The 60,948-nt window shown below is 39.6% G+C and overlaps 1 protein-coding gene across 1 annotated transcript; it reads right to left on the bottom strand.

Moving 5' to 3' along the window:
• Positions 1 to 5,952: 5,952 nt before the first annotated feature.
• UPP2 (uridine phosphorylase 2) lies at positions 5,953 to 38,585 on the bottom strand. Its single transcript, XM_063076264.1, is given in 9 exon segments — positions 5,953 to 6,104; positions 17,309 to 17,455; positions 19,718 to 19,756; positions 19,759 to 19,920; positions 23,097 to 23,211; positions 26,006 to 26,164; positions 32,600 to 32,698; positions 32,700 to 32,718; positions 38,515 to 38,585. Coding segments are annotated over 9 exon segments (954 nt in total). The 5' UTR covers positions 38,577 to 38,585.
• Positions 38,586 to 60,948: the final 22,363 nt, after the last annotated feature.

The raw sequence follows: 60,948 nt of genomic DNA, 5'->3' as shown, positions 1-60,948 counted from the left end.
TCAAATGTCTTAGGCTGTAAATTGCTTAGAGAAAGTGGCTGTGTCTTGCCCCTCCACAACACCTAGCCTGTGACTTGCAGAAAGTAGGTTCTTTGTAAATATATTTGTTCTGTCATTTGTTTATTTACTTGGAGTGGGTCCATGTCGTTGTATCATTAAACCAATCTTGGAACCGGTTCTTTAAGAAGTGAACCCTCTCAGTGGAAGGAAGAAGATAGCCCTGAAGGTAGGACAATGATATGCAGGAAACAGATCTGAGTGGGGACTGGTGTTCACTGCTGATCCTTTACCCAGAGTAAAGGAGACTTGGGTGATATTTTGTTTTGCCTCATTTTTGTTGGTTGTGATGTTGGGAGAAAATGTAAATGCAAAGAACCTTAAAATCAGCTGAAAAATAAAATGATTTAGAAATAAAATGAAAAATCCAGATTTTTAAAGACCATTTCTTTCTGCCCTTAACAGGAGATGGAGCAAAAACAGAAGTCCCAGATAATTGCTGTAACTCTGGAACGTCCACAGTGCTTCATGATGTTAATGATTAAGTTACTGTAAAGGATAATAGATTTTCCAAGAAATTTTAATAAATTAAAAAAATAGACATAATCCTAAATGACTACCTTTTGGTAGGGTACTTCTAGACTAATCCTCTACAAAATATGTGATATTGGTTTCTAGGTTCTTTGCCTAATGAATTTTTGAGCTATTTTATATTTATAAAAAATAGTTTTTAAATCTTGTTCAAGGGCTAGGGGGGAAAAGTGGTTTAACGATGGGCTTTTGTTCTCAGTGAAAATTGCCATGCTCAGTTTTTAGAGAAAGAAACGTTAAATTGATTCCGGGTTGAATGACACCTGTTGGGGAGGAATAGAAAAGCAAATCAGGAATGGGGAAAATAGTTGAGGAGTAAACATTTGAAGCAGATTGCAAATGGTAAGTTTACCATTCATTTCAGGAGACATTGAATTGCAGAGACACTGGCTATTATTTTAGGCTTCTTAAAAGATAAACAAAGTCTCGAAAGATTGAAGAAAGAAAAACATTTATAGCTCATTTATTTTTAAAAGGGACAAAGAGAAACCTAACAATTGAAAGTTAGTTTACTTAGCTCTAACCCTGAGATGAAGTATATTAAATCCTCAAAAAATCTACTTACAGTGTAGACATCTAGAGGCATACAGGATCCTGGGGAGAAATAGTGTGGCTTTATGAAACTGAGTATGTGTCAGATGATTTAAATTTCCTTCCATGACTTGTAGTTTGGAGGCAAGCAATAAGACCATTTATCTGTCTTTTACTCAAGTTTTCAATTCTATCCTACATGTGATGTCCAGTAGCCAGCTAGGAAAATAAGTCAGGCACTGTGTTTCTCAAGCTGGAGAATTCATGAAAATTTTAAAATGCAGGAATACATTCTTGTATAGAAGATTATCTTTGTAAAAAGTACTCTACTAGTTAGAAAAAAAAAGAGCTAATTTCTGTTTTGCAGTTAAAAAATCATAATTAACTGTAATTGTCATTTTTGTAATTGAAAGATCTTTGTATAGGATGACTTCAGGTTCTTAAGTCAGTGTTTTTCAAAATGGTTTCAGTCCCCAGATGTATTTTGGAGGCCGTATAACTGGGTCCCAGCAGGAACCAGATGGCACAATTAATGGAGAACCGAGAGAACTCACTGAAGGGTCTGTTCACCAAGGGGTGGGCGGGATTTAGGGAACGACGAGGGATGGTGCAGCTGAGAACAGTTGTTACCAGCCCTTATCCAGGGGAGCAATTACTAGACCTAGGGAGGACAGCAGTATGGCAAGGGCCACTGACAGAAACTGTGGCGTTAAACAGAGGACATGGGTGTCCTGCCATGACTTAGTCTGAGGAAGGTATACAATCCCATGAAATCATATGTGAATTTGAGGGTGTATGTATGAATGTGCCTTTTCCCGCAGAGCAGGTCTGTAGACTTTATCAAGGATCTCCAAAACGCGTCCCAAATGTTAAGAGTTATATTTTTAAAAGAAGGAAATAAAGTTCAAACTGAGTTTGTTTTATTCCTAAAGTCGATAGTTTGTTTATATCCATAATGAAGCACCTACAAGGTATGAAGCACTAAACAACATTCTAAACTGAATAAAAATAAGCCAGGCGAAGTTATCCGGTGTATTTTGGGCCACAAATTGAGTTTTACTAAGCAATTATCAAACTTTAGCTGTTTAGTGTGCTGGTGTTTGGAAGCGAAATGTGGAATAGAAAAGCTGGTTGTGGTTTTTAATGAGCTCACAGTGAATTATATTGACTAATATACATATATAATTTCAAAAGGCTGTTCAAATGCCAGCATTTGGATAAAGTTAACCTGACGGATAGTTAGTGATATATTTGTTTTTCATTTATTTATTTTTGTGGTTTTGTTCATTTTTGTTTGTTTTTGCTTTTTGTGATGTTTTAGTTTTGTGTTTGTTTTTATACGTATTTTTAATGAAACAAAAGAAAAATCATACCAGAAATGCACACTAACAAACATACATAGAAATAACCAGAAGAAAAGAGTTTTTGCAAGACTATCTGTTTCTTGACGGGTGCTCAAGGAGGACAAGACTGAGTGGAGAGGGGGGTTATAGGTGAGGAAGAGAGCCCGGGCCCAGACTCAGAGCACGCATAGGGGAGTGGTCAGTGAATGCTTGCAGAGGACGAAGCTGCATGACATGCTGAGGGTGTAAAGGAGACGTGAGGCTCCCAATGAAGACAAGCTGTCCAGTCACAACCCAAGAACGTGAAAACGGGACAAACGTTCCCAACACGACACATGCATGAGAACAAATTCGCATCTTCCTAGTGCAGTTCTAGGTTCTAAAGGAAGAAGAAGGAAAGGAATGATGAGCTGAGGAGGAATTAAACTCGGAGACCTTTTTGAAGGAGGTGGATTTGGGGCGTGGTTTTGACAGAGGGGAAAGCCTTGTCCTACACAACCCACAACTGTGCGCCGACGGTGTAGGGGACTTTCTTCCCCACAAAGTGAGATGTGGTGAGAAGGACAGCCAGGGAGAGCTGTGCTGACAAGGGATTGAATAAGGAAAGGATGAGTCTCGCAAAGGAGACATTATAGTGAGAGTTTATACGGGGAATGCTGTCAAGAGGATTCATTCTTTATTTAACAAGTACTTACTGAGCCCCTAGCATGTGACAGGCACTGTTGTAGGTGCTTGGGGGTACAGCAGTAAATAAAACAGGCACAGCCTTTGCCCTCAAGGACCTTATAGTCTAGGCATTAGGCATTAATTAAATGACACAAATCAGGTAATAATTGCAAGCTGTGATCAGTACTTTGAAGAGGAAGCAGAGGGCACTGTGGGGGCTGCTAGAGGCTGAGGGATCTGGTATGAGGAAAAGTAAGACTTCCAGAGGAATGGAGCTTTGAGTTGAGATTTAAACCATGAGCATTAGTTAAGTGGGGCCCTTCAAGGAGAGTAGACAGCAAAAAGCCCCGAAGTGAGAAGGGACATTGGCATTAAGAATCCCCATTATCGGGCCGAGCCCGTGGCACACTCGGGAGAGTGCGGCGCTGGGAGCGCGGCGAGGCTCCCCCGCGCGCCGTCGCGGGTTCGGATCCAATATAGGACTGGCCGGTCCACTCACTGGCTGAGTGCCGGTCACGAAAAAGACAAAAAAAAAAAAAAAAAAAGAATCCCCATTATCTTATATGACATCATTGTATCAATCAGGACAAGGCTCCTCTCAGTGGATGTGACCCAAAGCTAGGGCACACTGGCTAGCTGAACAGAGTAGATCTTAGTCCCACTTGTCCCCTTAGCTGAGCACCCCGCTGGATAGATCTGTAGGCAATCCTTTACAAAGGGTATGCCTTTGTAGATCCGTGCCCTGAATACAATTGAGGAACCAAGGGGTCATGAGCCTGGAGGACAGAGACAGGGGAAGAAGTGGGGCAAGGTGAGCTGGATGCCCAACTGGGCCCAGTATTGAATGCAGGGCCTCCTGGTGATAAGAGCTTTGGTTTTCATTCTAAGACCAAGGTGAAGGCTTTGAAGCAGGAGACCAACCCAGTCAGATTTCAAGAATGGAGCCGGGCACTATCAGGGGCGAGGCTACCACAGTGGTCTGGAAAAGAGATACTAGTGGCCTGGACTAAGGGTGCAGGGGAGATGGGAAGAGGTGGATAGATCGGGGAGTATTTAGGAGAATCAATTAATAGGACTTAGTGATGGATTGGATGTGGGAATGAAGGAGAAAAAGCATCAAAAGGGCTTCCCAGGTTTCTGGTTTACACCATTTACTGACAGGAAATACTAACGAGGAAAACAGACACATACATGCACACATGTGCACACACACACATTTCCTAACATTCCTAGTCAGGAGTTGAGAAGAGGATTAACTGTAATTGTTTCATTCTTCTCTCTCTCTCTCATAGCCTCCCCTTCTCCCAGTAAAAAGGAAAGTAAAAAAGATTTCCCAGGAGCAGACAGATAAAAGTCAAACTGAAGGCTTATGAAATCACTCTGAAGTAGTTTCCACTTAGCCTAAAAAAATGTGAAACAAAGTAAAACCCCACCATAAAATAACTGTGATGTATCCGACCTTACTTTTAGCTCTGATCTCTGTATTTGATGGTCAATTACTGGAATACCTTAAAAGTTGCACTCCAAGCATCTCTATTGCCAAAAGAAGTTCACAAACTGATGTCCTCTGAGGGGATTGTTTATTGTCACTGCTTAAAAGAGAAAACCATTCCCTGCCCAGGAGCAGGTCAATTCAGACTCAACCAGCCTGGGACGTGTTAACTGCCCGCAGGGAATCTCACCCTATGCCTCCATTCTGCAACACACGACAATGGCTCTAGGATCCAAACAATCGTTATTGTGGTTGGAATTAAACTTTATTTGAGCCACAACCATATAAATATATGTATACAAATGACACACTGTAGAAGTTTACGAGCCATCCTCCACCCATCCCCCATCATCCTTTCCAACTCCCAAGTAGGTCAAATTTAGAAGGACCTCCAAGGTGGGATCAATTCGCAGGGAGCATGGTGCCACCTGTACGGGCACTGTGCTTCCCAGAGAGTCAGACAGGTAGGGGTATAGGCAGGGTCTGGGCAAGACCTGCCTCAAAGTCACACAAAAGGATTACCTTAACATTTTGAACTCAAGTCTAAATTCAGTTATTACTAATTCCTCAGGCCTTTTGATTAATATTGAAATGAAGTAAAAAAAAATACAGCTTCCTCAAAAAAAAAAAAAAACATTTCTAGAAGGCAACTTAGTCACTTGAGATTTCTGAGGAAAAATGAGGACCCTTCTTTGCATTACTAACAGTTTTGATTTGAAAATAAATGTGTGATCCAGAATTGTTATATCTGGTGATAAAATCACAAACATAAGCATACGTAAACCTCTAATTCTATTCTGTGGTGCACTGAAATCGTGCAGGGGTAAAAAAGAAGTATAGTCCTATTTCCCTAAGGGTAACTTTTTCATATAGACCTACATAACACTGACACTTCTTTTCTGTAAATATTTTGAATGTGCATGATCAATTTCTGTCACTTGTCCAAAACCTAGAAGTGCCTGACAACGTTCTAACATGAACTTCTGGACTGGTTTCAGAAACAGTGAATGGTAAGTGTATCTACAAATGGCTGATCTATTTTGATGTGAGCTTAATTAATGCTGCATATGAAACTCCAAATGTCACAATCCAGGAGTTTTAAATTTTTAATTATTAAACTGATTTAGTTAACTTATTCTAAAGTGAAATTTGAATTCAATGTATTAATCTCTTTTATAATAAATTAATTTTTTAAGAGAAAAGGATTTCATAAAATCTCTCCATTATGATTTTAGCATGTGGATGAGAACTATATAAAAATGCACAAATAATATATGACTTCCACATTACCACTTGAGCTGCAAACTTGCAGGGGAGGGTTGGGCTGTCCAGTTATGACCTCTGGTCACGAAGTCCAAGCTGCTGTTTGATGAAGTTGGAGATTAGGAGCTGAGGCCGTTGCTGGTACTCCACTAGAACATCATGGGGCAAGTTGATCTGGTCAGAGTCAAGTCTGTCGAGAAGCGTCACACAGACCACAGCAGCTAGAAGAGCAAGTAACACGATTACTGAAACAAATGGGCTTATCTTTTCTATAGAAACCTTAGCCCAATATGCCAACCCAAAGGACATGTACTTTGTGTTGTTTTCTCTGTAATGTAGAAGCAGAAGCAGCCTGCTAGACCCTCTTGCCTTATATATAATCCATATCTCTGTGGAATCCCACCAAACACTTCATCTAAATACGTTAATTGAAATTATGATGAACATTCCTCCTTCCTTTTTCCTCCACAAGTGGCTAAATTAAGGCTCAAGAAAGCATCGAGTTCAAGATAAGAACAAGGAGAGTTCTATGCCATCAATCCAAGACACAGAAGCCTTGAGCTTTCTGTCCTATTTCCAGTTCTTAGAGAAGGCTTCTCACTTGAGGGTATAACTGGAGAGCCTGCCATTATTCCTGAGGTGGCATTTTACTCCATGGTGCAGTGTTTGGGTTTACCTGCTGCAGCCCTTAATGCAACCCCTGAAGTGTAAAGTAAATAGACAAGAGATATGGAACACTGACCTTAGGAAATACCAATAAAGACGAGTACCGAACCTCATGAAATTTGAGAAGAAAAATATGAAATGAAATACTTAAATATAAGGATCAGCCACATGAAAGAGCAAATGTATTAGCATTTAATTTCTAAAAAATGGGAATAAAATCTTAATATACAAGAAACTAGGGGAAAAAGAACAAAAATCTTTTTTAAGAAATAAAACTCTCACTTTTGAAAAGTTGCCTTGAGGGCATTGTCTTTGGTTTGTTCCATAGGGAGGAGCCAGTGAGAAAAATTGGATTCCATACAAATTCTTTATTGAGAATTTGTTTCACATCAAATCTTTGATATCAAAGAATGGGGTTACCCACATTGAAGTCAGCATCAAACCCTTTGAACCGATAACAGTGTAATAATCTCCATCTGCATCTGCATCATTTTAAAAAGGATTTAAGTGTATATGGAGTTAGATGTGTCTGCATTAACAAGGTCTGAAGGCATGGAGACAGAGTTGGGAATGAGTATGATATTTATTTCTTTGACTTTTCTACTACTTCAGATTTTTTTTAAGATGTGGATTTGGGGAGGAGAAATGTACTGTAATTATACTAGTGCATGCTATCTTTTTAAATCTTATTTTTAATTGACAAATAATAATTGTATATATTATGGGGTACAATGTGATGTTTTGATATATGTATACATTGTGGAATGATTAAATCAAGCTAATTAATACATCTGTCACCTCATATACTTACATTTTGTGATGAGAACAATTAAAATCTCTTCTTTTAGAGGTTTTTGAAATATCCATTAACTATAGTAATCATGCTGTGCAGTAGATCACTAGAACTTATTTTTCTATTTAGCTGAAACTTCGTACTCTTTGACCAATATGTCCTCATTCCCCATGCCCCCTTCAGCTCCCTGGCTCTGGTAACCACCATTCTACTCTCTAGTTCTATGAGTTGTACTTTTTTAGATTCCACCTATGAGTCAGATCACGGAGCATTTGTCTTTCTGTGCCTGGCTTCTTTCATTTCACATTACATTCTCCAGGTTCATTCATGTTATTGCAAATGACAGAATTTCCTTCATTTTCAAGGCTGAAAAATATTCCATTGTGTGTGTTTATATATATATATTTATATATATATATATCCATTCTTGTGTTGATGGATACTTAGACTGATTCTTCATCTTAGCTCTTGTGAATAATGCTACAATGAACATGGAAGTGGAAATATCTCTTTGATATACTAATTTTAATTCTTTTGGCTATATACTCAGAAGTGGGATCTCTGGATCATGTGATAGTTCTATTTTCAGTTTTTTGAGGAACCTCCATACTGTTTTCCATAAGGCTGTAACAATTTACATTCCCATCAACAGTGTAGAAGGATCTCCCTTTCTCCACATCCTCACTAACACCTTTCATCTTTTTGATAGTAGCCATTCGTACGGTTGTGATGGGAAGTGATATCTTGTGGCGGTTTTAATTTGCATTTCCCTGATGATTCATGATATTGAGAATTTTTTCATATATCTGTTGGCCATTTGTATGTTTTCTTTTGAGAAATGTCTATTCAGCTCCTTTCCCATTTTTTAATCAGGCTGTTGGTTTTTTTGCTGTTGAGTTGTTTGAGTTACTTATATAATTTTGATGTTAATCCCTTTTCAGATGTATGGTAGAAAATATTTTCTCCCAATTGTGTACCTTTTTTGTTTGGTTTAGTTCTTGCTGTATGCTGGGCATTTATGGTATCATTTAATCCTTAGAGCTGTGCCATGAACTAGGAATTCTTTTTGTCCTCTTTGACAGATGATGAAATGAGGGCTTAGAGGGTCAAACAAATGGCCCCATATGACACAGCTAGTAGATAGCCAATCAATTCCTAGCTTCCTAAACTTCTGAGATGAGTTCTCTACCTTCCATCCACTCCCCCACTGAGTTGGCACATGGAGAATCACTGGGCAAACCTGCCCTGACCTGTCAGCCAGACTGACCCTCTTGTTCAGTGAAGTAAAAAGCAATGAAAATATTCACTCTAAGCTGAATCAAATATTTTATCACCTAGGGCCCTGTTTTATCAGAACTCACTCTGTTATAAAGCTACTTAGCTGAATAGGTGAACTAGCAAATGGAAGAGCTAGAAACTCCCCCAGTTTTCAAGTTAATGATCAGCAAGTCTATGAAGCCTGACATGGGCTGGCAGTAGCAGGAAAAAGTTGAAATTCCTTCTCTAATCCTCCACTTGGCAGAAGGATAAAAGGAAACCAGTGCTCTGTACTTTTCACAGAGTGGGATCTGGCTTTCTTAAATGTCTTTTCTGGATTTCAAGGGGAATGCCAAAGATGGAAAAGAACAGGTCATAGCAATCTCAGTGGTTTTTTTTTCTTGACCCTGGAGAACCCATTAACAAGCAGCATTTAATAATCTTGTCACTAAAATTACTATTTCCATGAGCAATTAAAAGGGACTAATTACCCAAAACAATTTGCTGAAATTAATCCTGACAGCTTTGCTACCATAATCCTCAGATTAGGCAGGGAGGGTGACTCCTGGGTAGGGAGGGACATTTAGTGACCTAGCTGTCACTATGGAGGCTGTCAGCTAACTGAACTGAGGCTGGAATGTAATAGGGACCCTGAGCTGCATCAGGAATGCCCAGTGATTTTCAATCCTTGAGATCCTCTATGGACCCTTTGAGAATCTGATGAAAATCATAATTGGAACCTCTTTGCGCACACACACACACACACACACACACACAATACACACATGCCTATACACACAAAATATTCATGTGTAACTTCAGGGGTCCCAGGGTCCCCAAAAGCCCACCCATGAATGCTTAGGAATCCATGGACCTATGAACTGCCATTTTAACCCCACCTCTCTGACTCAGAATGAACTTCCAGGAAGGTTTCCTATGAATGGTGGGCAAAGATAGCAGGGCTGGGCATAGACACCCATGTGCATAGCAGAAGCCAAACAGGGCTGTCCTTTGGAACATGGCAAAGCAACACAAGTTAGCTCTGGAATTCCCAGGCTGACCTTCATATCTGCTCCTCTCCCGCCTCCCCTGGCCCTTTTCATACCCCACATCCCACCACCATTGCCCTGCAATGGTTTGAGTTTAAGCATACACTACCTTTATACTCTCTATATGCCTGGTATATAAAGCATTGGAATCATTTTTTAATCAGCAATCCAGAGCCTTTGCATTTCCTGTATCTCCCCGGAGACATTAATCTCAGGCTGTTGGCTGCTTATCAAAAACCAGATGGAGAAAATTTATATTCAAAGGGGCTGGTCAAGGATAAGGGCCATACAAATAATTAGTTCTATATTGGTGTTTCTCAGAACATTTTTCACTGGACACCTGCATCAGAACCAGAATTTCTTAATAATTCAAATTCTTAGTCTCTATCTCAGAAATACACAATCAGAACTGGGAATGGGTGTTGGGAGAGAGCAGTGAATCTGCATTAAAAATACTTCCTGGTTAAATTATTTGCATGTTAATATTTAAAAACTATTGCTTTAAAGACTTTAAATCCTATCCTTGAATCAAATTAAGTTACCACGAATGTACAACCCTGGACCCTAATTCCTTAGGTCCCCAAAGAAATGCTGAATTAGGCAGAATCGAGATTTTTCATTACATCTTATGAAGAATTGTTCTATCTCTTTCACGGAAGTGTTATTAAAGATACTGCCTGTGGAGCCATGGCTAAGGCTAATGTCTTTAATCCTGTCCACGACGCCAATTTGTTGCTACACGACTAAGGCCTGGAATCCTCACAGCTCCAATTGTCTAGCGAGGGCTGGGTCTGGAGCTCACGGACCCCTCAGGCAAGTTCACAGACTGGGTCACAAACCCTTCAGACACCAGGCTGGGTCACCAGACCCCTTCACATAGGTCTATGAGCTAGGTAACTGGCCAAAAGGTCCTTGGAAGCCATAGGTTGGAAAGCACGGCTGTGCGGGGGCAGACTCCTGAGGGTGATGCCTACCCACCTGCTTACCAAATTCTCTCTGTCTCCGTCTCTGTCTCTGTCTCTCTGTCTTTCTGTCTCTCTCTCAGAACATAAGAATAGCAACAAAACTAAAAAGCTGTATTGGCATGTATGCACAATAACTCCACCCACCCACACACACAATTTGCTTACAAAGGATGCTGAACCACACCCAACTGGACCCGAGGTGAGGGCCCTGACCAAACTATTCTATTTTCCCAACACTGCCCATATTCATGTAGCTGATAATTTCACTTGTTTAACATTTGGATAATTTTTTTTGTGACAAACCTCAAATGCTTTGTTTTATTAGTTAATGAGGACTACAAAACTCTGTTTTCATTTCCAGCTTGGACTCCAGGAAACTCAGAGCTAATCAAAGTATTGGATTTTGTACTGTTCTCCTGGGTAGCCTCTTTGATATGATCGCCCCATCCACTTCCTTAAATGAATGCCTCTTATTCATTTTAGCTTTGTTTAAATATCATTATTCATCCTTCTTTATTTGACAGCTGCCACTAATGCTTTTTCAAATAGAGTACAAGTCATCTTTCAATTGACAAATATAATACTTTTTTTACACGTTATGGAACAGTGGAGAGAGTAGCGGTCAGGAAACAGTAGATCTCAGTTCTAGCCCATCTCTGTTTCAGTGCAGCTGTGTTTCCTTAGGCAGGTCAGTTACACTCTCTAGACCTCATTTCATTCTCTGAGAAAGGAGTAGGTTAGATCTCAGAGTGCTCGTCCAAGTCCACTTCCTCAACTTAAGCTCCTCACATCATCTTGTCAGTTCGAGAACCATGCTTTCATCTCCAGGAGGTCCAACTATAACCCTAAGGACTTGAGCTTCTGCTGGATACTGGACCCCCAACCAGAAATGACTCAGGATAGATAGAGGATGGAGCCTGGTATGATGGGCGGGAGGATCAAGCAGGGGGAACCCAGGAAGCCTCACTGGGGTCATAGCAGGGAGAGGCGACTCACAGGTAATGCCAACCACACAAAGGGTTCAGTCAATGTTCCTAAATGATCCTCTAACGTGTGAGTGGTTGGTAGTGGGGAGGGAGGATTGAGATCGAGTAGATTAGGAGAGTAGAATTAGAATGAACCAAACAAACTATAGACACTGATCTTGATTAAAAATATGTAAAACCTATTAAGCAATAAGAAACACATTTTTTAAAGCTTGTCTTTATAAAAGTAGTAAATGAATTACTTACCATTTAACTTGATTTCCCCAGATCCAATGACTAATTTTCTTGGCAAAATAATGACTCTGCATACTACTGAATAAGTATCTGCTTAACATTTTATTGAATTCCAAAACTCACTCTCGTGCCCTTAGGGTTTGCTTGCTGAAGTAGCACAACTATCTGCTTACAACGTTTGGAATAGTAAACTCTGTACTGACTTTGAATGGTGTACATTTTGCTTCTTCTGTCCGGAGTCTAGGAACCTTGCATCTCCCTGGGGAGGCTGCTGGCAAGGAGCAGCCCAGCATGGTGCAAGAGGGGTCTCGAGTCAGACAGTGCTGTGTTTGACTCCCAGCTCAGCTACTTCTCAGCGGTGAGAAAATGGGAAATTTATTTAACCTCTCTGAGCCACAGGTTTTTTTCTCTAGTGAGCGTGAAGACAGCTGCAACTGGTTGCCTTGTACCCTTGCGTAATAATTTTTCAAAGTCCCGATTTATCTCCATTTTAGGGTTAAGAAATACTTCAGCTCCAAACTGAATAAAATCTTTAATCCTTGTATTATCTTTTTTACTTTATCAATGATCACCATGCAGTTCCCGGAGCCTTCATTGTGGGGAACAGCAGAAGAATATAAAAATGGAATTAAAGTCAAAATTCTGCTCCCTTTTATTGAACTTTGATAAAGTAATATTACAAAGGCTGAATATTTCCCCAAAGTTACTAGTATCCGTCAAAAGAAATAACACTGAATTCTTCCTTTACTCTAATGACAAGTTACTGAGTGTTGCGAACAACCAAAGATGTAGAGAAGATTTAAGCAGAGCCTAATCTTAAATAAATATTATGTTTCATGCATTGCCATGCAAGCAAGCATGTGTCAAAAGGCAGCACTGTCCTATAAAAATGGATACTAATTGAACATACTTATCACAAGTTCACAGAGCAAAAGGATTGCCATCTTTAATCAGAATGTTAGGGGTTTAATTAAAGTAGATTTTGCTTTGAGAAAGAGACGGTTATGTGCATATTATAAAATGGTAGATTAATGCATTTATTCAGCATCATACAGCACTTTCATTTCATAGGTTTACATTAGTTTGAAAGTTCAGCCTTTTGGTGTAGAATAATTTGGTGAATTCCACTATTTCTCCTTACCCAAGCCTTGTTAAAATAACATTGGATTCCTAATACTCTTGTTCAGGATAATAAGATCAGTAGACCAACAGTGACTCATGATGTCGGTGGCCCTATTCCAGGCAATTTGTCCACCTATTAAATATCAAGAGATCCAGGACCTGAAGATGTAGCAAAAGAAGTATTTCTATAGACCTTACAGTGAAGGGAAATTTTGACCTCTTTGGGCAGTTAGGTGGCAATCCTAAATCTTTTAAGTAGTTTCAAGCCACTAATGTGGCTGAGGAAGAAGAATCCAGTTTGCTATGGCCATTTTCCATGGTCAAGAAGAATCTAGTAGCTATTTTTTTCATTCATTCATTTATTCATCATTTAGCAAATATTTATGGAATACCACATGGCAAACATTGTTCCGAGAGATGGGAATATGGCAATGACAGACAACGTCTCCCTGTTCTTATGGTGCTTATATTCTAATGGAGAGAGATAATAAACATATACTTTCATGCATTAATATTGACAAAGTAGTGTATAAGTTAATATATAAGCAAGCCAGAAATATAGTCAATAGTGGTAAATGTGATGCAGTGAAATGTAGAATGACACAGTGTGAGTGAGTGAGTCTAGGTAGTCATGCAAAGCTTCCCTGAGGGGTGAGATTTATGGGGGAATCTGACAGTAATTGTAAAGATAAGTAGTAATCCATGTAGATCTGAGACCTCCTAGTGCCTGGTAGATGCACAGAGATTTGTTATCTGATCATCTGGTACTGTTAAAGGAACAGAAAAGGCCATCAGAGAAGGCTGCCTGGAAAGACAAGGTGGGACAGGCCATTACTAATAGTGGCTGGGAGGAGGGGATAGCGGATAGGCCTGGGAGGCCAGTGGCAGCCTGTAGGCCCTGAGCTCCTGGTGTCAGGTGAAATCACTTTTCCCGTGTTGCTTACCATTGGTATATCCTCCCTAACATCCTCTATTTCAGCAGCTGCTTGGAAATGTACTCTCAGCCCTTCCCTAAAGCAAGCTTTTCTGGCTCACACAGAGCAGGTTGTAAATGGGTTAAAATCAAAAAGTGTCGGGTGCCAGCTTCCAGGCTTTACTGCAGAGGGAGGATGTTATGAAGTGCTAATGAAAGATGGGAACACGATAACATCCTAAGCATGGGGTTTTGGTCTGTGTACTTGATGGCTGGTCTTTCAGGGGACAGTGCACTAGGAATGCACCTTTTAAAACACTGATGTCTGAGGGAGTTAAAAAGCCCTGTAACCATGAAGAAATTCAGACAGAAATACTCCCAAGAACTACAGAATTAGAGAGTCACAGCCACAACCTTTAGCGTGAATGTTGGCAGCCCAGAAGGGGTCTGCTCAATGAAAAAGCTGCAGCAGCGGCCTGGAAGAGAGCTATTTGCAGGCAGAAATCAGCTACCAGCAGCTTCAGCAGCAGCAGAAAAAGAAAGTGCAGCAGGAGGCAGGAACCACAGGAATGTGGATAGGAAAGTGGCCAGGAGGGACACCTGCGGGCTGTAGAGAGAGCAGTCACCAAGATCTGCAGCGAGGACAGAAAAGCTCATATAGCAGAGTAACTTCTCTCAGATTTCTGCAACATCCTAAAGAGAGAAAAACTCAAATCCAAGAACTTTCCCTGGCTGCCAATCGGTGCCTGTTGAGAAAGAACTGATGCTCTTCACCAAACTTACACCAGGGCAGCATGCTGGCAACTCGGTATTTTATGTTTCACTGAATTGGTTACTGAATTACCGAATTCTGTTCCATTTACATATTTTCTTTTTCTTTTTTTCTTTTTTTTTTTTTGCATTTAACAAAATGTTAGTTTATTGTTACATTTTGGAGTGAAACATACCTTATTTGCCCCCGCACAACTGCTCCTGTAAAACTATTCTGTAAGGCAGCCCTTCCTTTGCCCCTGAATAAAATCCCAGCACATGGTCAGAGCTTGCTGCTTACTCTTAGGTAGTGATAAGTCCTCTGACTAGTTACACAAGTCTCAAAACAGTCTTGGTTCAGTTACAAATATGTACAGTTTAGGGTAAGCATCAAAACTCTGAAGTTCATTCACAGGTAATGCATCTTCTGGCACCATCTGGAGCTTATTACAGATGTGGAAGTGGGCTGAGTAACTTCTTTTTCCTTTATTCTTCCATCTCTCCCTGTTCTCCCACTCTTGGTGAGTTGGTTGAGGAGAAGGAAGAGAAGTAGGAGGCAGGATCATTCTTGCTTGGCTGGTCCCAATCTAGCACTGATTTACTCTTCTGGTGGCAGATGCTTAAGCCTGGGCTTTCTTCTCTGCAGGCAGTTTTGTGAATACTTTGGAGACTTCCGTCACCGGAGTCCTCTTACTTGTGGTTCTGTTGATGATAAATGAATCGCTTGAGGCTGTTAATTTGTGATTCCTCCTTAAAATACTGGGCATCTGGGGACTTCTCTCTGCTGAGGTCTTCTTGCTTCTAACAAGGCAGGATCCAAGACCACCTCAGGGTACTTTGTCTTACACTTGGCTCTCACCTCTTCTTTGGAAGTATGTATAGTGAAGTCCCTAAATCAAGCCTCTTTTGTCATTTACATATTATCTGATGAAGAGATGACTCACTTGCTTTCCTAATAAAGAAAGGTAAGGAGGCATTTCCTGGAGCAGGAATACCTGAATCTGGGTGTCCCTGCAGGCTGTGTGCTGATTGGGCTGCTGCTAAGGGAAGGTCAAGCTGTCCCACTTTCATTGACTTTTCTAGAGAAAAGCAGAAGCTGGTGTTCCTCTGAAAGGGGGTGTTAATGACGACCTTCTAAAGAGGACGAGGATGATCAGCTGTCCTTCACCTGTTAATTACAAGGACTGGCATGAACACATAGTCTGTGATATGAGAGTAGTTAAGGATAATGGTTCTACAATTTATCTCCTCCTAAAATGTTTTCTTAGAAATGTTACCACATACATTTTGTTTGTAATGTGTATATTAAGATTGGTTGACTATAAGGACAAACACTGGAATTCAAATTCCACTTGGAATAAAATAAAGCATTATTGTGTTGTAATTTCTTTACCTCTTCTTTGAAGCTTTCTTCTCTGGGTGCCAGGACGCTGCACTCTCCTTGTGTGCTGCCAACTTCACTGGCCACCACTCCTAGGTCTTCCTCATCTCCCCTAACTTTTAACATTTAACCAAGGACCTCTTCTTATCTGTGTCTACATTCATTCTTTTTGTTACGTCATCGATTGCATGGCTTTAAATGCCATCTATATGTTGTCAAAACTTACAATTTTACTTCGCTAGTCCAAACCTCTCACCTAAATGCCAGACTCACAGATCCACTTGCTTACTTGCCTCCATCAGGATGTCTACTACCCCAAATTCTTGCCTAAATTTTCTCTGTCTCGATTACGATAACCTCATAATTCAGATATTCAGATCATAAACCTGGGACTCATTTTTAACTTCTGCCTTTTTCCCAAAATTCACATCAAATTGTCCATGAATGTTGTTGGATTTGTCTTCAAAATGTCTCCCGAATCTGATTACTTCTCACTCCCTGCACTGCTCTCACCTTGGCCTGCCATCTGTCACTTGACTGCTGTACTAGCCTTCTCATTCCTCTCCCTGATTCTGCCCTTGACCCCGTTAGGCTCTTTCCAACTCAGCAGTCAGAGTGACTCTGTTAAAATGCAGATCAGACCTGGTCACTTCTCTCTTCAAAGCCCTCCAATGGCTTCCTGTTTCACTCAAAGTCACAATTCTCACAATAACCCACACAATCTGCACCTCCTCCTGCCTTCTGCCAGTCCCCACTGTGCTCATTCGCCTGCAGCCACACTGGGCTCCTTCCTGTTCCTCCAGCACACCCTGTATGCACCTGCCTGTGGCCTTAGATTTGCATTTACCAGAATGCACTTCCCCCATATATCCCTGTGGCATTTTTCCATATAGCACCTTCTCCTCCCCCAACCCTTCCCTGACCATGCTATTTAAAATTACGGTTGTGGACTATTTTAGAGTATCTTAATTGAATCCTTTCTCAATAAATTCAGTTGTAATAGGAAATAGCAGCCACTACCAGGATGAAGAAAATTGAACTTGCTGTCGAGTCCTGGCTATGTCACCAACTAGCTGGTGACTTTGGGCAACTTGCTTTGACCCTTGAGGCTTAGTTTCCTCATTTGCATAATGGGAGTAATGTGTTGTCCACTCAAAAACATTATGGGATGAAGTATATTACAAATAATTATAAGGCATGCATTCAACCCAAAGTGATATAGAGTTAGAACCCTTTTTCTTCTCCTGAAGAGTGAAAATAGCTTCATGAAAAAGGAGAATTTGACCCTAGGTATTCATGAATAGCTTACCTTTTAGACCACAAAGTCTGCAGATGGCCTCAAACACTGTAGATTCCATTTCGATATTCCTAATGCCAGCTTCGTATGCTCTCTTCAAGTAATCTAACTTTTTTTCTCTGGTAAAGGAACACAGTGCTCCATCTAATCGCCCCTGGCCTGAGAGAGAATGAAGAATGTTTAGTGACTTGATGTCCAGCCACATTGACAATGGCTTCACCATGAGGCTTGCTGTTGGCTGAAGCGCTCTGCAGCTGTCTCTACTCTTGAGCTGCTCCCCAGGTAGGGTAACCCTGCCCACCTGAATCTTCCTATCAAGACCGTGGAGTGAGGCTGTGCCTGACTCGAATGTCATATGCTAGGAGGCGTGTCCATGGCTGAGCGCCCCAGTTCTGGGGCCAGTACCACTGAGTGGCTACAGTAGCCAGTGCCATGCCCAGGGGACATAAACTGAGGGGTCACTGAGAAAGTTGCCCTTTGAGGACAATCCCACGTTGCTCCAATGACTGGAGGATGGCCCACGGACAGGCGCTGGGGGAGAAGATGACGTTTCAAGCCTTAGTGGCACTCACAAGCTACTTGAGGATCAATGCAGTGGTTTGGACATTGCAACTCTTCCACTGCCCATTGTGTCAGTGGTAGTTGAGTGCAGAAAACAGGTGTGTCACACACACCCTTCCACATAGCCCTCAGGCTGCATGCCACACTTTGTGATCACTTTTTTCTTTCCAGATTGCTCCCAGTGTATGTTTATCACTTAATTTCACCTGTGTCAGCTGGTGGGGACAGAAATGGATGGAGAAAAGCCTGATGTCCTTATTCCTCCTCCACCCTGTACGCTCCCAGAAGCAGACTACTTCTCCCCTCCGTACTCCCAGGAGGCCCGTACTGAAGCAGGTGGGCTGATAGCAGGCTATCAACATCCATTCTTTGCACAGTCCTCTCCTGGGCCCCATTTCCTCTCTTTTCCTCTCCTTCCTCTGTCTCTTTTATGCTACTTGCACCCTGGAAGTCTGCTTCTCCTTGTTCCTTCTCTCTTTAGAGCTGCCTGCAGCCACCTCTAACAGAGTGTTTTATAAGCTGATCAAACTCAGATGTCCCAGAAGCTGGGCAAGTAACGTCGATGAGAGGGTCCACCTGGTCTGAAGGGAGCAGCATCACTGCCTCCTCTGTGAAGGTAGTCCTGGATATGGGCCAGGACTTTCCAGGACTGCCATGCATATATTATTTCATATTTCTTTATGTTACGTTATATTATTTCAAGAAGCCAAAAATCTGGATATTCATGTGAAATCTCCAGAAATCATAAATGTTGGCAAAAATAACTCACTTTTTAAAAAATATTGTGCAGGCCAAAACAAACACAAAAACACTGACTCCAACAGGCTGCCATTTGCAAGCTCCAGCCTAAACACATTGGTGCATCACCCTCCAGATGAAGGGGCTGTCAGCCAATGGCCTAGGACAGAGGGGTTCAACCCTATCAGACCAACCCCCTCCTTATTTTATAACCAATAAGCGGTGAAACCACCTTTCTAACCTGAAGTAAAATTTATGGGTAATATGAGGATACTTCAAAAAGTTTGCAGAAAAATAGAATTGAAAGATAATACAAATCTTTCCGTGAACTTTTTGGAATACCTTTGTATAACCTATGTTCACTCACAATTTTAAAAAATTCAATAAAATACCTTAAGTTTGATCCAAAAGGAAAATAAAAGTCATTTATAATGAAATAATATGGATTTTGACATGAACCCAATTGCATTGCAAGACTTCCAGAATGTCCTCCAAGAAATAGTACCAACCCTGTGTACATTCTTTCTTCTGGGATGACAAGAATCCGTCCTTGAAAATCCCCCCTCCCCCCCCCCCCCCGCTCCTTGTAGTAAGAGCTGCTACTTGGCAATCACCTTCAATTTGTCTCTAAACTTGGTTTGGAGACCCTTTACTCATGGCTGAGAGATAAAAGCACCACTCTGAGACCACCCATCCCTGTGGAATTTGTTCCCCCAGTCATTTCTCCCCATTTCCTGGTCCCCACTCTTTTCTGGGTACCAGATCTCTTTTGTGATACAGGTGAATGCAGAAACATAGAATCAGCATATTTCCCTTCTCCTAGAGTCACCAGTTTGAGTTAAAGGCATAAATAGATAAGATTTTGCAAACACTAATTGCATTTCAGTATTCAATTTGTTGTTGGAGGATTAAAAACCACTCTCAGTATAAATGCATTCTAGGTGTTTCTCTGCTGCTTATGTCCTTATGTGCCTATGCTTTAGTAAGTTAAAAACGCTGTTTCAGTTCCTTTTTTAATCCACAACTTTTAATTTTCTAAAGTGGAGTTTTTAATAGAAATTATGGGTTTGAATAACAAACAGTTGCTGGCATGTGCCTTGACAGTTTGTACATTATTCTCACCTTCATAAAAATCATAGGTATACATTGTATGTCCAATGAGAACTTGGGGATTTCTTTGCTACAGTTGAATAGTTCTTCAGCCAGTTCCTTGTCAAGCTCAGTACTTCTGGTGACTATGTTGTCCAAGACTACCTGCTCAAACTGGGGCTTAAAGAAGGAGTCCACGGCTGTATTTGTTATTACAACAGACCCTGGTGTGATCCTGGCAGTGTGGGAATAAACGAGGACAGAAGAATATCATTTAGAGTTTACTTTTGACACATAGTATACAATCTATTGTGCCAACATTAATTAATGCCAGTTGCTGATGATTCTCCTTATTTTCATCTTTAAAAGTATTTTCTTTTCCGAATGCAATTAAATAACATTCAGAGCAGGCATTTACATTTGCTGTCTTTCCAGATTCACATTTACAGTGTGATGGGGTTTAGATTTCAAGACAAACATGACTCTTGGACATGCAAATTAGTACCAGCCTTCAGGCTGAAATTTGAATAAATTAGGTCAGGAATAAACTAAGTGAGCCTGCCAGCAAGTATTTCATAAAGTGATGTGACTACTTGATATTTAATCTTCTCTGCAACTCCTTGATTACTATAATTTCTTTGCTTCTCTGTGCTCTCTTCCTTCTGATTATTGTCACATTCATTCCCTCCTCTCCCTGACTCCATGTAAATTAGGCCTCTTGGCTGACCTTCCATTGCTACAGAGTCTGGCTTGCTCAAGGGACTTGGGCTTACTGGAGAAACCATTTTCTGCCAACTGTTATTCTCCCTGCCTGGAATGCCCTCTCGTCCTCCCCCCCACTTTTTCATCAGACTAACACTGACTCATTCTTCAGGTGTCAGCTTAAGTCACTTCCTGCAAAAGGTCTGAATCCATGGAGGGAAAACGAACAAAAAACCAAATTAAAGGCAACACAGGTTACATTGAATTTCCCCAGGCCCAGCTGTGACTCAGCATTTGACCCATTCCGACTTCTATTTAGAGCCCGAACAAGGAGACATATCTTGATAGTGCCCTAGACTCTCTCTGTCCTAACACCTATCACACATTTTATAATTACTTGTTTGTTTATCTATTTCTCTGATATCCATTTCTGTATAAGGCAGGAACCATGTCTGTTCACTGCTGTGTCCCCAGGTCTAGCATTGTGCCTGTCACATTCTGTACCACCTATAGGTACTCAATAAAAATTTGTTGAATGAGTGAAGGCTTCCATAGAGATGCCATACTGCAAACTACAGTCCATAAGCCAAACCCACCTGTCTTTGTAAATATAGTCTTATCGGAACACAGTCATATGCATTTATTTACCTACTGTCTATGGCTGCCTCACGGCAACAATGGTAGAGCTGAGAAACTGAAACCACATGATCTGCAAAGCCTAAAATTTTTCAATATCTGAATTTTAACAGGAAAAGTTTGCAATTCCTGCTACAGAGCATAACCTTTTCCTTCTGGGTGGTATAAATTCTGATATTGATCAAAGTAGAGTTATTTAATGAACACTTCAGAAGAGCCAGCTAGAAACCCACCTTGGGGTGGCCTCTGATGATAGAGCCTTGATGGGTCAGATTCTTTTTAAATAAGCCAACAAGTGGCTCCCTGAATTGTTCACAATGTCCTAAAAATAGGAAAGTGACTGAGAAGGAAGTTGAAAATGTGTGCATCAAAAACGATGTTATTCACACGCCATCTTAATATTTAGATATGTTAGAGCATTTATGTCATGGTTAAAATTTCTCAAAGGCCAAAATACTAGTCAACCAGGTACTTTATCCATATCAATCTGTGTTGACCCACTTAAGGAGTGATAATGCCAGCAAATTAATAAGCTGTACCTCTTCATCTCCAAATACAATGCTGTTTAAAACAAAATAAAGACATCTTATTGATAAGCTAAGAGTTCTTAATGAGGTCAGAACTTCAAAATGAAGGTATCTACACCAGCACCGTGGTTTAATCTGCCACCATTCATAGGCCTTTATTGTGATATTGGTACTGCCTGTGTGCTGTGTGTATCATGTTGCCATGAAACAAAAGACCATGACCATGGGCTGGATGGTCAACTGAGTGCTTTGTCAACACTGGACACTCAGTAATGTAAAGTGGCAACCACAGCAGTCAGGATGGTGTAATGCATGGTTGTGAGCTGTAAGGACATGTCCTTGTATCTCACAACCCAGGAATTATGAGCAACCTTAGTAACAATTTTATCCATTTCATCTCCAAATGCATTGTTCCCTACTATTGAAGATTTGGGGTGTCATTGGATAAAGTACAGTTTAGAAGAATGCCTGATCTAACACTGATTGCTGACATTCTTCTCTCTCTGGATGGACATCCACAAATATCCTTCTTTCTCTCATGTGTGAGGTCCTTGGCTGGACTTCGTACGTCGACCACAGATGTGGAAAGGCCATAACCTTTTCGAACATGTCTGATACCAGTGAGGCATGGCTCAGCCATCTGTGGCTCTGTGATATTGGACATGCTATGCTCTAGTTCTATGTTTTAGGATTTCTGAGGTCCCTTTTCCCTTTAAAAATGTGTGATTCTATGACCCTTTATCTTCCAAAATCTCAGCTCTTCTTATAATGCCCATTTAGTCCTGTCACTCTGTCAACCACACTTTTCCATTTACAATGCCCTGTCTGGATTCACGTCTGATGACATAGTAAAATCATACCCCGGCAAGACTTGTTTCTTAAGAAAAGGCTGAAGAAGGAGACAGTTTCCTCAAAACTTTACCTCAGGGCAGTCTGGAAGCATAAACAAGGCCCCTTTCCAGCTGCCTGACCAGCCAAGGAAGAAGGGGAGGGGGGCTCCAGGGTAAACCTTAGGAAGCCTCACTCAGCCTTATCCTAAAAGCTCACACTGGTCTCTTTCTCGTGTATCGGTGAGGAAAAGACGCAGCCAAGAAAATGGATGTGGTCACTGAGATGAGCCAACAGCAGTGCCTCCCTAGGACCTGGGAAGGCTACTTACTCGGCTGATAAAACCAGCAAATCTTGGTGATTTTTTTTCCCTTGGACACCCTTATTTCTGTCATTTATAACATTTCTGAAACTTGACATTTACTCTGACTCTCAAAACATATTTTCTAGCAATCCCTCTACTCGTCTCCTTAGGAATACCTAAAACCATCAGGTCAACGGACAGGGAGGTCTCTCCCTCCGGGTTTCCATGGAGAGAAAAAGAAGAAAAGGAAAAGGCAATGTGGGTAGATTTCCTGAAACTTCCTCAAGTCCAGCCTCCAGACACTTTTTAGCGCACCTGGGTTTCTCCTGGGCTCTGAGTACGTTGGTGCATTTTGGCAGTTACCGCGTATGTTAAGAATCGCTCCGTTTTAGTGGTAGATATCAATCCACCTTACCTGTTCCCCCTGATGTACCGATTCTGATAATAGTAACATCACAGCACCGAGTGGAGTGTAGTAATTTGATGAGTTCATGAAGCATAATAGAAATGGAAGGGATGCCCACGCCATGCTGTGAAAAGAGAACGTCGTTACACATCTTGCAAACTGATCCATGAATAGGACATATTTTCTTCCTTCGTTACAAGTTAACAGCCCTTAGCTATATTTACATAATCATTAAGACTTTGCCAATGCTGAGGAAAATGTAAGTCATCCCTTACTGATGCCTCCGTGACATGCTGATGGATGTGTCCATCTGTAAGGATCAGGGAGAGGCGTCTCGCTGCCAGTTACATTGAGCTCGGCCCTCATCAAGAGCAGAAGATGGGGCTGGTGTGGTGTGCAGGTGTGTCACTGTTTCTGGTCTCCCCACTGGCTCTTTACAATGAGCCTTTGACAAAGAGCTTTTTGCAAGATTGACTTGATTTAGAAGAAATATAATTTTTGCTGCCATGTCACCAGTCCTTTTCCTCCATACTACATGAAATAGTAAATCCATTTCTTTACTTTCCTGTGCCCTTGTTCATTTGTGCTAATTCTGTGTGAGCTCTGAAAGGTACTAGGGTAGAAATGTGGGTTAGATCCCACCTAACCATCTGCAGCTTGTTATCTGAATGTGTGGGTGAGATTAAGTTGCTGTAGATCATGACACTGATCCTGGTTTTCTTCAGTGTTTAAAACAATAGAATCGGGGCCGAGCCCGTGGCGCACTTGGTAGAGTGCTGCGCTGGGAGCGCGGCGACTCTCCCGCCGCGGGTTCGCGGGTTCGGATCCCATATAGGAACGGCCGGTGCGCTCACTGGCTGAGTGCTGGTCACGAAAAAGACCAAAAAAAAATAAAAAATAAAAATAAAAATAAAACAATAGAATCGATGTCACCAGAAGAGGGGCCAACACAGGCTAGAGGATTTAGTGACTTCTGGTGGTTATGTTATGTTCTAATAACTCTCCAGAAAGATCCTCCATGCTGTGATGCGTAGGAGATGGAAGTGAGTTCAAAATTGGTGGCTACATCATTACTGACATAGCAGCAGAGATTTATATGTGTTTCTCAGTGTGTTCTTCTCTTGGGCACAGAGACTGGAGAACCACTGGAACTGCGACCATGATGTTTTCACCTGAGTTCCCTCCCTCTCACCATCAAGAACATTAAACTATGGAAACTTTGAACCTCTGAGTTCCCTATTTTTGGTACCCATGGAATATACTCTTACTTCCAAATGCATTGTAGGCTTCCTGGACCCAAGATTCAACCTGTACTGACTTGTATGTCCAAAATTAACAAGTTTGGGGCTTTGGCACTGGCTCTACAATTAATGAATAAACTCCCTATCATTTCCCTCAAGTGTAAGTTAAGAGAATGAACTATTATTTGATCTATAGGTCCTTCTAAATCAGACATTTGATAGGTTTATGATCATCAGTTATTATGCAATATGGTGATAAAATGACAAACTTGTGTGTTTCTGCTAAAGTTGTGTCCTCTCTCTCTCTCTCTCTCTCTCAAACACACACACACACACACACACACACACCCCTCAGCAGCTCCTGGAGAGGAAGAATTTTCAAAGAAGGAGTTCTGATTGGAAATCCCTCATCCACCTAGTAAGGCCCGTTTCTAATTGCCTAACCTCTGGGAATAATATGTGTTTTAGATCTTTTTCCCTGACAGGACAGCAGAATCAGTCTACTGCTGTTTATATATTTGCTCTGAAGTTTTACTGCTTGTTTCACATTTTTAGAAACCTTACTTTTTGTCCTTCCCCATCTACCATGCAAAAAAGGACAGTTACAGTGTAAAAATCCAGCAAAAATTAGTAAGTCAGGATTTGCCAAGATCAGAAAATATTCAGCTTCTTTCTAGTGTCGATATTCTCTGATTATTTATTGAATGAACAAATGAATAGAAGAACGGATTCTCCCATTTTAGCCTGAAGCAAGTTTCAGGCACTGTGGGCCCACAGGGGAGATCAACTTAGCTGCCCCATCGGAATTACTTAATTTTCCCTCCTTTATCCCAGGCTTCCAGTCATGATCACCCACACTCCATCACTGAGTACCACAGTCATCAGTGCAGGCTGAATGTTTCCTGGTGTAGGAGCCACTTACAAGTCAGCTCCTTAGAATTGTTGCACCCCCACAGGAGACTCTCCCCCTGTCCCATACCATGCATGCCTGTGCCCCTTATGAGGGCTTGGGAGGGCTTTGGTGTCCAGATATGTGACAGACTCAGAGCTATTGTTTCAAAATACAGCCCTATGCCGGGAGACAAGCTCAGAAAGGCTAACGGTGCACATGCGCACACACCGTCTTAAGTGCGTGCCACTCTGGTCTGCGTGTTCCCTGCAACTGCAAATCATTCCATATTGATTTTGTCTTAGGACACTGTGTATGTCCAGAATTAATGTATTTTAAATTCACGAGAGCAATTTACAAGAGCTCCATGGAAATGCATTTGCAGCTCTTCAGCAAGCTTATTATAGTGTTAAATGGCTCTGCTTTTGCAGTCCTGAAAACTGGCCCCTGTGTACTAAAAGCTCAACATTTCCAAAGCTGGATAAGGGATAGATAAGAGAAAATTGCCAGGGGAGAGGAGGTTAATCGGTTACAAACTAAAGTGAGAGCGGGCGTGCTTTGAGGATTTCTTCCCCCTAACTTGAAAAGCTAAGTGGTAACTAATAAACAAGTGACACAGCAGGCTATATTCTGCCCCAAGGACTTTTTCCAATAATGAATGTCATACCTGGACACTTAGTTATTGTGTAAGAGTGCAAAGCAGGAGGAGAAAAGAACTGTATTCAGAAGTTCCTATTGTGTTCTCCAGCGTGCTGTCACTGGTGAAAATGCAGCCAGTGACTACTTACACTGATGGAGAGCACAGGACCAGTTTTGTACATACAATACCTGTCTGTCCCAGCACAGATGTCTTTGATGTCTTCTTCACCTTCCTCCAACCCAAGCTCCTTCTGCATAAACAGTGCAAATGCTTTCATTCTGTTGGGGCTCCCACCGACACAGACAAACTGTTAATACAAATGAGCAAGTATCTGTCATAGTAATTGGGATAAGAACCAAGGGTCAGCTTTCGACTCCGATGTTTTTATTTTATTTTTTAGTTAATTTACTTAAGACTATGTGTAGATATCATAGGTTATGTTCATGAATTAGCTAATTTGCATCATTAACCTATAAATAAGGCAAACAGATGCAAAGTTTTATGTACTAAATTAGTTATGAAAATCATAAAATCAAAGTAAGTGTTGATATTGTTCAGGGAGGTATTTTCTGGTGTTTTTGTTTACAGTGAATACCCACCAGCATCTTAGGTTGATATAGACAAACAATGTTAGGCACTAGCATGATACATATGTTTAGTATTTAAGTAGTGAGGACATAGACTGTAAGTAACTTGAGAGCAAAAAGAGAACTACCAGCTTTAGACATGTTTTCCAATTCCACATCCCAATCATGAATTTATATTGTAAAATGAACTATGTTAACTTAAAGCTTTAAAATAATTATGTCAAGGCTTTCTGGTTTCTCGTTTAGAAGAAATTCTCGTGGAACAAGCCTCATTGTTGTAAATTTGGAATCGTACCATTGTATTTCATCAATTCCAGTGATACGATTTTGTTTTAGTTTTATTCCATTTTAACATCTCTGAAATTAGGATAAGTGTTGCAGTCAATGGCATCAAATCTAGTAAAACCTGGTACTAAAATTGTGTGGCGGTTGCTTGTTAAGTAAACTAACTTTGAACCCCAACTCCATCACTGATTAAGAAACCTGTTAAATGTCACATGTGTCATCTCCACATGCCTCAGACTATCATCTCCAAAATATGAAACACACAGTTCCTTTCTGAGGGTTTTGTCAGGAAAAATGGGATTGCATACGGCCAAGGACAAAGCCAGGCACTTTCTCAGTGCTCAAAAAAATGGTAACTATTACTTTTCCTATCATGTAGCAATTACCTGGGCTGCTTTTGAGCTTGCTTATTTTTTCTGTATTGCAGAGTTTAGTGCACATGAAGCTGGTTCAGGTCCTCTAGCAGGCAAAAGGCAGTTGATGCTGCCTGACTGATGTGGGCAACATTGGGCAAGGATCAGGAGGGCTGGTGAGGTCCCTCACAGGGATAATGAACATCTATCTAAGGAAATACCTAACTGAGGTTCTAGAGTAGATGCCTCATTCACAAATGATTTTCTCTCACTATTGGGTGGTCTGATTGCACGATGCATTCTCTTTCCATTTAGCAATAATTTCCATGCCACATGCATTCTCATTTATGGGATACAAGTATCCTTTCATCCAGTCTGTCTGCTTCCCTTCTACATTTGTCATGGTTTCTTCTCTGCCTTCTCGTGGGTTTCTCTGATGGGACCTTAAGTGAGTAATGAATTGCAGTGGAAGCCAGCCGTAAAGGAAGGGTAGGGGGACAAGACCATGGCTGAAGGTGAGTTTTTAAATTATTGTTAATCATTCATGGAATTTTCTCCTCTCTTGGTATAGATAGCTAAGGCTTGACTCAAGATCTAAGTACAAGGAGACTTTATTTTAAAAGCAAAATATAGTAGTTTGAAAATAACCTCATTGTGTGGTGCCAATGAACGTAAATTACAACTATTCAGATTGACCATAAAACCAAAACAGATGCTAGAATAGCTTGCAATTTGAATTCTTCTTTGAACTGTAGATATTGCTGTAGTCAACAAGAATTTCTGAATATTTCTGGAGACATAAAGATGATATGCAAAGACAGAAGCAACTTAGTTCTTGAAGGCTCACTCTTAAATCAGACTTACTAAATATCACCTCTAGACATAATTTTCAGTCTTGATGCTTTAATGAGAAGTAAAATATGGCTGAAGACCACCAATCAACATTGATCATAAGTGACACTGCAATTTATGTCTCAAAGGAAATGATCGTTTGTTCTGGTTTTATCAAAGAAGATAGAAATGCATTGGGAAAGAGTCAGAGGCATTACAAAAATATGTGAAAACCTTTGCCTAATGACTGCCAGAACAAACTCACTTTCAAATATCCCTAGTATCTTAAGAGTATTAACTTTGTCATGTTGTATTAAACTCGTCCTATTGCAGTTTATGTATTTTGTATGTTAATGAAGTATAAACACCTTCAAAATGCATATTATACAGAGTGTGGTACAAAGTGATGATTTTGCATGTTACTTGAAGTTTCTAGGGAGTGATTGGAGGGTGCCAGTTAGTGATTTTATAAAAAACATTTATAGAAGACATAATAAAGGTCATATTTGGATGTTGAGTTAAAATAGATCATTTCTAAAAATCCTCCACCATATTTTTCAATTATTTGATTCTTTCCAGTGAGTATGGAAGTTACTGACTAGCTGTTCACCAAAACTATTTCTCCTTCTATCTGGACACACAGCTAAACTTAACTTCCCAGCCTCCTTTCTAGTGAGACAAGGCCATATGCCTGAGTTCCAGGCACTAGAATGTGAGCAAAAGTGGTGGGCAGCATTTCTTTTTCTAGCCCATAGAAATCTTCCATCCTATAGGGGGGATATGTTAGTGATCCTACATGCCATCTGCTCCTGTCTGCTGGATGGGTGTTGATAGACAGTGGAACTTTGCAAACCACTCCTTGAAGGTTACAGAGCAATGAGATGGAAGGAGCCTGGGTCCCTGAATCACCAGTTGGAGGAAAGCCATCATTGCTTTGTACTTAATGTGAGTGAAAAGTAAACTTACAGTGTGTTAAGCTGCTGAGATTTTGCAGTGGCAGCTGGCAAAACCTTTAAAAATATAGTATATAAAGATATGAAGGAAATAGGAATGATTATCAGAGTTTAAGATTAAGGTTTAAACTTTATACACTCAGAGTTCTCCTTTCTTTTGAAGATAGTGCTATTAACAATAATAATCATCTCTGTGAAGACAAGGCTGAGTTTTCAGGTACTGATGGATCTGTCCTCTCTTCTAAGCCAGGATTGCTGCCCTGTGATGTAAGGGAGTTGAGAAATTGAACCTAGAATGTTCTCACTCAAAGATAAGAATGTGGCTGGAGGAAAGCAAGTGTCTGAGAAAAGCGTCTGTGAATAACAATCAGATTTTACCTGCTGTGAAGGTTAATTCTGTGTCAACTTGATTAGAGCAAGGAATGCCAAGAAACCTGGTAAAGCTGTCTTTTTTAGTGTGTCCATGTGGGTGTTTCCAACAGAGATTAGAATGAAAGCCTGAGTGGACTGGGTGGTAAAGATCCACCCTCAATGTGGGCAGGAGCCATTCCATCATCTGGGATTGTCTCTGAACAAAAGATAGAAAAAAGGTGAATCTCTCTCTAGCCACTGGAGCTGTGATACCCTCTTCCCTCCTGTCTGTGGACATCAGAGCTCAAGACACTTCAGCTTTTGGTTCCAGGACTTACACCAAGGACACTATCGGCTTCCCTAGTTTTGAGGCTGTTGGAGTTGGACTGAGCCATGCTACCGGCATGCAGTTTGCAGGTGGCCTACCATGGGACTTCTCTTCACAATTGCATGAACTAATTCCCTAATAAATCCCCCTCACATATTTATAGCATATCCTATTGATTCCGTCTCTCTGGAGAACCCTGAGTAATATACCTGCTGTCTCAAAAAAAATCTTGGTTTAGGTTAAATGACCAGTTCTGACCATTTGGAGTGAAGTTACCTGCTCCTCAAGCTCCCCACCATACACACACACACACACACACACATACTCTTTTGCCTCCTATCTGTCAAAATGGCCCAAACAGTAGATTTGCTCTCTGGTGGGACAAAACAGATTCTAAGCAGAGCATGTCTTTCTATCCAAAAGAGAATCTACTGAAGGTTGCACACAGGTGGATGGTGAGTTCAGAAAGTTGGATAGTGGTTGTGAGTGTGAGAACAAGTGCTGGGGAAAATCCAGTCAGGTAAAGAGATGAAAGCCAAGCCCAGGCAGCCCTGGGATTGAAACAGAGATGAGACAACTCTGTGTGTGTGTGTGTGTGTGTGTGTGTGTGTGATCCCAATGATTTCCCAGAAACAGAGTACCAAAATGTACTTTTTTTTTTGTTTTCGAATAGAGGAAGAGCCTTTACGTTTTTCATCAGAGAAATCTATGTTTTAATCTGAGCTTTTTCATTTACCAACTGTGTTGTGCCTGTTACAGATAAATATATGTTATACATGTGTTATAACACTATGTATATGTTTGAGCCTCAGTTTCCTCATCTGTAAAATGGAGATAGTAACTAACTTGGTTGCTGTGGGAACTGCATGACATACCATTCGCATATGCCATACAGTTTGATATACAGAAAGCTCTCCATAAATGGTAGAGGGGAGACAGATACCTAGATATGTAGATAATAGATCACTTGTTGTCTCAAATACATATCCTAAATCTTTTTAATCTATTAACTAGATGTGTTAGTTTATTAATTATGATGAGTCTTCTGGTTAATCAGAGTCACCCCTAGATAAGGGTCCTGGGAAAATTATTGTGAAGCATGAACCTCAAACCTAATGTTTGAATTCAGGTAAAATTTGGTTAACGAGTATCAGTGATGCCTTGATCAATGATGCTTGGAGCATAAACATCAGAATCAGCAGGAAGAGAAGTTACATTGAGAAGATGAAGCAAAAGATAGAGGGAGGCCACACAAAAGCAAGGGGCAGCAGTCTGGAGGGGCACGGGGAAGGGCAGGTCCTCTTGCTGCCAAGGAAATCTGCCCACACACTCACACTGTGCTCTCTAGGACTGGGAGGGGGAAGGAGGCAACTTGGCACCTACTGATAAAGAACGCCATGGATCTGTTCCTTCTCTTTTTTCCTTCTTCCTTTTCTTCCTTCTCCTCCCCCTCACCTTTCCCTTTCTCCTCCTTTATCTTCATCTCCTACTTTTCATCCTTTTCTTTCTTCACACTCCTCTTCACCCACTGGTAAGTGAAAGGGCTAAAATTAAATAATTATGGACTATTCTGAGTTGCTGTGACTCAGAGAGTCCACCTAGCACAGTGACAAGAACCCTGGAAATTGGACTTGGAAGAACTTGGTCCAAGTCCCAGCTCTGCCCCTCGATGATGTAACTTAACCCCTTCTGACCTCTTTGAACTCAAATTTCTTTTCTTAAGTAGGAGGTTAGTATCTGCTTAACCCGCCTAAAAGAGCTAACATGAAGATTTAGCAAGATGTGGATGTGAGTTCTTTTATTCTTTGTGCTTGTAATTGCTAAAGAAATGAAAAAGTCAGATGAAAACTGTGGTTCTCCACTTGTGGGACTGTAAATAGATATAGGCCTTTTGGAAAATAAAAGTTCATTACCTTTGACCATTTTTGTGTGTAGTTTTACAGAAATTGACCTAAATATAAGAAAGCCTTAGGTAAAAAAATGTCCATTTGAGTCCTGTTTATAATGGAAAATGCTTCATTATAGAAGTCAATAATAGTCTATGTAATGTGTGGCACGGACACTTGACCTCCATGAACAATGTGTTTCAAAGAAAATTTATAATGTGGGGAAATGTTAATGACAAAGTAAGTGAAAAAATGCAGGATGAAAAGTTATATAATTACACCTATTTTAAAATCTATTCATTAAAAAGATTGCAAGAACAGAAAATGGGTTAATGTTTAGGTGTTAGGATTATGAAGTGTGTTTTAAAAATCGTTGTTCTTTTTTATATTTTCCCAACTTTATTATTATTATTATTTTAGACCAGTAAGGGGATCACAACCTTCGGCACGGCGTTGTCCACACCATGCTCAGCCAGTGGGCGCACCGGCCATCCCGATATAGGATCCGAACCTGCGGCCTCGGCAGTACGAGCGCCGCACTCTCCTGAGTGAGCCATGGGGCCAGTCCTATTTTTGTAACTTTAAATAATGAACACTAACTGCTTTTATAATTAAAAAAGATTAAAAAAAAAATACAGAAGTACAATTTTCTGGCAATATTCCACAAACAATTTTCTCATGAAATATTTCTTATGAAAAAACAAAAGGCTTAATAATATGAAATATTAGATAATTGTTATTTTCAAGAAATGGAATAAGTAGCACCATTTGTTTTGTTGAGTTATTTTATAATTTAATAAAATGAGAATTAGTAGGCTTCAGTTATAAATGTAGATGTTAAGTACCGAACTGAATCTGTTACAACATAACAAATTCTGAACACCTAGCAATATTGCCAATAAAATTGTATTTATCTCCGGGGACCAGAACAGCCAAATAATCATGTATGCATTAGATTTAGTTTGGGAACCTTTATAACTTGTTGGGGTGAAATCGGTTGCTCGTGATGAATGCATTTTAAATTATTTCAGAGAATGAGTGTGGCTTTTGTTCCTATTGGAACCACTAACATTTCTCTAGCCAAAGATGTAAAGTTTATTTGAGGAGAGTAAGAAGGAAAATTAGCTAAGGAAATAATCATTTTTCCTGAAGTTAGAAATATTTTTACCTTTACATCTCCAAATATTGCTGGTAGGTTGTGTGTTTTTGTTCCTAAATCCAAGCGTTAGAGAATGTCTTCATTCATAGAATCCAGGTAAGGATTTTTTAACATGAACCAATCTTTTTCTAGAAAAAAACACACACAAAGAGGGTGAAAAGAAATTTGAAGAGAAAGCACATGAAACAGAAAGGGTATCAGTCTACACCTATGATTACCACTAGCACAAGTACTATACACGAACCTTCCATTAGGGTTAAATGATTTGTTGAGAAGCAATACGATATGATAATGACCATAATAATGGCTAACATTGGCTGTGTACTTACTATGCACCAGGCATAGTACCAAGTATGAAAATTGCACAATGGCATGAAAACTGTAAAATAAATACACCAACTCATTTAATTCCATACTCACTTTATTAGATAAATAATATTAATAATCTGATTTACAAATGAAGAAGCTGAGGTTTACAGAAGTTGAGAAACTTGTGCAAGATTATACAACCAGTAGATTACCAAACAGTCATTTCTACATTTCTATTTCATTCTGTCTGACCTAGTGGTCATCTTTTTTTTTTGCATGGGAGGCTGTGTGATATAAGCTACTGGGTTCTGGAGTTAAATTGCCTGGGTTTCAGTACCAGTTCGACCATATATATACTAATTGTGCAACCTCGAGTAAGTTATTTTATCTTTGTTGTTTAGTATCCTCATCTTTAAAATGGGTATAGTGGAAATAATAACTGCTTTGCGAGTTTGTTGTGAAGCCTGAATGAGATAACGTTCGCAACGCACCTGATGTGCAGCGAACATAGACTAGCTCTCATGATTACACCTCCCAACATTGGGAATCTGAAAAGTAGCAGCTTTAGTGAGACCAACCAGAAAAAGTAGAGTGTGGCAAAGAATGCTATGTGTTCATCAAACCTCAATTCTTTTTCCTCCTGGGCACATTGCTAGACGTATTTCTAGTTTCCCTTGCAGTAAGGTGAGGTCTTGTGAATGAGTTCTGGCCAATGGAATGTGGGTGGAAGTGACTTGTCTATTTCTAGGCCTGGCTCTGGTGGAAGGCCCTAGGTTTCAGAATGGCTGTGTGGAGGAGACATCCCTCTTTACCCAAACACCTGTCATGGACTGAGCAAGAAGCCACTGATATTTTAAACAGCATACTTGACCAATAAGAGGTTGTTATTTTGATCAGCATACTTGGAAATGGTCTTTTTCCCATTAGAAGATTTAAATAAGAAATAAATGTAGCAGGATGTTGGGGTAGAAGCAGAAAGATTAATAGGAACCTGGAGACACTAAATTTTGGTATAAGAGTCGAAGAAGGAATGAATGGGCACACAGGTATGGAAAAATAGGTCTTAGAGCTTATCAAGAAAAGGAATTTTCAAAAAAACAAAACATGAAGGAGAAGTGAGGCTAATGAACTTGGAGAAAGGGGGAGTGATAAAGCGAAAGATATAATTTCAGTAAATAGGCAAAACCATAAAAATATAAAACTATTGCAATAAGGTAAATGAAACCTAAAAACAGAAGGTAAGATAAGAAGCAAGACACCTGAATGCAGAAACTCTATTTGCCCTGCAGCATTCTTCTACCAGATGCCAGAAGAGAACGTGGGAGAGGGCTCCAAAGAACCAGTGGAAAGACAAGCCTGCCAAAAAGAAGAGACAACTACTGGAAGCTGTAAAGCCATTCTTGGTGTCAGCCCATCACCCCATTACCCAGCGTGATTCAGTGGCTGCCTGTTCACTCCCATTCATCCCAGCCCCCGCCTGGCGACACCATCCATTTTAGTGAGACTGGGGCTGCCAGGCCTCCTGCTCCCTCCCCTACCGCAGGACACTGCATCTTGCACAGGCAGCCAGCCTTAGGCTCCCATGGCAATTCATCCATATGCCCTGCAGAGGGGACCTTTCTTACTGCTCTCTCTACCTCTCTGAATGCTTCTTTGCCTCCTTCTCTACTTTCCACGGCATTTTGTATATGTCTGTGTCTGAATGTATGGGAGTATGTAATCTGTGAGTTCTGTCACAGATCAGGGCTTCTCAAAGTTTAGCGTGCATAAGAATCACCAGGACACTTCATCAGCTCCTCTTTCAGAAATTCCGACTCAGCAAGTTGGGGACGCGTGTATCAGAATTTGCATTTCTTTTCTTTTTTTTTTTTTTTTCCATGACCGGCGCTCAGCCAGGGAGTGCACCGGTCATCCTTATATAGGATCCGAACCCGCGGCGGCGGGAGTGTCGCCGCGCACGCTACCGAGTGCGCCACAGGCTCAGCCCAGAATTTGCATTTCTAACAAGCTCCTGGTTCAGTGCTGATGCTGATGGTCCACGGACCACACTTTGAGGAGCACTGCCACTGAGGACTCCACCAGCGGTGCTGAACACACCACCTCCTTTCCACCCCAGCGGCCACTGCCCCAGCCCTGGCCCCCACCACAGCAGTGCTAGCTAGACCACCAGTCCTTCTTCTCTCTTTTGGTAGTATACTGTGGAATGCCAGACAGTGAGCTGACTGCTGCTATAGGAATGACCTTAACTCAATCTAAGCCCTATTTATGAAGCATATTATCCACAGCCTCTGCTTATTTGGTAATAATAATATACCACTTTAATTATTAGTGATAACAAACTATCTACCTCACACCAGAGTGGGTCAAGATGTCTTTGCCAAGAACCATCTGGAACCTCTTTGCTCTTTGCTTCCCCCATTTCTCTCCACAGACCTTTCTCCCTACATGCCTCAAAACATCGTAACAAGCCTCACATCCTTATGTATCTCCACTGACTCTCAAGCTGGTTGTGTATTAAAATCATCACCGAGCTTTTAAAAAAACACTGTTGACCAGACCCCAATGAACTTAGACTCTCTGAAAGTACTTTTTTTGTATCTTCTCAGATGATCTGATGTGCAGCCAAAGTTGAGACCCCCTGCATTAGGCCTTGGTTCCTGAAACTTTCTTCCCCTGCCCTTCCATTTTTCACCTATCAAAATCCTACTCATTCTTCAAGGTCCAGTTGAACTCACCTCTTCCATGAAAGCCCTTCCAGGCATCTTTCCTCCTCGGTCAGTATTAATTTTTTCCCTTGCCATGCTCCTAAATCATTTGTTTCATGCTAATGCCAACAGATAGCATTTCACATTGTAATATACTTAATTATCTGTCTCCCAAGAAAGATTGTGAATTCCCTGATGCAAGCTGTCTCCCACATCCTTCTTTAATTCCGAAGTCTTAACAAATTATACTGCTGAATTAAATTTAACTGTTCAGAAAGTGAAAAAAATACTATTAATTCTCTCCTCGAAAACATTTAGAGTAACAGATTCTTAATTACTTTGCGGATCATACCTGGTTTTAAAAATAAAGTATCCCATAATGTTAGTACACTTTAGTGCTTCAGAACAAGCCTCCAAATCTCGAAGCAAAGGGACACCTCCCTTCTTCTCTTGTGAGAAGCAAGAGGACATTTGCCCATCACCCCTTGTTATACAAAGTGTGGTCAGTGAAACAGCAGCATCAGCATTGCCTGCAGAGGTTGTCTGAAATGCAAAATTGCAGGTTCCAACCTAGACCTACTGAATCAAAATCTTCATTTTAACAAACTTAGTGTGATTCACATGCATATTAAAATTTGAGAATCACTTCCACTTTCTCTTAAAATTCTATTACACTTTTTGTTTCACTCTCTCAAAACTACTTTCATTATCTGGCAATTTTCCTTTGGATTTTGAAATGAATCTGTGAATCACTACATTATAAAAGAGTCTCACTCATCTACCCTAATGATTCTAAATTCTAGCTAAATATCAGAATCTCCGGGAGATTTAAAGAGTTCTGTACCTGGGCCCCATCTCCAGAAGCTCTGATTCAGTGGGTCAAAGAGACTTGGGCCTTGATGTTTTTAAATTCTCTTATCTACTCTACCTTTCCTGTCTTGAAGAAGAAATTTTCAAACCAGCATAGCCATTAATTATATTCTCTTGTATGAATTGTAATAGTCCTATTAATTCATTAGGAAATATTTTTTAGTTTTCCTTGATGGTCTGTCCCAATGTCTTATGATCTCTTAGTGGGAAAATTTGGGGAGATGTCTGTAGAAGATTTTTGTCCCATTGGATTCATCAAGAAGCACTTTTACACCCCTGTTAGAATGGCTATTATCAAAAAGGCAGAAATTAACAAATGCTGGTGAGGATGTGGAGAAAAGGGAACCCTCCTACACTGTTGGGAATGTAAATTGGTACAGCCATTGTAGAAAACAGTTTGGAAGTTCCTCAGAGAACTAAAAATAGATCAACCTTATGCCCCAGCTATCTCACTACTGGGTATATACCCAAAGGAGATAAAGTCAATATATTAAAAAGATACCTGCATTCCTATATTTATTACAATACTATTCACAATAGCCAGGAGATGGAATCAACCTAAATGCCCATCAACAGATGAATGGATAAAAAACTGTGGTGTATATACACAATGGAATACTACTCAGCTATAAAAAGAAGTGATATCCTGTCATTGCAGCAACATGGATGGAACTGGAAACCATCATGTTAAGTGAAGTAAGTCAGGCACAGAAAGACAAATACCACATGATCTCATTCATATGTACAATCTTAAAAAAAAAAAGTAGTTCTCATAGAAGTAGAGTAGACTAATGGTTACCAGAGGGGAGAGGGGTCGTGGGGAGAAGTGGTGGGCACTATGCTATCTACCCCAAGCGAATCATTGTGTAGTATATGCATGTACTGAAACAACACACTGTACCAGACAAAAATGTTCAAGTAAGTGTTAAAACAACAAAAAATGTTTTTTGGAAAGAAGGACTTCTAAAATGATCACTCTATCAGTGACTGAAGAAATGGCTTGTTCAGGATTTCAAGCCAAATCCAATTCAATAGAATATGGCTATTGCAATATTTCACTCTTTCCAAAATATATAATTTTTACTAACTACACTTGCATGTACTGTTTCTTCCTCAAACTTTTTTTGCATTTTCTTTCCTTTCTCTAACACATGAGGTAAAGTCTTTTAACAAACCATGGCAAGTTACACAGCATGGTCAGTGTTAAATACTGGTAACCAGAGAAAAGTGCTGGCTGGGAAGAAGTCTTTCCATTTACCATTACCTTCATCTTCATAATTTTTCCTTTTCTTTCTCTCCTTGGCTTTAAGAAATGAATGTGGCAGGAAGCTACCTCTGTTTGGGATGGGTAAGTGGAGCATTTTCTGAAATGCTGACATGATAGAGTCTCTAAGCAAGACATTTCACACAACTCTGAGCAAATCAGAGGGAACACAAAAAAATTCCTTAAGCCTCATGAACAGTAATGCTCTATTATGTTCTGTTAACCTGAGGCAGGAGTTGAAGTTAAATTTGCAGACAGTTTCAGCAGACTTATGTCAATCCCCAAGATGAATACCATCCATGGTATTTTAGAAGAAAATTCTATGTAAAGTCCATCACAAAGCATATGAAATCACTCTGTAATGTGCTGCAATACAGTTAAATCTCCCTTAGGCACTTGGAGGCCCATTTAATTATTTCTTGGATACAGCCCATGGTCCTAGAATTAAAGGCTGAACTCCATAGTGAATTCTAGGCTGAACTTTGAATTTGTTCACTCCTGCAGGTTGGTTAAACTTTTGCATGTCTTTGTGACTTCTTTTGCCCCACTTTCTTAGATGAGCCAACCCCTCTCCCCAAGAACGAAGGAATGAAAATGTCATTGGGAAGAAAATTGGCATTGTTTCCATTTTGTTTTATATTATGAGCTGTATTGCAACTTCATAAGCTCTATACTTAAGAAATTTACATAACTATAGGCCCATCATCTCATTATTTAATATAAAATCTAAGGAACATCTGTCTGATCAAAACAAATCAAAAATCAAAATTACTCACCCAACATATGAATTACTGTCAGACCTCATGGATCCATTAGAAGTAGGTAAAATTGAAGCCATACTTGGTACTATGTGGACAGGCACTCTTAAGTTGGTGTCAGGAAAGAGAAATACTGTGGTTTGCTAATAAATTATAGATGTAATCGTAAGAGTTCAGCTCCAAGTTGGAATGATACCTTCCCTGAAAAATAACTACCACTGCCACAAAAACCCAAGAAAAATCAAAACCCACTAGTATAATAAAAATGGCATTCATGAAGAGAAAACAAACAAACAAAAATTCCATCTACAACCTAAGGAACCAACAAACACAGAAACCAAACAGTAAATCAGAAAGCAAGGAACAAAAGACACCTAAGACAACCAAACAACCAATAAAATGCTAGGAATATATCAACACCTTTCAATAACAACTCAATGTAAAAGGCTTAAATTCCCCAATCAAAAGACACAGACTGGCTGACTGGATTAAAAAGGAGGACCCAACTATATGCTGCCTACAAGAGACCCACCTCACCCATAAAGATTCACATAGACTAAGAGTGAAAGGATGGAAAAAGATTTACCATGCAAACAGAAAAGAAAAACGAGCTGGAGTAGCTATTCGTATATCTGACAAAATAGACTTTAAACTAAAAACCATAAAAAGAGACAATGAGGGATACTACTTAATGATAAAAGGACTGATCCATCAAGAAGACATAACAATCATAAATATGTACGCACCCAATGTTGGAGCAGCCAGATTTATAAAACAAACTCTATTAGACGTAAAGAAGGAAATAACAGGGGACCAGAACACCCCACTGTCAATATTGAACAGATCATCTAGGCAAAGAATCAGTAGAGAAACACAAGATCTAAACAATACTCTAGACCAATTGGACTTGGCAGATATCTACAAAACATTCCATCCAACAACCTCAGAATATTCATTCTTCTCATCAGCACATGGATCATTCTCCAGGATAGATCACATATTAGGTCACAAATCAAGTCTCAATAAATTCAAAAAAATTGGAATTATCCCATGTATTTTCTCAGACCACAATGGATTAAAACTAGAAATTAATAACAAATGAAACTCTGGAAACTATACAAACACATGGAAATTAAACAGCATTCTACTTAATGACATATGGGTCCAAGAAGAAATCAAGCAGGAAATCAAAAAATGTATTGAAACTAATGAAAATAATGATACATCATACCAAAACCTGTGGGATACTGCAAAAGCAGTATTAAGGGGGAAATTTATTGCAGTAAATGCTCACCTCAGAAGAATGGAAAGATGGCAAGTGAACAACCTAACACTTCACCTTAAAGAACTAGAAAAACAAGAACAATCCAAACCTAAAGTTAGCAGATGGAAAGAAATCATTAAGATCAGAGCAGAACTGAATGAAATTGAAAACCAAAAAACAATACAAAAGATCAATGAATCAAAAAGTTGGTTTTTTGAAAAGATAAATAAAATTGACAAAGCATTAGCATGGTTAACAAAAAAAAAAAGAAGAGAGAAGATTCAAATAACAAAAATTAGAAATGAAAAAGGCGATATTACAACTGATTCATCTGAAATACAAGGAATCATTCGAGACTACTATAAACAACTATACGCCAACAAATTTGAAAACCTGGAGGAAATGGATAAATTTCTGCACACACACAAGCTCCCAAAACTGAACCATGAAGAGGTAGAAAATTTGAACAGACCAATAACAATAAAGGAGATTGAAGCTGTTATCAGAAGGCTCCCAACAAAGAAAAGCCCAGGACCAGATGGAATCACAGCAGAATTTTACAAAACATTCAAAGAGGAATTGACACCGATTCTTTACAGACTATTCCAAAAGATTGAAACAGACGCAAATCTCCCAAACTCATTCTATGAAGCAAACATCATCCTGATACCAAAACCAGGTAAAGATATAACCCAAAAAGAAAACTACAGGCCAATATCCTTGATGAATATAGATGCAAAAATCCTCACTAAAATACTAGCAAACAGAATACAGCAACACATACGTAAAATTATTCACCATGATCAAGTGGGATTCATCCCAGGGATGCAAGGTTGGTTCAACATACGCAAATCAATAAATGTGATACACCATATTAATAAAATCAAACACAAGGACCATATGATCATCTCTATAGATGCTGAAAAAGCATTTGAAAAAATTCAGCACTCATTCATGACAAAGACCCTCTATAAGTTAGGTATAGAGGGAAAGTATCTCAACATAATTAAAGCCATATATGACAAACCCACTGCCAATATCATCCTGAATGGGGAAAAGCTGTAAGCTTTTCCTTTAAGAACAGGAACTAGACAAGGATGCCCACTCTCACCACTCCTAATCAACATAGTGTTGGAAGTACTAGCCAGAGCAATCAGAGAAGAGAAGGAAATAAAGGGCATCCAGATTGGAAAAGATGAAGTCAAACTGTCCCTGTTTGCAGATGACATGATTCTATATATCAAACAGCCTAAAACCTTTACAAAAAACCTCTTGGAATTGATAAATGATTTCAGCACAGTAGCAGGATACAAAATCAACACCCCAAAATCAGTATCATATCTTTTCTCCAATAGTGAACATGCAGAATGAGAAATTAAGAAAGCCTGCCCATTTACAATAGCCACCAAAAAAATAAAATACTTAGGAATTGAGTTAACTAAGGATGTGAAAAATCTCTATAACGAGAACTACAAACCACTGCTGAGAGAAATTAGAGAGGATACAAGAAGATGGAAAGATATTCCATGCTCTTGGATTGGAAGAATCAACATAGTGAAAATGTCCATACTACCCAAAGTGATATACAAATTCAATGCAATCCCCATCAAAATTCCAAAGACATTTTTCTCAGAAATGGAAAGAACTTTCCAGACATTTATATGGAATAATAAAAGACCACGCATAGCCAAAGCAATGCTGAGCAAAAAAAATAAAGCTGGAGGCATAACACTACCTGACTTTAAGCTATACTACAAAGCTATAATAACCAAAACAGTATGGTACTGGCATAAAAACAGACACACCAATCAATGGAATAGAATAGAGAATCCAGAAATCAACCCACACACTTACTGCCATCTGACCTTTGACAAAGGCACCAAGCCTATTCACTGGGGAAGGGACTGCCTCTTCAGCAAATGGTGCTGGGATAACTGGATATCCATATGCAGGAGAATGAAACTAGACCCATACCTCTCACCATATACTAAAGTCAACTCAAAATGTATTAAGGATTTAAATATACACCCTGAAACAATAAAACTTTTTAGAGAAAACATAGGAGAAACACTTCAGGAAATAGGACTGGACACAGACTTCATGAATATGACCCCAAAAGCACGGGCAACCAAAGGGAAAATAAACAAATGGGATTATATCAAACTAAAAAGCTTCTGCACAGCAAAAGAAACAATTAACAGAGTTAAAAGACAACCAACCGAGTGGGAGAAAATATTTGCAAAATATACATCTGACAAAGGATTAATATCCAGAATATATAAGGAACTCAAACAACTTTACAAGAAAAAAATAAGCAACCCAATTAAAAAATGGGCAAAAGAGCTAAGTAGGCATTTCTCTAAGGAAGATATACAAATGGCCAACAGACATATGAAAAAATGCTCAACATCACTCAGCATCTGGGAAATGCAAATCAAAACCACATTGAGATACCATCTAACCCCAGTTAGGATGGCTAAAATCCAAAAGACTCTGAACGATAAATGCTGGCGAGGTTGTGGAGAAAAAGGAACTCTCATACATTATTGGTGGGACTGCAAAATGGTGCAGCCTCTATGGAAAATGGTATGGAGGTTCCTCAAACAATTGCAGATAGATCTACCATACGACCCAGCCATCCCACTGCTGGGAATATACCCAGAGGAATGGAAATCATCAAGTCGAAGGTATACCTGTTCCCCAATGTTCATTGCAGCACTCTTTAGCCAAGGGTTGGAACCAGCCCAAATGTCCATCATCAGATGAGTGGATACGGAAAATGTGGTACATCTACACAATGGAATACTACTCAGCTATAAAAACGAATGAAATACTGCCATTTGCAACAACATGGATGAACCTTGAGAGAATTATATTAAGTGAAACGAGTCAGGCACAGAAAGAGAAATACCACATGTTCTCACTTATTGGTGGGAGCTAAAAATTAATATATAAATTCACACACACACACAAACACAAAAAAAACCGGGGGGTGGGGGGGAGAAGATATAACAACCACAATTACTTGAAGTTGATACGACAAGCAAACAGAAAAGACAGTGTTGGGGGGGAGGGAGGAGGGGGAGGAGGGAGGAGGGGGAGGAGGGAGGGAGGTTTTGGTGAGGGGCAACAATAATCAACCACAATGTATAGCGACAAAATAAAAGTTAAAAAAAAAAAATGATACCCTCACTTAAAATTTTTGTTTTCTTCCAAAATTGCTAATGGAACTTTTCCTTTAGCATTTTAAGCTCTCCTATCAGATAAGAAATATCCTCCCTGACGTGGCCTTTTATACTACAGTCCGGTTCTCAGAGCATCATTTCCCTAAAAAGGTAGGCTTCCTTTGGAGGAGTGGCTTCCTAGCTCTTTGACTAGGTTGGTTAGCTTGTTATTTATTTATTTATTCATTCATTCATTCATTTATTTATTTATTTTTAATTTTATTTTGTCGATATACATTGTGGTTGATTATTGTTGCCCCTTACCAAAACCTCCTTCTCCCCCCTGCCCCCCTACAATGTCCTTTCTGTTTGCTTGTCATATCAACTTCAAGTAATTGCTCACTCGGTCCCACGGCACGGCTCGGGCGCTCCCAGGAATCTTCTTTTATACCGGCCTGAAACCTCGAATCCTGAATAGGGCAGCTGGTCGCTGCAGCTAAGAAACAGTTCTTTTCCTGCTCCGCACTTCAAAGCTGTTGCCTGTAAACGAGGCAGCCTCTCCTGCCAAGGGCAAAGTGGCGGTCAGCCCCCACGACCGGCCACCAGCAGCGGTCCTCCCTTAAGAGACAGCAAGAGGAAGGTCCACAAGTTTCCCGGCCGCCTAAGGCCCAGTGGCCGCCTTTTCCACCTCAGCTACTCAGCGCCATCCGCCGCAGCCACCGCCATCTTAGGATCTCTGGTTAGCTTGTTAACTGTTGACAAGAGCACATCTGGCCTTGGCCCCAGCATGGGTCTGGTGTGGCACACAGACTTATTTGCTTTGAGACAACTGCGTGTGGATGCAAGTTCTCTTTTGGTTTTCATAACAACCCCACCAGGTTGTCTCAAGAACATGTCCAGTACATGTGAGAACTTTCAGCTCCCAAACATTTTATTTTCCCGTCCCCATCCTACCCCTTACCAGCTTGTTTTCATTCTTTGTGAGCACAAATAAGGAAAACATCCAAAGTCAGGACCTCAGAATTCCCTTTCATCTGAACTTCATCCATTCAAGTTCACACAGAAAGTCTGATAATTAAACAGAACTTGTACCCCAGAGCTTCTTCATTTAGTTAAGCCTTAGGCTGCCAATAAAATTCACTGAACCAGCTGTCTAGGGGTCAATCCAGGTAGAATAACAAAATATGGCCTAATATTTTCAGAAAATAGAGTCTTTTTTGCTGATGCTTCACACTTTTCATTTGGGGGAAGAAAAATCTAGAAGACATTAGAGGAACTTCATCCTGATCCTTTTTCCCCTCAGCTCCCATGGCAATCAGCTGAAGTTCTGTGCTGGTGAGCACTTCAAGAACATTAGTCTTATGGCTTTTAATCAAATCAGGGCCTGAAATGTTCATCAACACAGGCACTTCATAATGTGCATGGATTTCTCTTTAAGAATGTCCATAATATTCAAGAAGAATGCTCATATCCTACCTGGGGTCTTCATGCTAGAAGATACTCCTCTTCCCGGTGACAGTCATTCTTGGCAGACTCCTTAAATCCCGTGCTGGCCTCCATCCTGGCTAGCTAGGAAAGTTTGCAGAAAGGGAAGGAAAAAGGATAGGGAACTCTATGTGAAAGAACCAACGTAGCAGCCTAAATGGCTGTAGCAAGTAGCCCTTGCTACTGCCACCAACCAACTAGACATTTGTGATTCTACCCGAGATATCCATAAATCCTCAAGAAAATTTACCTCAGAAAAAGTAAGGACAACTATGAGGCAAAATAAGCCTGAACATGTGCTTTGCCTTTGAAACTTGGGACAGTAGTTCCTGTTTGTATTTTATAACAAGTATGTCTTATACCTCATGACCCACCACAGACTGGTCTCCCTGCTGCTCTTTCCAATAACCACTTGCAATTTTGAGACTCATCCTGCCACTTTGTCACCAGTTCACACTTTCATTCCATGCCACATCTCTCCATTTATTTCTAGAGTATCATGAAGAAGACCACCAAATTCCAATCTGGCATTTACCTCTGGCTCTGACTGGTGAAAGAGCTAGAAATGTGTTAGGTAATTAATTACTCCAGTGAATTAATTAGACTAATTAACATGTCTGTTTCCAGTGCAGATTCTGTCAGCCAGTAATCTCAATCACTAACAGTGTTAGGTAATGCCAGCTGAGATTTATGGATGTAACAACTCCTGTGTACAGTAAGGCAAATGGTCATCATTTGGGTGAAGTTTAGAACAGTCTTATAGAATCTATGGAAGTAGAGTATTAACTAATGTCTTTTGGGCAGTCTTAAATTATTCTCACCAGATTTCAATCTTTTCGAGACTCAATCCTACTCCTATGTTAGGTTGTTTCTCAACAATTTTTTTTTTTTTTTTTTTTTTTTTTTTTTTAATTGTATTACAAAAGGCCAGTCACCTGAATGGTCATGGGTTTCGTTTTTGGAAAGCACATGTGCGGGAGTTCACAAAGCAAACTCAGGCTCAGCAACTGGGTGCTTTGCAAACAAGAGCTGTGTGCTAGGCAGAGCCCCATGACACGCGATCAGGAGAGTCTGGCATCAGCTCCACCAAATCTACACTCCACAGTGTCTGGCCTGGGACAGAACACTTCTCTTCCCACTGGCTTCCTCCACAGTGCCAGCATTTTCATATTCTCACTCCCAGGACGGTTTTCTATCTGGCTCGATCTTGCCCTGGAACCTCTCATGTTGGAGAAAGAGATCAGAGTCCTGGTGTACAATGGGTAGCATTTAGATCTCTCCCCAGCCGGCATATTTTCTGGGGAATTTTACACATGGGAATTACCCACGTGGACTTAGAACCATATCACCCCCTAAAACATGTTCCTGTCACTCCCAGAGGGGAATAGCTAGGAATCTGGAGCTCCCAGAACCCTGCTCTAAGGGCCTGGGCATCTCCCACATGCCAGGCACTGTGCTAAATCCTGAGAAGACAGAGAATGAAATGGATGGTGTCAGCCCTGAAGGAAATGATACTCTGGTGAAGAAGAGAGATGAGTGGTAAAGAATATGACAGGCACTGCAAAAACTCAGAGGAGAGGCACCAAAGCCAGATTGGGGGATGCAAGAAGCTTCTGGATGGGGCTATTCTGTTTGTACTAGAACATCTCACATGGGGGCTTGGTAACTTTCAGTTTTTGAGATTTATGGTATTTTAAAGAATAAAGGCCAAAACAGTGTTCTACCAATTATAATATACTTTAATTGTTTACATTTAATGAATTGGCATCTTAAACCTTTTAATAATGAAGTTTAATTGTGCTATTTGCAAGACATTGCTAGGTTTATAAAAAAAAAAATCCTTAATTCATCACACTGTAAGTTTAATGGAACATAAGATTAAAGATGCCTTAATGCTCTCCTTTTCTAAAAAAATTATTTATTTATTTATTTGATTTTCATTGTACATGTTTGTAGGGTATAATTTATTGTTTCAATACATGAATATATTTTATAATGATCCAGTCGGAATAGTTAGCATATCTATTACCTAAACATTTATTGTTTCTTTGTGGTTATGGCATTCAAGATCTTCTTTTCTGACTATCTTAAAATAAGCAATACAATATTATGAGCTATTGTCAGCCTAGAGCACCAGAACTTATTCTTCCTATCTAACTGTAACTTAGTAACTCTGTACTGCTCTGCTAATCTTTCCCCGTCCCCCACAACTCCCTCTCTTTCCCTGCCTCAGGTAATCACTATTCTACTCTATATTTCTCTTTCTTTCCCTTTTTCTTTTTGTTAATTGACCCATGCTAATTGTATATATTTATGGAGTACAATATGATATTTGGGTACATTTATACTGTGTGCAATGATCATATCTCGGCACTTAGTATATCTGTCACCTCAAACATTTGTCACCTCTTTGTATTGGGAACATTCAACGTCCTCTTGACTAGCTACTCAAAGTTACACAATAATTTGCTGTTGACTGTAGTCCCTCCATATTACTAAAGAACAGTAGATCTTACTCTTCTTATCACTCTACAATTTTGTATCCACTGACCCCCTCACTTTCCTATCCCCTTCCCCTTCCCCTTACTAGTCTCTAGTAACCACTACCCCGCTCTCTACTGCTGTAAGATCAACTTTTTTAGCTTCCACGTATGAACGAGCACATGTGGTATTTCTCTCTACATGCCTGGCTTATTTCACTTAACATGATTTTTGCCAAGCTCATGCATGTTGCTGCAAATGGCAGAATTTCCTTCTTTTTTATGGCTGAACAGTATACCATTGTGTATATATCACATTTTCTTTATCCAGTCATCTGTTGGCAGACATTTAGGTTGGTTCCAACTCTTGGCTATTGTGAATAAAGCCTCAATAAACATGAGTGCAGGTATCCCTTCAACTTGATTTCCATTCCTTTGGATATGTACACAATGCATATATCTCAAGTAGTGAGATTGCTGGATTGGATAGTAGTTCTATCTGTAGTTGTCTGGGAAATCTCCATACTCTTTTCCATAATGGCTGTACTAATTTACATTCCCACCAACAATGTATAAGAGTTTCCCTTTCTTCACACCCTCACTAGCATTTGTTATTTTATGTCTATTTTATGTCTTTTTGCCATTCTAACTGGGGTGAGATGATATCTCATGGTGGTTTTGATTTACATTTCTCTGATGATTGGTGATGTTGAGCATTTTTTTCATTTACCTCTCGGCCATTTGAATGTCTTTTGAAAAATGTCTATTCAGCTCCTTTGGTCATTTTTTAATCAGATTATTTGTGTTTTTACTATTGAATTGTTTTAAATCTTTGTATATTCCAGACATCAATCCCTTGTCAGATGCCTAGTTTGCAAATATTTTCTCACATTCTTCAGGTTGTCTTTTCGTTCTGTTGATTGTTTACTTTGCTGTGCAGAACGTTTTTAGTTTGACATGATTCCATTTGTTTATTTTTGCTTTTGTTACCTGTGCTTCAGAAGTATTTTTCATAAAATCTTTGCCCAATCCTATGTCCTGAAGTGCTTCCTTTATATTTCCTTCTTGAAGTTTTATAGTTTTGGGTCTTATATTTAAGTCTTTAATCCAGTTTCAGTTGATTTTGGTATATGGTAAGAGATAGGGGTCTAGTTTCAATTTTCTGCATATGAACCTCCAATTTTCTCAGCACCATTTATTGAAGAAAATGTCATTTCCCAAATTTATATTCTTGGCTCCTTTGTTGAAAATCAGCTGGCTGTAAGTATGTGGATTTATTTCTGAATTCTGTATTCTGTTCCATTGGTCTGTGCATGTTTTTGTGCTAGTACCATGCTATCTTGATTACTATAGACTCATAGTATATTTTGAAGTCAGAAAGTGTTATACTCTCTGATTTGTTCTTTTTGCTTAAGATTGCTTTGGCTATTTAGGGTCTCTTGTTGTTCCATACAAAATTTTGAATTGTTTTTTTCTATTTCTGTGAAGTATGTCATTGATAGTTTGATGGAGATTGCATTGAATCTATAGATCGCTTTGGGTAGTATGGTCATTTTGACAATATTATTCTTCCAATCCATGAGCATGGGATGTCTTTCCATATTTTGTGTTCTTTAATTTCTTTAATCAGTGTTTTATAGTTTTCTTTGTGGAGATCTTTCACCTCCTTTGTTAAATTTATTCCTAGAAATTTTATTTATTTTTATTCCTATCATAAATGAGATAGCTTTCTTGATTTCTTTTTCTGCAAGTTCATTGTTGGTATATGCTACTGATTTTTGTATGTTAGTTTTTTATCCTGCAACTTTACTGAATCTCTTTATAAGCCAAGGAGTTTTTTGATAGAGTCTTTAGGTTTCTCTCTATATAAAATCATGTCATCTTCAAAAAGGGACAACTTGACATCCTCCTTTCCAATTTGGATGTCCTTTCTTTCTCTTGCCTCATGGTTCTGTCTAGGAGTTCTAGTACTATGTTGAATAGAAGTGGTGAGAGTGGGCATCCTTGTCTTGTTCTAGTTCTTACAGGGAAAGCTTTTAGCTTTTCCCCATTCAGTATAATGTTAGCTATGGGTTTGTCATATATATCCTTTATTATATTAAGATACTTTGCTTCTATATCTGATTTGTTGAGAGTCTTTATCATGAAACATGTTGAATTTTATCAAATGCTTTTTCTATGTCTACCAAAATGATCATATGGTTTTTATCTTTCATTCTGTTGATGTGATGTATTATATTTATTGATTTGCCTATGTGAAACCATCCTTGCATCCCTGGGATAAATTTCCCTTGATCACGGTCTAATCTTTCTGATGTGCTGTTGGGTTTGGTTTGTTAATATTTTATCAAGGATTTTTACATCTATGATCATTCAGGATATTGGCCGCTAGTTTTCTTTTTGTTGTTGTTGTGTCTTTGCCTGGTTTGGGTATCAGGGTAATACTGGCCTCATAGTATGAGTCTGGAAGAATTCAGTCCACTTTGGTTGTTTTTCAGTTGTTAAGAAGTATTGGTATTCGTTCTTTTCAAAATGTTTGGTAAACTTAGCAGTAAAGCCATCTGGTCCTGGGCTTTACTTTGTTGGGAGAGTTTTTATTGCTGATTCAATCTTGTTACTTGTTATTGGTCTATACAAGTTTTTTATTTCTTCTTGTTTCAGTCTTGGTAGGTCATTTGTGTCCAGGAATTTAACCATTTCCTCTAGGTTTTCAGATTTATTGGGATATTGTTGTTCATAATAGTCTCTGATGATCCTTTGTATTTTGGTGCTATCTGTTGTAACAGATCCATTTGCATCTCATATTTTATTTATTTGAGTCTTTTTTTCCCCTTAGTCTGGCTAATTGTCAATTTTATTATCTTTTCAGAGAACTATCTTTTTGTTTGATTGATCTTTTATGTTATATTTTAAGTCTTGACTTCATTTATTTCTGCTCTGATTTTTATTATTTCTTTTCTTCTATTTATTTTGGGTTTAGTTTGTTCTTGCTTTTCTAGTTCCTTGAGGTGCACTGTTAGACTGTTTATTTGAAATCTTTCTATTTTTTTGATGTAGGCATTTATTGCTATAAACTTTTCTCTTAATACTGCCTTGTCTGTCTCCCATAGGTTTTGCTATGTTATGTTTCTGTCTTCACTAGTTTCAAGAAATTTTTTGACTTTCTTTTTAATTTCATCTTTGACCCACTGGTCATTCAAGAGCATGAAGTTTAATTTCCATGTATTTGTGTAGTTTTGCAAGTCCCTCTTGTTATTGATTTTTAGTTTTATTCCATTATGGTCAGAAAAAATACTTGATATAATTTTGATTTCTTTGAACTTGTTAAGACTTATTGCCTAACATATGTGGTCAATCCTGGAGAATGTTTCGTGTGCTATTGAAATGAATGTGTATTCTGCAGCTGTTGGATGAAATGCTCTATATATGTCTGTTGAGTACATCTAGCCTATGGTGCCATTTAAACCCAATGTTTCCTTTTTGGTTTTCTGCCTCAATGATCTATCCAAAGCTGAGAGTGGAGTGTTAAAGTCTCCAGCTACTATTGTGTTGGTGTCTATCTCTCCCTTTAGATCTGACATTTGCTTTTATATCTGGGTGCTCTGGTGTTGGGTGTATATATATTTATACTTGTTATATACTTTTGCTTTATTGATTCCTTTGTCATTATATAATGCCTTTGTCTCTTCATACAGATTTTGATTTAAAGTCTGTTTTATCTGATACAAGTATAGGTACTCCTGCTAGCTTTTGTTTTCCATTTGCATGGAATATCTTTTTCCATTCCTTCACTTTTAGTCTATGTGTGTCTTTGTAGGTAAGGTGTGTTTCCTGGAGGCAGCATATGGATGGGTCATGTTATTTATTTATTTATTTTTTGTCCATTCAGCTAGTCTATGTCTTTTAATTGGGGGCATTTATTCCATTTACATTCAAGTTTATTACTGGTATGTGAGGTCTTACTCCTGTCATTTTGTTGACTGTTTTCCAATTGTTTTGTGAATTCTTTTTTTAAAAAAATTTTATTGAACCATAATTGATTACACATATTTGGGGGTTCAACATTGAGATATGTTGACCAGATCAATATTGTTACAAATTGTACTTATTCTTTATGGCCCTTGTCCAATTCTCCCCATCCTGCTCTACCTCCCTCCTCCCCCTTCTAATTACCCTAGATATTTTTTCTCTCTTTCTGAAAGAGTAATGGTTACTCTGTTGATTTGTTGCCTAGATGATCTGTCCAACACTGAGAGGTATGTTCAGGACCCCAAGTATTATTGTAGAGCAGATACTTCTTCTGTCACTCTGGAATGGGCTTTGTGGAGAGAGACATCCTTTTCTTTTCTTTGGTCTCTGATGGTGACTCTCCTTGTGTTAGTGCACTCCAGTGGCTGGCAGACCATCTGTGTGGTGGTTGTGGCATTTAGTCAACTTCATGGCAGCTATGGTTATTGTGGTGGCTGTGGTGGGCCACCCACATGGAGGTGATGTTTTTGGCATACTCCTTGGTGCTGGCAGTGTGCCTGGTTGTGGGAAGGGGGTCTGTTCCCTGGCTCTATGCCTCAGGTCCCTGGGCAGGCCCTAAGGCACTGGCAGTGTGCCTGAATGTGGGAGGGGTACCCAGTCCCCAGTTCTATTTCTCTGGACCCCAGGCATCCCCCGAGGTACTGGAGGTGTGCCTGGTTGTGGGAGGAGAGCTTGGTCCCCAGCTCCATTCCTCTGAACCCCAGGCAGCCCCTGAGGTGCTGGTGGTGTGCCTGGTTGTGGGAGGGGGTTCTGGTCCCCAGCTCAATGCCTCAGGTCCCTGGGTGGGCTCTGAGGTACTGGCAGTGTGCCAGGGCTGGAACTAATTTTTTGTCCTTTGCTTACTTCAAAAATGGGGGAATTTCCTGTGGGGACCAGCACTTAAGCCCTGTGGTTTAGCTAAATTACTGCTTTGCTGCTGATTCCCTAGAGAAGGCTTTTTGTACAGCTCAGGTTTAAGTGGTTGACTTTATAGTTAGTTGTGGCTCTCCAGAGAACCTGGTGCACCTGAGTTGTGTAGAAACTCTGATCTGAGCCTTAGTCTTTTCATCAAACTGCACCCCATGCAATTCTATATTCCTAACCAGTCTCCTCTGAGTGCTCTTTTGCTGACTGGGGGGAAGATCAGCTGTCCTTGCTGTGCCCCAGTGTTCCCTGGGTGTGCCTGTCTCCCCCAACATCTGTGCTGCAAACACTTCCCATAGGATGGGCCATGCACTGGTCCCTTGCAATGACTCACCGGCCTCTGAGTGGCTCCTTTTTTTTCAGTTGTTGTAGCTCCTTACTCCTGTGTGGTTCCATGGGAACCTAATTAGTGGTCTTGCTGGCCTGGTGGTCACCAAGGCCCTCTTCTCCCCTGCCACCTCCAAGCAACTCCATCCGAAGGGCACAGCTGCAGCTTTTGCTGGCTCCTGCTCTGAGCACTCAGCAGCTCGAGCCTTAAAGCAGCCATGGCACGAAATGGTCAGAGCAGTTTTTTCTTTCTCTCATCATGGCTTCTTCTGCCTTCATGAGCTCCGTAGGTCTCTCCTCCTCTCCCCCTGAGCTCCAGCAGCCCCAGTTTGGCTGTTGTTGCTTATTTATAGTTGTAAATTGGTTGATTGTGGGAGAGAGTGATGCTGGGGACTGTCTATTCTGCCATCTTGATGGAAACCCTGTTTTGTGTATTCTTTATTCCTTTCTTCCTCTTTTGTTTCTTCTTTTATTTCTTTTTTTAAATTTCTTTTTTATTTTTTATGGTGGCTGGTCAGTGTGGGGATCTGAACCCTTGACCTTGGTGTTATAACACCACACTCTAACCAACTGAGCTAACTGGCCTGTCTCTTCTTCTCTTATTGTTTATCCTTGCAGTTTGGTAGTTTTCTGTATTGACATAGTGTGATTCCTTTCTCTTTCTAATCTGTGTATCTACTGTACCTGTAAGTTTTATATTTTCAGGTGTTTTCATGACGGTTGCTATTGTTCTTTCTCCTCTAGATATAGGACTCTCCTAAGCTTTTCTCCTAAGCGTCTCTTCCAGATTTAGGACTCTCCTAAGCTGGTAGTAATGAATTCTCTTAGTTTTTGCTTGTCTGAGAAAGACTTTATTTCTCCTTCATTTCTGAAGAATAGCTTTGCTGGGTATAATATTCTTGGCTGGTCGTTTTTTGTTTCAGTACTTGACTATATCATTCCATTCTCTTGTGGCCTGTAGGGTTTCTGCTGAGAAGTCTGCTGTAAGTTTAATGGGGATTCGGTGATGATGTTTTTATCTTACTATTTTAATAATTCTCCCTTTAACTTTAATTTTGGATAGTTTGACTACAGTGTGTCTTGGAGAGGACCTATTTGGGTTGAGTTTATTTAGAGACCTTTGAGTTTCCTGGATTTGGATGTTCATATCTTTCCCAAGACTCGGAAATTTTTCAGCTATTATTTCATTAAGCATAATTTCAATAACATTTTTGTTTTCTTCTAGTTCTGCAATGCCTATAATTCAAATATTTCTTTGTTTAATAGTACCTCATAGATCTTGTAGGCTTTATTCATTCTCTTTTGTTCTTTTTTTTTTTAATCTTCCTGTGTTATTTCAAAACCGCTGTCTCCAAGATCAGAAATTCTTTCTTCTGCTTGATCTAGTCTGTTGTTGAGACTCTCAGCTGTATTTTTTATTTCATTCAATGAATTCCTCAATTCCAAGATTTCTTTTTGATTTTTAAAAATGATATCTATCTTTTTGATGAATTTATCAATCCAATCATGATTTTTTTAAAAAAAAAATTGTTGAATTGTTTGTCTGTATTCTCTTGTATCTCAGTGAGTTTCCTTAAGATAATTAACTTGAACCCCTTTTCCAGGAAGTTGGCAATTTCCAATTCTTTAGGATCAGTTGCTGGAGCATTATTTTGTTTTGGGGGGTATTTTTTGGTGGTGTCATGTACCTTGTTTTTTGTGTTTTTTGTTTCCCTGCTTTGATATCTGTGCATCTGGTGAAATAGTCACCTCTTTGAGTTTTGTAGAGTGGCTTGTTTAGGGAAAGACTTTCACCTGCAAATATTTCCTAGGGTGTTGACTAGGTAGAGTGCAATGGCTTTGTTCAGTATGGGTGCAGTAGTGTAGGCTCTGTGTAGTTTCTTTAGCTATAATCCCCTTCTACTATGTCTGTGAGTGATGCAGTGGCCCATGCTTGGGAGGTTTGTGGCAGTGGTGGCAGAGCTTTGTTAGGAGAGGGTTTGCTGGGTTGGTTCACAGGTTGAGGGTATGCACATGCATGCTGTGGGTCAGTCATCTCAGGAGCTGGCTCACTGGAGATGTGGTCACTGGATTTATTTTGAGGCTGGGAGTATGAGCATATGGCATGTCAGGGTCTCTAAGAGTGGTTTGCCAGTGGTGGGGTCACCATGCTGCTTCTCTGACAAGCGGTGGACCAGCCAGGGGCATGTCAGCTAGTCTGTTTCTCACTTGGATGTGTGTACATGCAATGGCTGTAAGACTTGGGGGTGGTCTTCCAGGAGCATGACAATCAAGCTGTTTCTCTGAACCAGAGACGTGGGTGTGCATTGGGTTGGCTAGCTGAGTGTGGGTCTGCCAGTTGCCCATCTGTTGTGCCAATTCTTAGGGCCAGTTATGAGGTTGTGCTTCCCTCAGCAGTTCAGGAGGTGGTCTGCCAAGGGCAGAGCTGCTGATACAAGCTTCGCTGTGTACCTGAGACTGTAGCAAGCACCCCTGCCCAAGAGTCAATGCCTCTTACGTATACACAACACAACCTCACAGCCAGTGGCAATGCACAGCAAAGTCTCCACATCCACTCCAATTTTTTCTTCCTCCTCTTTTGGCAGACTTCTCACGGTGTGGATAGGGTAACAAAGAGTCCCTACCTTCTGCCACATCAGAGTCCCCTGGCTCTAACATTTGGCCCATAGCAATATCAATGGCTTGAAAGAACTCCAAAAATGTCTTAAGCTATTCATTCTGATGCTAAGCAGTTTATTTGTATTTTCATTTATTCATTCAGTAAATATTAACTGAGCATACACTGTGCTCCAGGAAGTCTAGGAAGTGCTGGAGATAAAGGAATGAATAAGACAACTCTTGTGTGTCTGATTTCTTCTGCAAAAATATTGACATTCTGTGAATAGAGAAGACACAAGTTACCACACTTTTCATACTAACTGTCCATATGTCAAAACACATGAAGAGTCATGGGAATTGGGGCAGAAAGTAGTGACTTTAAACTTGCCAGTTGACAGCATCTTTGTGTCTTTGGTTTAAACAGTCTCAGACAAGTCATTTTCTTTCAGATACCTGCTCAGTCTATTTGATTTCTTCCTTCTGCCCACTTCTCCTATCTAATATGACACGTACTGAATGGGGTGGGTAGGAAGAGGCAATGAGCTTGATTTCTTGGCAATGAGGAGGAAGAGGGCTTCTGGATCCATGTGCTCAGTGCCTCGTACCATCCTTCGGCTCTATGGTGAGGTGACAGGTCAAGCATGTCCACTGTGTTTTTGTGAAGGATCTGTGGCTACTTGAACCAAAGTGCAGTTCAGCCCATCTAGCTCTAATGGAGCACGATGCTGGTATTTCCCAACACCATGCTGGATGTGGGCCTGAGCTGGATATGGAGCTTCCCCTAGAGACTTGAAAACGCTCCTGGGCTACACAGAAAATTGCAGGCCTCAGGCTACAGTGTTCTCAGGCTGACCTACCCGTCTTCCTTGAATCTGGTGACCATATACTTTGGTCTGACCTTCTTGCCCTACTTTTCCTGCCCATTCACTCTCACAAATAGAATATAAGATCCTCTCTGTACTTTTCCCCCCTTAGGTAAACTGCCCATATATCAGATTCTGAATTCTCTCTGGCTTCTAATCTCCATGTTCATGTCCACCAGACCTACGTTTGGATGTGTTAATGAAAGCATAAACATATTTAGAATCATTATTTTTCCTCACATTGTCTCACAAGGGGCTCAAAATCCTATTCAAAGAATTCTAAATCCATACTACAGCTCCCATTCCCCAGCAGGTAGATGGGAATATGGACTATGAAAAAAGGCCATGTACACAGAAAGAAAAAGAGAGCTTAGTAATATGTTTCAAAAGTACTATATCTGTTACAATTATAATCAATAAAAAATTGTATTCCTAGCACAAACGCTTTGACACTACCATATTTGTATGGTTCTTCTTTGGAGTATTTTTCACTCTAGATTCTGTTAAAATTCAGTGCTCTTCTAGGTAGGGTGATGCAGAGCGGTGGCAGGTGAAGCCTTTGCCACAAAGAAGTTCCTGGAGTGTGAGTCTATTTGAGGCTGACCCATGTTGAGACCCTGGGGAGAATTACAGCATTCCTCAGTCCTTGCATAGAGACAGCCTCCTGTTTTCAGTCCCAGGGGATGCTAGAGTCACTGTGGTTATGCTGTAAAAGACTTAATAATTGTGTATGAGATTCAGAAAAACAAAACGATGACATATTTTCCAGGACCCACAGAGCACTGACATCTGGAATCTTTATAAATTTGCAGTAACTCTTCTTGATTTACACAATTTCATTTTTTTCCCCTGGAATTATGCTTTCTAATATTTAAAGTATATATAACCAGAAATTTCTCCTTGGACAGTGATTAAAAATAATAAACAAAAAACAAGTTTGAGGTTGTGTGAACATTTATTTATAGGGCTTTTGGGGCAGAAGGGTAGGGAGTACTTGACTATTGTCAACCATTCCAGAAGGGGTCTATTTCCAGGTAAATGGAGACTCCACATGGAAGGGTCAACACTTAGTAAGTGACTATTAAGCACCTACTATGTGCTAAGTTTGTTAATGCCTAAAGCTGAGTAATGACATAAAGGAATGATTTATTGTTCTGGTGACATCTGAATGACAAGAACTTAATTTACAACTGCCCTGGCTTCTCTGTTGATCTTTCTTACCAGAAATATGACTTCCACAGTGTGACCAAGGCTTACATCTACTGTTCCCCAATGGCTAACCTTAATGCCACCACCAGTGCCTCAAAGCCTCAATAGCCAACTCTGAGAAGCCTTCTCAGAAGCCAACTCTGAGGAAGTCAGCAGTGCCTCAAGTGGCTTGGTCAATAGAATGGCTTACAGCTATAAATGCTTCTGAATATGCTTGACTTCAATTTTCAGAGTTTGTTCTTAATGATGTTTGAGAAAAGGAAATATGACACACAGGGTGTCAAACAAAAATTCAAGAAAAGCTATTTTATTGGAAATAAAACAGGACATTTAAAATCAATACCAGTAGGAAATAAAATTAAAAACCTTTTCTCTAAGTTCAAAATGACCACATTTGACTTGGAATGGAAATCTGAAGGAGAAGGAAGAATAATTGAAAGAACAGGAAGAGAATGTCAGTAACAACAGTTATTAATTCAGCATTCCTCCAGGCCAGGCTTTGGACTAGGCAGTTCCCTGCTGCATCTCATTTAGTCCTCACAATAACCCTGCAAGATGGGTATTATTTCCCCAATTTTCAGATGAGGAAATTGAAGCCCAGAGAGATTAAATGAGGTGCCCAAAATCTTACAGTGAGTAAACCAAAATCGGAATTCAGATCCAGGTCTGCCCAGCTGCAAAGCCATTGAAACGCCTTCTACTTGGCCAGTGCTGTTAAGTGTTGGAGTCTGTTAAAGAAGACAAGAGTCCAAGGAGAACGGTGTTGACAAGAGTCCAAGGCAAATGGCATCAACAAGAGAAGGGAATTGGATCTGGGCCTTGAAGGTGAAGTAGAATTGAGATGTAAGGAGCACCTCTCTGCAACATTTAACCCATCTAGTCATGAGAGTTGTTGATTTATGGGAAAAGAGAGCATAGTGAGGCCATAGTGGCTGTGTGTTCTGTGAATGCCAGTAAAGAAAATGGCCCCAGTAAAGTGATGATCCAGTCCTCAAGCTGGTTTTAAAGCCATCTCATTGTCAAATTTTAAACTGATCTTTAAAATGTGCCTCTCACACACTTTACATTTAACTCATCTCAAGCTTACCACTTCTCTATCATTTTACTCCAAAAGTTGGTCCCAACTCAACACCCTGCCTGCAGCAAGTTCTGTCTGTGTCTGACGATCCCTGAAAGATGAATTAAAAGGTACAGACAGGGCTGAGAAGCTCCGTTTGTGTTGGACACCTTGCCCAGCTTCCTAAGTGCCTGTGGCTTGCCATCCCAACATTTCAGACCTTGAAGATTAAAGCCTGTGATGTTTTTCAGCATAGGATGAAAGCGCCCTGACTGCAACAGAACGTGATGTACAGTACATGGGAAATCAGCCTCCACGGTTGGACAGAAGCTCTGTGAGTTTGACACACCCCACACCGAAAGGAGAGAGAGCAATTTTTCTTGGAACTCAAGGAAGGTTCAGTCCTAACCTCTAACAAAAAATCCATATTATTACTGCTGCTGCCCAGGAGGGCTCGATGGGAAATAATGCTAATAGGTGGTGGAGGTGGTACATTCCAGACCCCCACAGTCATGAAATTCCAGCCCTGCCTGATTCTAATTTGGGTTCAGCTGAGTGAAAGAGAACAGTGTTTTATGGTACTCTCTTAACACTACTAAGTGCAATACATTGAGTTAAACATTAATTTTTTTCTAAAGAAGTAAAAAGCTTTGGGTTTATAGTCATGGTCACGTTCACATTTCTGTTAATGCTTCACCTTAGGAATGTCATGACTTTTCAAAAGTGTCGTTCTTGTGCATATGTTACCTTGGCTTTGGCTTTTATTTTCTGTAGTAGTGATTGTTGGTGTTTATGTCTCTGATTACTTTATGTTAGTTACTATATTTAAAATTTTTACTTATAAACTATTTCAAACTTAAATGTACGGATAAGATAGATGCTTGTGTAGTTACCACACACATGTAAAAATTGTTAACATTTTGCCATATTTAGTACAGATTTTTTTTTAAAAAAAAGAAAGACTTCATTAAAGCACTGTTCACCTTCTTTACCTTATATTACCTCACTTTCTTCCTGAAGGTAATCACTGTCCTGAATTTGGGTAGTTAGTAGGTATTCTTCTGGTGCACATTTTAAAACTTCTGCTTATAAGATGTGCTTATAACTATGTGAGCAGATTTAAGGTATGTATACATATGTTGTATGTATGTATTATTATATAATATATATTATGTGTATTATATCATATATAACATTATACATATAATATGTTATATATTATATATTACAATAATATTATATATACCATATATATTCTATATAACACATAATATTATACATATATTCTTTTACAACTTACTTTTTACATTGTTTCCAATTTTTCTCTGTAAACATCCTTATGCATATCTCCTTGTATATGCACATGACAGTTTCTCTAATATATGGTCATATGTTTGCATGTATTCAACTATTAATAAATATTATTTCACTTTCTTCCAAAACGGTTTTACTGAGTTACACTCATGTCAAGAGTGGATAACATACACCATATTCCCATATTCTTGCCAGTAAATCTGGAGCCATAGAATTCTTTTGCCAATGTGATGCTTGTAAATTGGCATTTCTTTGCTTTATCTTACATTTCCTTGATTACTAGCGAGGTTAAACATCTTTATATATGATTGGTGGTCATTCAGGTTTCTTCTTGAATTGCCTACTCATATTCTTTGCCTATTTTTATTCTAGGTTTTTCATCTTTTTTTTACCGATTTGTAGGATTTCTTATTCTAGGTAATAATCCTTTGTTGGTTCTATACATATTGTCCTTTACTTCCCAACTTTCCATGTTATTATGTTTTAGGAGTATCAGGTAAACAATATATGATCAAAAATCTGTCTTTTATCTGTGTTTAATGTGTTTATAAATACTGTTACTGATATGATTTTACTCATTTAATTTTGTTTCTAACTAACTAACTAACTAACTAACTATATATATATATATATATATATATATATATATTCTGCTTCTTTTTACTTGTTTCCACCTTCTGTAGAATGATTATGTTCTCTGTGGACTCCATTTCTTTCCATTGCTTTGGAAGTTATATGTTCTATTTCTATTCTTTTAATAGTTATCCTTACATTTTAACAAGCATGCTTGACTTAACAAAATTTGAGGTTAATTAATAACTGTACTAATCTCCTGCATAACACAAGGAACTTGTAGCACTTTAACTCTCATTACTACTTCACATTTTCCATGTGAAGCAATTCAATCTACCCTGTTCTCATGCCTCCCTTTCCCCCATAAGTAACTATGGTTACTATTTTGTTTACAGTTAATAATAATTTAAATTACCCATGTCTGTCAATGTCTTTGATTACCATTGCTTCTCAGATTCCCTTCCTGCCTTCTGGGATTAATTTCTTTCTTTCTAAAGCACATTATACAGTAGTTCTTCAGCATGGGCCTTTGTTTGAAAATTTTTATTTTGCCTCATTATTGAGTGATTATTTAGCATGGTATAGAATTCTAAGTTCATAGTGATTTTCCCTCAGCCTTCATAGGATTTTAGTTTGTGGTCTTCTGGTACCTATAATTGCTCATGAAAAGTTTGCTTTCATCTATTTGTATCTTAGTAAGTAATCTGTCTCTTCTTTCTGGTAGCTTTTAGATTTTCTCTTTACATTCTGAAGTGTTACTAAATGTGTTTAAGTATGACATTATAAAAAATGAATTCTTCTCAGGGTTCATTGTGCTTCCAGATTATTAGAAAACACGTCTGTTACCAATTCTGGAAAATTCTCACTATTTCTTCCTTGAATCTGTTATTTTCCTCTGGCACTCCTATTAGATGTATGTTAGACCATCTTTGCCTGTCCTCTTAACTTCTCCTTCGTATATTCTATTTGTCTCTCTGCTACAAACTCACAAATTTTCTCATGTCTTTCTTCTTCACTTATTCTCTAGGTGTGTTTAAGTAGCTCTATAACCCATCTGTAGTAAACTGCAATAACATCTTCAATTCTTCATTCCTCCCTGTATCCACAATCTATTCCATATAACTATGCCATGCAGTGCTATACTCTCTCACCATAAATTGGGTGACCTGTCCTGCCTCTTAACTCT

This window comes from Cynocephalus volans, chromosome 1, assembly GCF_027409185.1.
Source record: "Cynocephalus volans isolate mCynVol1 chromosome 1, mCynVol1.pri, whole genome shotgun sequence".
Lineage (NCBI taxonomy): Eukaryota > Metazoa > Chordata > Mammalia > Dermoptera > Cynocephalidae > Cynocephalus > Cynocephalus volans.
Note: the sequence above shows the minus strand (reverse complement) of the source record. Positions and strands in the feature narration are given on the sequence as shown.